At 36.1% G+C, this 72089-nt stretch overlaps 2 protein-coding genes across 10 annotated transcripts; one reads left to right on the plus strand and one right to left on the minus strand.

Moving 5' to 3' along the window:
• Nucleotides 1-24290: 24290 nt before the first annotated feature.
• LOC132630733 (uncharacterized) lies at nucleotides 24291-26870 on the minus strand. Its single transcript, XM_060346300.1, has 5 exons — nucleotides 26399-26870; nucleotides 25991-26338; nucleotides 25701-25834; nucleotides 25350-25541; nucleotides 24291-25232 (listed from the first exon to the last, which is right to left on the minus strand). The coding sequence occupies exons 1-5, from the start codon at nucleotides 26868-26870 to the stop codon at nucleotides 24291-24293; spliced, it is 2088 nt and encodes a 695-aa protein (XP_060202283.1).
• A 17638-nt stretch (nucleotides 26871-44508) lies between these two features.
• LOC132631019 (chromatin modification-related protein eaf-1-like) lies at nucleotides 44509-55760 on the plus strand. Of its 9 annotated transcripts, none has more exons than XR_009578803.1 (10): nucleotides 44562-44745; nucleotides 45445-45726; nucleotides 45815-46030; nucleotides 46118-48698; nucleotides 48798-49570; nucleotides 49736-49920; nucleotides 49997-50157; nucleotides 50225-50273; nucleotides 52679-52774; nucleotides 55464-55760. XR_009578803.1 is itself a non-coding variant. In XM_060346619.1 (7 exons), exons 2-7 carry the CDS (start codon nucleotides 45520-45522, stop codon nucleotides 50076-50078), a joined length of 4044 nt encoding a protein of 1347 aa, XP_060202602.1. In that variant the 5' UTR covers nucleotides 44509-44655; nucleotides 45445-45519; the 3' UTR covers nucleotides 50079-50421. The 9 variants fall into 9 exon arrangements, 3 of the variants coding, with proteins under 3 accessions (XP_060202602.1, XP_060202601.1, XP_060202600.1); XR_009578804.1 differs by having other exon boundaries at nucleotides 52682-52774; XR_009578800.1 differs by having other exon boundaries at nucleotides 49997-50273.
• The last annotated feature ends 16329 nt before the right edge of the window (nucleotides 55761-72089 follow it).

Here is a 72089-nt window from a genome sequence, read left to right on the forward strand (position 1 = left end):
TGATTTAGCTCCTTATAGGGAAACTCATAGATTTATGCATATTGGGTTACTACAAGTAGCATTCCAACCACTTACATTAAGAGGTTTGCCGGAAAGCTTTATAGCAGCTTTAAGAGATGGTAGAAATCGAAATTGGAAAAAATCCCTTATAGGGACAGTACAACTAGTTTGGCTTATGGCCCTGTTTATTTTAATACTTATCCTAACTTGCAGGTGTCATTGCAGGATGATAATTCTTTAGACGCTTTAATATTAAGTGTTAAATTGCATGGTTATGATTACATGCCAGGTACAAAGGTTATATCTATCTGTTATAGAATATATTTTAAACCATTATATACTATGAATCCTATGTGTAAAATCATGGATTTCAAAAATGAAACTATTTTGATAGAAACTAATTTTGGTAAATCCAAAGTTGTTACTAAAAGACCTATCAAATGGGATGAAATTGATTTGCCCAAAGAGTGGGTCATAGAAGGAGCTGCACCTCCTCAAAATAATATAAATACTGATATTTCTGAAATTGAGCAAGCCCCAGAAGGGACCATTAAATTAAGATTTTGTGAACCTCCATCTTTATTAGTTAAAGGTGAAAGTTATAGTACTAGCAGTAGATCTAGACTAACTAGATCAAATTCTTGATGTCATTTTTATATTTCGCCAATTGATTATATTGTCAAGTCCCCATCTAGAGCTTCTACTTCTCAAAATACAGAAACTAACACTAATAGAGTCAGTGGTCTTAAGATTGACCAGGATAATATTGTTACTAGTATTCCAGACATAGAATTGACTGCGTCTGATATGAAATTTAAAGTTTTTAATGGATCCAGATCAAAGAATTGATTTTAGTCGGGGATCACCCGCAAGACTGGAAATTAGCAAAGAATTTTATACACCCAAATGGGAGCCATTTCGAAAATGGTTTTTTACAAATTTTACTGATAATGAAACAACAAGTTTTCAAAATGAATTTTATAAAGATCTTTCTCAGATTAACCAAATTATATTTGTTGTCCCTTGGTTTCTACACAAATATGTTGATAATTATATTTCTGTTGTGGAGGAAATACTGCACTAACCAATTCTCCAGTAGTCAGTTCGTAATTGCGCTCCAAAACAGAAATATAATCGTCAGAAGATTATGAGGTTTGGCCAAAAAGAAAAACTTAGTCCTTGATTTATTGGACCATATGAAGTACTTGAGAGAGTTGGTCCAGTTGCATATAAACTAGCTCTTCCACCGGAGTTAGATAAGATCCACAATGTCTTCCATGTTTCTATGCTTAGAAGATATCGCTCAGATCCATCTCATGTTCTTCCTGTTGAATCCATTGAGGTCAGTCCTGACATGACATTTGAAGAGGAACCTATCAAAATCTTGGCATATGAGACAAAAGAGCTTAGAAACAAGAAAATCCTATTAGTAAAAGTTCTTTGGAGAAATCATTCTGGCAAAGAGGCTACCTGGGAGCGAGAAGAGGATATGCGAATTCAATATTCCCATTTGTTTCGAGACTAGCATAAGGTAAATTTCGGGACGAAATTTATTAAGGGGGAGAGAGTTGTAACACCCCAAAATTTGTTTTTAGCGAATACTTGAATTTTCGATTTATCATATCTTGATAGTAAGGGTATATTTTACTTCGCACTTCCTGAATGTGAACTTGACGATATTTGAAACTTGTTTGAAGTGTTATGGTGTAGTTATATAAACTACTCCTACTATGATTATCTTAGTAAATTTATTAAATGGATTAGATATTTATAAAAGTGGACAGCCCCTTTTTATTTTATTTTATTATTTTTCATCCTTATCTTACTAAGTAAGATTTATACCCTTTTGGCTCTTATCCTCTCCACCACCCCTCTAAGTTCATTTTCTCCAAGGAAACAAGACACCAAAACCTCTCTCCTCTCATAATATTCATCCTCTAAATCAATCATCAAGACTTACTTTGGTTGAGCCCCAAGCAACTCCACACGATTGAGGTAAGTTACAAACACGTTTTTGGATTGGACTACTTTTAGTGTTTACAGCATAATGCCTTGTATAAAGCTTAGTTTTAAGTGATTCAAGATGTTCTAGAAAGATATTTTATAGCCCTACAACTTTTGTTCAGGCTCCAAAACTCAGTTTTGCTTGTATGTACTCAAAAAGGGGTGATGAAGTACAACGCAGGTGTTGCCCAGATTTCTGTTTTTCAAACCCTACATGTACTGCTATTAGTATTTTGAGCATATCTTTTTGTACAAAACTTCTATAGGAGTGATTCTAATTTCTATGAAACCCCAAGACATATATCTACAACTTTCATTAAGGGCACAAAGTCTATTTTTGTCGTTTACCCCTTTGAAACTAAGCGACAGTACAAGACAGTAGTACTGTCCAGAATTCCTGTTTTGATAGTTTAGGCTAATTTTCACTGATTTCATGTTTAGTTTCGACGTGCTGAAACTATTGAACTTAATGTTGACACCCAATTTTGTCCCGCCTCTCCCCACAATATTTATTTACGCTTCTGATATTTTGGCAACTTTAAAATAATTATTTATATTTTATTATAATTATCAGCCTCTTATTGATATCGGTGTTTTTTTCGCTAGCTGTTATTATTTTTGTTACTTGCACTATTATTATTATTATTATTATTATTATTATTCTTTTGATACCAGTATTATTATAATTCGCATTTTTTATCATTTCAGCATTTGTTTACCAGTTTATGCACACGCATCGCATTTACCTTCGCGCAATCAAATAATAGCGCTTATTCACTATTGACTTTCAAATATTATTGCACGGCTATTACGACATCATTTTTATCCGAGCACCAATAGTTACATATTGTTATGCTAGGTAATATTTTAGCACACGTTAGAATGTAGTTAATTAAATTAGGTATTTTATTCAAATTTAGAAGCCAAAATAGCACAAGGAGCAAATAAATTATTAACCCAAATCCTAGCCCAATCAACATAAATATTTTCGGACCAATCAGCCCACATTTTATTCATCAGCCCACATTTTATTCATCAGCCCACATTTTAATACCCAACCCATACTCTAAATTCAGCAGCCCTTTATTTAACCCAACAAACCGGCCAACTACATCAACTGGTGACCCGACCCGACCCAATCTTCTTTTCAACCAAAAACGAACCACTAGGGTTCCATTTCCCATCCGCCGCACACACTTCTCTCTCCTCCTTCCTCCCTCCTCCTCTTTCTCTTCTCTCACTCGTCAACGACGAAAACGGTGAGTCCACAGAGTCCTTTCGGGGTCGCAGTCCATGCATGGTCAAATTCGGAAAGAGAGATTAATGTTTTGTACCCCCCCCCCCCCCCCCCCCGTCAGTTTGCCAACCATTTGAAGAAGGGAAGTTTTTGTTTTCTTCTTCTTCCTCTCTACTTTCGACCTGAAGCATCTTTGATGAGCTTTGTCTACTTGTGATTTCCAATCGGTTTTATCAGTTCCTTTTTTATTTTTGGGTACGAAATTTTAATGGGTTTTGTCCGTTTCCTTTTTTTTTTCTAATCGGGTATTTGAAATCTGAACGTTGATTTGGGAGGGGGTGGAGCGTCGTTGACCAAGAATCCCGCCCAAAAATTCAAACCTTAGAGAAAACCCTAGAAAAAGCCCCTATAAATAATCGTTTTGAGAGTGATTAAAAGAGGTTCAGCCGCACAAAATCCCCCCTAAGAAAAAAAAAAGAGTCCTTTTTAGCCTCCTTGAATCTTCTGAAATATAAGTCTTTTTGGTCACCTGGAAAATTCGGTAAAAAACTAAGTTCTCTGTTTTTAGCCGCCATAGAATTCCCTAAAATACTAGTTCTGTTAGCAGTTGCAATATTGTTCTAGTATTGAGTCGAAAATCTAAATTTCCCTTTTTTGTTGTTTGTCTCCTTTTGACTTGGATATTGATTCCAATCTATACAAACTCCGATTTGGTGGCGTTTCGAGATAGATCGAAGATTTGAGGACCCACTTCGCTGCACCCGAAGAAGGTAATTCTCTATTTTTTTAACTTTGCATTCGTTGTTGCTCTGTGTTATTTTGGTTGTCATTCTGGGATCAGAATATGTTAGTTTAGTTAAGCTAATTTCGTTTGATAGATAAGTCGGTTTGCAGGTTTTCTGTGTTGATCTGTTGTATGGTTAAGTATGTTTACATATGATAATTTGGTTTAGTTTGCTTAAGCATGTGAACAACTTTTCTTTAGTCAATTAATTTCAGTCTGATAGCTCAGTAAGTGTTTATGTATTCATTCACGATTGTTGTCTCAGTTGGCTTATGTTCAGTTTAGCTTAGCTTAGTAGCCTTACGCATATTCCTGTTTTAGTTAGCTTAGTTTCGTTTTAGTAGTTAAAATGCTTAGACATTCATGTTTAATGTGGTTTAGTTTCCAGGCTGGTAGTTAGCACAATCCGTCTATTCATGCCTTCATTCAGTTCAGATGATTTTAGTCTTATTAGCATGTTTGTCTTCATATGTAGTTCATGTGAATATACTGAATGTTCATGCCTCTGTATGACTGAAATGCACATACCTATTTTCAGTTCCCTTGTCCTTCCCTCTGAAAAAAAATGTAACTATGGTGGTTGAATATTTTGTTGGAAGTCCTAAATGAACGAAGAATTTCGTAATGGCTTGAACATGTTTTCATTTAGGAATAAGAAGTACCTTGGCCTTTTGGCAATTCGCTTACATATGTCTGAAACTGTCCATTTAGGAATATGTATTTATTTTCTTAGTTTTGCATCTGTTCATCTAATCATGTCTATTCTGCAAGTTGTGAAGTAGGTGTAGATTGGAAATAATCTTGGTCTTAATGTGTTGCTACTGTCCAGTCTCTCCAGAGGCATGTTAAGTGTTATCAATGTCACTTAGTTTAGTGTACCTGTTTTAGTTCTCCATATGTTGGGTTACCTTGTATGATTACCTCTGATTCAAAGTTAAGTCTGCATCTGTTAATGGAGTGTGTTTGGTTCGCTGATTATCTACTTGAACCATGACAAAATATCTGGGAATTCCTTCTGATCATACTCGTAACTGCTCATTGTGATTGCTTTGGTATATCTGTTTTTGGTTTGGAGTATACGAGATGCCCATGAATTTCCTTTCCTCTTTCTTTTTGCGTTTTCGAATCTGCTCATGTTGGCTTATCTCCTCATATTCCCTATCTGATTTCTGTTTATGGTATGATATACCTCGAAGTATACATAGTATATAAACCTCAGTATACACCAAGTGTATACAAAGGTCGTATATTAGTGTATACCTTTCAGGTATACCATATATACCCTGATTATTATGTGTACACTAGCCCTTGCATAAGTCCGAATTCTACCCACGTCTAAATACAATAAATGTTATACTATTTGATTCTGCCCATGTTTGAGCGTTGCCCTGTTTTTTACGTCATAAGTGTGCGGTGGCTGAAATATACACAGCGACTGATTTTTTAGTTTACATTTTATTTGTTTATATATACAACCTACTGATTTTTTTAGTTTACATTTTATTTGTTTAACCTTATTGATTATATACTAATCTTTTTCTTCATTTTTTTTTCTTTTGCATGAACCTCACATACGAGTCCAAGGGACTCGTCTCCCTCCGCATTCGGTGTTGGGCTAAAGCCCAACGAAATAATCTTCTCGAGTCATCCCTCATTCAACCCATCCGCAGCAAATAAAATTCTGGGTCGAGGCCCATATAGCAAAAACAGAACTGCAATCCATTTGAGGCAATGTTAAAAAGTTTCTGGGCCGAAGCCCAGAGGCAGAAAAGGATTGCAGCAGTGGGCCCAATCGGGCCAGATCCATTTATTTGGCATCCATTCCTTCTATTTTTTTTGTTATGTATTTGATTTCCATTATGCATGACTGACACTTTTATTTTTAGTTTAGATGATTCCTAATGAATTAGTGGGGTTAGTTTTAGTAATGGGTAGTTAATCTAAAAAAACCGCAATTAATTCCATAGATTTCATTCTTGTTTTTATGTTACGTTAAAATTATTTATAATACTTATAATATTCATCTTTCATTAGAATAATTGATTTTCAAAATAGCATATTTTGAGCTAAAGGAATCGTGCTTTATTTTACTATCTTAAAAATCTCAAAACGTCACTAGTATGTAAATATTAATCCAGGTATATTTTATAAATATTTTAGATTGATTAGATTATACATGTATTTAGCCAAATATAGTTAAATAGAGTTAATAAAAGAAAGAAAACTCATGCCCTTTTCATCATATTAAAAATAAGTCTAGGCTTTTCTACATTGCAATATTCATATTATATAATTTCTATCTAAAGTTCACGTTTACTAAATCTTCTCTTAAGAAGTTATTATTTATAGGCAAATTATTGTATTTTCTACAAGTATTATTTTAAATAGCACTATTATACTTTCATTTAAAGCATTAACAACCTTTATAAGTCTTATTTCAAAATGGCATTTAAAGTCTTCGTTTATACAAATTATTGTATTTTCTGTAACTCTTATTTTAACTAACATTATTTTCCTTTAAAAACTTTAGCAATATTTGTAAGCCATTTTTTTTTAAATTTAAACACTATATTTAGCCTTAATTAATTAATCTAAGTTTGGACGGTAACCATATTTAATGAATTCTAATGGATGCCTAACCCCTTCCCTTTAGAATAATCTAGAACCCTTACCTAGAATCACTAATTAAGTAGACCATTAACGGAGGTTTAGTTTTAACTCTGCCTTAGTTAATAAATTAGGTGTCCTAAATCACCATTAAATTAATTAGGTGGCGACTCCTTAAAATAAAACAAATAGGAATTACCAATATGTTGTACTCTACTTTAACCCGTTTAAATGGGGGTATAACAGCTTGGCGACTCCACTGGGGAGTTTAAGTTCTTAGCCGTAACAACTTAGGTTAATTAATATTTTGTTGGATGTTTTGTTTGTTTTCTTTATTTTGCCTTATATGTTTTTAAATGTTTTATTGCTTTATTCCTTATTTTCCTTTGCTATGGTAATATGTATTTGCTTTTAATTGGCATTCCGCTCATACTTCCTCCACTCCTGGAAAATTCACACAAATTCACACACTTAAAGCGATTTCGCGGTTCGCGGCCGTGCACTACTAAATTACCCCTTTAGTTGGATCGATCTTGTGGATTTAGTCGATCGGCGGTGCAGTCGACAGCCACGGACTTTCCACTCCCAAGTTGTCCACTTGGGGGAGCCTTGTGTCACGACCCGACTAGGGGGCCACGACGAGCACCCGGTGCTACCCCACCCGGGCACCCCCTTATCATGCATATCATAACATCTAGGTGAACCATAATTCATTTCATGCATTTTAAATCATTAATCAAGCTAGTCCCATTGGACGACCATCATCAATTAACATATCATGGGCATCTATGCCATGTCAAATATACAAGGCCGACGAGGCCAACAAAAGATATACAAGACATAGGCCGACATGGCCAAACATCTCTACCCACATACACATGACTACGAGCCTCTAAGAGTATGACATATCATGAGCGGGACAGAACCCCGCTATGCCCATAATTATATACACAAAAGAATGAGTACCCAAAAGATATGGCTCCGAAGGAAATGGAGCTCTCTATGAAATCTTCAAATAGGCAGCTATGGGTCAAGTCTGTCTCCCTGTGCACCTGCGGGCATGACGCAGCGTCCACAAACAAAAGGACGTCAGTACGAATAATGTACTGAGTATGTAAAGCATGATTAACATTGATATACAACATAATGAACAATATATGGAATAGCATAGGAGGGGAGACAATAATATCATCATCACCATGTCGCTTACTTACTCACATCGACATTCGTGCCGCATAATAAAACTCGTACCATACTTGTGCTCGTATTAGTATACATGTCCTTATTCGTATTCTTATACATAGTCTCATCACATTCTTTTACATAATATATACATACATAGTCATTTCGTATACATGGCATTTACATAGCGTACCCGACCTCATTGGATCAGTATTTCATATACATACTTGGCCAACCAAGGCTCAATGTTACTCATACCTGGCCCTACCAAGGCTTCAGGGTTATCCGTACCATCTGCAGATGTGTGCGCGCGTTTCGTAATCGTATACATATTCTATACATATTCATACACATATATTCTACCCGGCGTTATATGCTCGGGGTTTCATTATAGCCCTTCATAGGCACGTATGAGTATAACAGCCCGTAGGCACCTTTAGCATCATTATTATCACCATCATCATTACTATCATTATCGTTATTGTTACTTCTATATCGTAGTCTTACTCGTCACCTGAGGTGCGTAGCGCATTCGTAGTACCAATCAAGGATAGTGAGCTTATGAGCTCGGAATGTGAAACATTTGTAGTCAACATGCTCATATAGAGGGATTAGGAGTTTGGCCAAAGAACCATGCCTTATGAAAGAAGGGTTAGCCTTACATACCTCTTTGTCGAATTATTCTACACTTGCACGTACTCCTTCGATGCTCACGTTTCTACCTTCATTAAGGTCATACTATCATTAGTATCGATAACTAGTGCACGTGGCTAGAACTAGAGAAAATTGGACAGCATCTCCTTTATCTATACAACATTTTTCCATATCATAATTCAACCCCCAAACGCCAACAACACATTTATAATATCATTTCCATGGCATTTAATCATCTACATTATCCACATTCTCAATTCACTTCCATTTGTCCCTATTTATGGTCACAACACCCAACTTCGTTCATCCATATACAATGTCTATTTCATGATCTTAACGTCATTTATAACACACTCATATCACAATACAACAACAATCATGATTCAATTCAAACTATATCTCAAAAACGTCACTATTCATCATTCATACCCTAGTGGACCATGTTTTCTACAATCCATGCATTTTAATTCTCCAATACCGTAAACATCATATAAAAATCATGAATCTTACCTTAGAAGTTTTAGGGACAAGCTTTTGTTGATAATACTCCACTTTGAGTAAAATCCTAGTTTTTCTCCATTTGGGTTTCTTGACTTTAGATGATCCTTGATGGGTTTCTACCTTGGATTTACTTGTTTAATGTGGTTGATGGATTAATACCCTTGAAAACTTGTACAAAAGTTGTAGAGAGATGTTTTAGAGAGAGAGAAGAAATGTGGAAATGATTTTCATGAACTTGGTCTTTATTTATTAAATCATCACTGAACTGTCGGGTTCCATTATACGGTCCATTATACGGTCCGTATAATGGTTATACGGTCCGTATAATAGATCGTGAAATGGGTCTGCCCAGCACCCCTTCACTGTGACTACTTGACGGTCCGTTATACGGTCCGTAAAACAGTTTTACGGTCCGTATAACTGACCGTAAAACGTTACCAGTGAGCAACCTTTCACTGTGACCATTCGACGGTTCGTTATACGGTCCGTATAAATTTTATACGGTCCGTATAACTGACCGTAAAATTTCACTAGCAACCAACCTTCACTGTGATGATTTTACGGTCCACTATACGGTCCGTATAATGAGTCGTAGAACTCATCAGTCACTGAACTTAGTTTCGCCACTTCGTTTGATCTCCGATCCTCATGGAGCCTTCTTAACACTTGTTTAACACTTCAATACCAATCTAAGGGACATTATAACTCTTTCCCAAAATGCCCTTAAGTCATCATTAACCCGATACTCGTATTTCGCTTGTTCATTCACTTGCGTACCAACAGAAGATTTTTCCGAGGTGTAACACCTTGTGTCGTAGGAAGCCAACTCTTAGTCTACCTAGGGTAGAGCGAAAACCAAAACCTTGTAAGGACATGCATCATTTTAAACCTAGGAGGCTTAATACCCTTGGTGTATTGAGTTCATTAGTCAACCTTACCAAATGTCCAAATGAGTCTATGACTCTAAGTGACACTATTCACTATTTATGTGCATTATTTGAATGAGAAATGTGAGGAATATGTGGACCTAGTACTCTATATATAAATATTTTAGGAAAACTGACATGTTGTTGTAGGTTGTCGTGGAGCATCCAATTAATGCCGGAGGTTTGAAGACAACCAAAGGAAATTAGTGGAGATGAAGTATTAGAGATCTTAGATTAACTTTGAATTGTATTATTAACTGGCATGTAATAAATTTTTGTCATTCTTGTAAATTAGTTTCAGGAAGAGTTATGGAATGATACATAAAAGACATGTTTGTCCTTCAAATGTTCGTTAGGCCTACCTCTGGCATAAAGAGGTCCCTTGCATTATAGAACGCGATGTATTATGTGCAATAATGTGTTTATGTGCAATAATATGTCCTTACCGCATACTGACTCGTTTTCTTTTTCTTTTCTTATTTTTATCTTTTTTTCTTTTAAACTTATTTTCAAAACAAAATGTTGACTTGTGCTAAAGGGGAACTGGCGGAGCATCCATATTTCACACGGTCTAAAGCCAAGAAATCAGACTCTGACTCATCACTAATCACCTGGTTAACTAAAAAGACTCGTTCTAAAATGGAACAAAGTTTGATCAATGCAACCACTTCATCTGAGTCATGTCTTAGTTTACCGATCACGAGTGATCCCACATCCTCTAATGAACCAGAAACACATTTGGAGATCATTGCTCATCTGGAGCAACGAGTTGCTGAACTAAGTCGCATAGTACTTCAAAATCAATCATTTTCTCAAACTCCACCACACATGACTCCATCTCATGGGGCTCATCAGACTTTGCCTATGCCTCCTCCATTCCCAAATTTGGATGAACTTAACCAAGCAAACTATTTTACCACTTCTCATCCAGCTCATTACGAACCCCTCGCCCGCCTAGTTACTCAAAATGCTCCTCTTTTGTTTACAGCCGCTTCTTCAAAAACTCAGTACATACCGCCGGCACAAGATGTTACCAATGCGCATCAAGTTCCGCCGGTATATACTTATACCATAGCTCCACCCATGACACAAACCCAAGGACTATGTCACACAGATGTTGATCATTATGTCGAAGTCGAAAAGGAGGCAAGGTCAGTTAATGATGAAATGGTAAATAGAAAGCTCAAAAGTTTGGAAGATGCTATGAGAAGTTTGAGTGTACTCGGTAGTAACCAAAGCGTGAGATATGAAGAATTATGTGCATTTCCTGAGGTAGAATTACCACCAGGTTCCAAGATTCCAAAATTTGAGAAGTTTGATGGGTCGGGAAGCCCTTTCTTCCATTTGAAGGTCTATTGTGAAAAGTTGATTGGTGTGGGGAAGAATGAAGGGATAAGAATCAAACTATTTAATCAAAGTTTGAGTGGAAAAGCTTTGGAATGGTATTCCAAGCAAGATACAACCAAATGGCGTACTTGGGATGACTTGGCAAATGTTTTTGTGGATCATTACAAGTTTCATGTTGAGACCGCTCCTGACAGAATCTCAATTACAAAATTAAAGAAGAAGTCAACCGAATCATTCCGAGAATATGCCATACGGTGGAGGGAAGAAGCATCTAGGGTACACCCGCCCATGGAGGAAACAGAAATGGTTACTTTCTTCATTCAGGCACTAGAACCGGAGTACTATGAACGTTTGGTGACAATGGGCGGGAAAACTTTTGCAGCAGTGATCAAAGCTGGGGACATGATCGAAGATGGCATTAAGATAGGTAGAATAACAAGTCTAGCGGCATTGCAGTCTACTAGTAAGGCCATACAAACTGGTGCTCTCGCAAATGGAAAGAAAAAAAAAAAGGAAGCGGCAGCCGTAATGGCTCTGAGAAGCACCTCATACCACCATCAACAACCTTCGCGGTACCGGTCTAACGCTCCCCACTCACAATATTTCCAATATTCGTCACATCCGTACAACCAAGCTTTGTCATCTTACCAACCTCAATCACCACAAATTTCCTACCCCGTCTATAACACACAGCCAACATACCGAGCTCCACGACCACCAACATACCCAGCTCCGCCATCACAATCTCATCATCCAAAAAATGCATCCGCACCTCGCCCAAATAGACCTTTCCGCAATTTTACACCATTAGGAGAGCCATTGAGCGTTGTTTTTGAAAGACTGCAAGCTTCAGGCTTATTATATCCTGTGGAAGGTAGAATTCCCGATCCACTACCTAGAAGTTTTGATCCCACTAAAACGTGTGCATATCATTCGGGGGTAAAAGGCCATTCCACTGATCGTTGTTATGCATTGAAACACAAGGTTGAAGATCTTATTGAAGCAAAACATATCATGGTCAAACAACCGACACCAAACGTGGATAACAATCCACTCCTGACCCATGATGGGGCCTCGATAAATATGATTGGCATAGATGAAAATGATGACGATCCGGCCAAATTTATAGTGCCTGCGAATAGCGTGGAAGATCATGGTCTTATAGCCGTTGCTTCTCCAGCTATAGTGGTAAGAGGTTTTGTGCCTGTCAAGATATTAGGAGCTTCATCAACACCTGTGGAGGTAGTTCAAGCGCGAAATCAGTTGCCAGTACTCGATACCAAAGCCGTACCATGGAATTATCAACAAGTTGTGATGGAATGTCGAGGAAAGGAAACGATCACTGACAAGACTAAGACATCAGGAATGACAAGGTCCGGAAGGTGCTATACCCCAGAAGAGCTAGCTAGATTAAGGCAAACTAAAGAAAGCAATGTGCCTCCCAAAAGGTTGTGACAGAAGCCGAGGCAGAAGAATTTTTGAAAAAAATTAAGGCTAGTGAATACTCAGTTGTAGAGCAGTTGAAAAAGACCAATGCCAAGATTCCTATCCTCTCTTTGCTTTTGATTTCGGATGTACACAGAAATGCACTCTTGAGATTTTGAGTGAAGCATATGTTCCAGTCGAAACAACTAGTGAGACGTTAGCTGGAATAGTTAGGCGAGTGCTTGACAGTCATCGAATCAGCTTCGATAATGAAGAACTGCCACCAGAGGGATATAGTCACAACAAAGCACTCTATATAACTGTCAAGTGTCGTAACATGTTTGTGTATAAAGTGTTGATTGATGAGGGCTCTGGACTTAACATTTGTCCACTAACAAGTCTGAAGAAGATCGGATATAATATTAGCGAGCTCAAGACAAGTTATATGAATATTCGAGCATTTGATGGGGCTCAGAGGCGTCCTATTGGAGAAATAGAGTTAAACGTGCTGATTGGACCTGTTGAGTTCATTATGGATTTTCAAGTACTTGATATCTCCACGACATAAAACATGTTGTTAGGAAGACCGTGGATCCATAAGGCTGGAGCTGTGCCATCTACTTTGCATCAGACTGTCAAATTTGAGTGGGATCAACAATAAATATGCATACAAGGAGAATGTGACGTGTCCATCTATCGAGAGCAATCTATCCCGTTCATTGAGGCAACAGGAGGGTTTGATGGAACAACTTACCATGCTTGGGAGGTTGTGAATGTTACTAGAGTGGTTGAAGGGATTCAAACTCAAGAATAAAAAATGACATGCGCCGCAATCATGGTTGCAAAGGAAATGCTGAAAAATGGGTACCAACCTGGATTTGGGTTAGGAAAGACATTAAATGGGCGGGTTGAGCCTGTAGTCCTCCCTGCACAACAGTTTACATTTGGTTTGGGATATGAACCAGTTGAGGAAGAAGTGAAGGAAGCACGAAAGAATAAAGGAAATGAGATATTCTTGCCAAAACTCATTCCTGCCATTGATCAAAATTTCTCAAAACCTGCCATCTCCAAAACTTCAGATTTGACTGTCGAAGTTGCCTATGATGATATCGTGGAAGGGATCAAGAACTTGTTCGTGGAAGACGAAGATGATCATGCTGTGGTAATTGAAGACATTGCTGAAACACCGACCTTAGGGGCTGCCGAACCAGGACCTGAGTTGAAGAATTGGATTTGCATCTCAGCCCCGGTTCGCCGGGAGTTTCAGTAGTTTAAGTTTATATTCCTTTTGTAATAGGCCGGAGGCATAAGCTAGAACTTTTTGTTTTTTTTGTCATGTCGCCTCTATGTTTTGTTACGGCCTTTCTAAATTAGGACTTTGTCATTTGTTGTAATGAACTACGTTTGGCCTGACTTCCTTTTGGATACGTAGGCAGCCCATATCGGGTTCGGCCACTCTTTTCAAAACATTTACTGTCTTTGTTTTGTAGATTTGAACTACGTGTGGCCTGATTTCCTTTTGGATACGTAGGCAACCCACATCGGGTTCGGCCCTCCTTTTATTAAAAAAAAAACCTCAAAAGTTCTTATTTTTATTCACGAACTACATCTAGCCTGATTCCTTTGGGATACGTAGGCAACCCAAGGCGGGTTCGGCCCTTCTATTTTAAAATTTCAAAGTCTTTGGTTTGTCCAACCATTTTAGTCCCTATAAGATACATAAGGATTCTGTATAAAGTTTTGGTCTTCCCATTGTTTAAATTCATGTGTCCTAGTATCTTGAAACTGGGACAAATGTTTGAAATCGGTCAAATCGCTTCCAAAAAACTTTCATTATAACTTCTCACTTTTCAATTGTTTAGAACCAAGTGCCTCCAGGACTGGAAACTGGGGGCAATTCTTTTAGAAGTAGCACAAAAGTGGTCTTAAATGTTCAACAACTCTAAATAAAGTTCGTCCATGTCTTTCTAAAATGGATAAGTTTGAATTCGAGTCTTCATAATCATTTTATCTATTAGAGCCACTAAGTATCCCCTTTTGAAATCACCCAAATCTCATTACTCTTAATTTCAGAAGACGTTCTTTATTACTTATTACTGAAACTCCTTGGCAAAGCAAAATATCTAGTGGGGCATCAATGAATGTGGAGGCGACCGAGACAAGAATCAATTCAAGGACCAAGTTCCCCGATATGCACAAGTCAACCAATTTTTTTTTAAACTCATAATTTTCCTTTGATGAGACAGGTTTCAATTAACATGGATGTGGAGCATAATTGACTCTTCTTCAAATTTTAATTATGGACGTGAACAAAGAATTAGCTTTCTTCAAAAGGCAAATATTCTTCAATGTGGATGTAAATTTAGCTTGCGCTAAACGGTGGACGTTGTTCCAATCTTCATGAAATTTTGACCGCAATAGTGGACGTGAATTTATCTTCTCAACCAAGGGCTGTGAGTGTAATTCTTTCAAACCCAGCTACTTACATATTCTTACCACTAACAATTGTTTTAGCTCGTGGCATTTCTCGATGGATCAAGGGCACATGATCGTGGAGTTAACCTTTTTCAAAGTGGATACGGACATGGTCACCTGTTATTGGTTTAAATTCCTCAATTTTGTCATCACTTTGTACATATTTATTTATTTCAAGTCGCTAACAAGTTCTTTTTAGAATGTGGTATTTAACGATATGATAGGATCGATCATATGTCAAATCACGGGGACAATTGTAGATTTAATTTCTGTCACAACGGGACATGGATTAGGATGTGGAATTATATCTCTTCAACGAATGGTTTTGTGGATGTGGACATAAACGTGGATTGTGAGAGCGGACGTGGATTTATATTTCAATATCGTGGATTGTGTGGATGTGGATTTATTTTCTACATTGTGGATATTGTGGACGTGGTCGTAGATATATCTTTTGCATTATGAGCATTGTGGACGTGGACGTGTATTTATCTTTCTTGCATTACAAATTTTGTGAAAGTAGACGTGGATTTACATTTTCGCTCTAATGACTTCGTGGATGTGGATGTGGACGTGGATTTATATTTCTACATTATAAAGTTCGTGGAAGTGGACGTGGATTTATGTTTTGCATTGTGGATTTTGGGGCGTAGACGTGGATTTAAATTTCAGCACAGTGAATTTCGTGGACGTGGATTTATTTTTTACATTATAGATCTTGTGGATGTGGAAGTAGATTTATCTTTTTGCACTTAAAGTTTGTGGAAGTGGATGTGGATTTATATTTTTGTACCGTGGAATGTGGACGTGGACGTGGACGTGGATTTATATTTGTGCATAGTGGATTTTTGTATATGAGGACATGAATTCATTTTTCTACATCATGAGTTTTATGACGCGGGCATGGATTTCGTGGATAAGGACGTGGATTTATATTTACGTCCAGTGGATTTTGTACATAAGGGCTTGAATATGATCATAAATTAGCTCCCCTTAAAATGTGGTGTCATCACGGTTTTAGCTTTCCTCAAAAACAGACGTGGATGTGGATTTAACTTTCGTTAATGTAAATGTGGATGTCGACTTAATTTCTTCTTCAAGTGGAAGCCATAAATGCAATACGTCTCCAAAGTACGATGTGGATTCAACTTCCGAAACATGGGTTATAAGTATAAACTTCCTCAACCTTGTCTTATTTACATATATATTTCTTTACTGCTAACTATTGTTTTTAGCTTGTGGATTTTTGAAAATGGCAAGATTAAAATGGCTTTGCACATCAACTTGTGGATCATAATCTTAAGCAATGAACTGGGGTAATTGTTGAAAGTTGAGTTAAGCTCGTCAGCAAGAGTTTAAGTTTCGCAGGAGCTCTAGCGCAACGTGGAACTATTTCTTCGGCAGCGAACTGGGGCAATTTGTTTGGAAGGATAATCAGACTTCCCGACAAGGATCAAGGATCTACCTCGAACACTCGCCTCCAACCCCAAATATTCCTCTTGCATTCCAGCACATTCAATTTTCAGAATTCTTGAGTTCTATCTTAATACCAGTGTCATCATAATTTGACACTGGGAAATTTGCAAAGATTCGCACCAGTTGGGATTCGATATTCATAAGGTGTCGTAGTTATCCCAGAACTACACATGGCCTGATTCTTGTACAGCCTGAGATATGTAGGCAACTCGGAGACCGGAGTTCAGCCATAATCCTCTCAAATTTTCTTTAGTCGGGACAACATAGGCTACTGAGTCAACGTCTTTGCCCGAAAATTCTTTCATCATTACCGGGCAAAGAGGGACAAGTTGTTGACACCCAATTTTGTCCTGCCTCTCCCCAAAATATTTATTTACGCTTCTAATATTTTGGCAACTTTAAAATAATTATTTATATTTTATTATAATTATCAGCCTCTTATTAATATCGGTGTTTTTTTCGCTAGCTGTTATTATTTTTGTTACTGGCACTATTATTATTATTATTATAATTATTATTATTATTCTTTTGTTACCAGTATTATTATAATTCGCATTTTTTATCATTTCAGCATTTTGTTTACCAGTTTATGCACACGCATCGCATTTACCTTCTCGCAATCAAATAATAGCGCTTATTCACTATTGACTTTCAAATATTATTGCACGGCTATTACGACATCATTTTTATCTGAGCGCCAATAGTTACATATTGTTATGCTAGGTAATATTTTAGCACACGTTAGAATGTAGTTAATTAAATTAGGTCTTTTATTCAAATTTAGAAGCCAAAATAGCACAAGGAGCAAATAAATTATTAACCAAAATCCTAGCCCAATCAACATAAATATTTTCGGACCAATCAGCCCACATTTTATTCATCAACCCACATTTTAATACCCAACCCATACTCTAAATTCAGCAGCCCTTTATTTAACCCAACAAACCGGCCCACTACATCGACTGGTGACCCGACCCGACCCAATCTTCTTTTCAACCAAAAACGAACCACTAGGGTTCCATTTCCCATCCGCCGCACACACTTCTCTCTCCTCCTTCCTCCCTCCTCCTCTTTCTCTTCTCTCACTCGTCAATGACGAAAACGGTGAGTCCACAGAGTCCTTTCGGGGTCGCAGTCCATGCATGGTCAAATTCGGAAAGAGAGATTAATGTTTTGTACCCCCCCCCCCCCCCCCCGTCAGTTTGCCAACCATTTGAAGAAGGGAAGTTTTTGTTTTCTTCTTCTTCCTCTCTACTTTCGACCTGAAGCATCTTTGATGAGCTTTGTCTACTTGTGATTTCCAATCGGTTTTATCAGTTCCTTTTTTATTTTTGGGTACGAAATTTTAATGGGTTTTGTCCGTTTCCTTTTTTTTTTCTCATCGGGTATTTGAAATCTGAACGTTGATTTGGGAGGGGGTGGAGCGTCGTTGACCAAGAATCCCGCCCAAAACTTCAAACCTTAGAGAAAACCCTAGAAAAAGGCCCTATAAATAATCGTTTTGAGAGTGATTAAAAGAGGTTCAGCCGCACAAAATCCCCCCTAAGAAAAAAAAAAGAGTCCTTTTTAGCCTCCTTGAATCTTCTGAAATATAAGTCTTTTTGGTCACCTGGAAAATTCGGTAAAAAACTAACTTCTCTGTTTTTAGCCGCCATAGAATTCCCTAAAATACTAGTTCTGTTAGCAGTTGCAATATTGTTCTAGTATTGAGTCGAAAATCTAAATTTCCCTTTTTTGTTGTTTGTCTCCTTTTGACTTGGATATTGATTCCAATCTATACAAACTCCGATTTGGTGGCGTTTCGAGATAGATCGAAGATTCGAGGACCCACTTCGCTGCACCCGAAGAAGGTAATTCTCTATTTTTTTAACTTTGCATTCGTTGTTGCTCTGTGTTATTTTGGTTGTCATTCTGGGATCAGAATATGTTAGTTTAATTAAGCTAATTTCGTTTGATAGATAAGTCGGTTTGCAGGTTTTCTGTGTTGATCTGTTGTATGGTTAAGTATGTTTACATATGATAATTTGGTTTAGTTTGCTTAAGCATGTGAACAACTTTTCTTTAGTCAATTAATTTCAGTCTGATAGCTCAGTAAGTGTTTATGTATTCATTCACGATTGTTGTCTCAGTTGGCTTATGTTCAGTTTAGCTTAGCTTAGTAGCCTTACGCATATTCCTATTTTAGTTAGCTTAGTTTCGTTTTAGTAGTTAAAATGCTTAGACATTCATGTTTAATGTGGTTTAGTTTCCAGGCTGGTAGTTAGCAGAATCCGTCTATTCATGCCTTCATTCAGTTCAGATGATTTTAGTCTTATTAGCATGTTTGTCTTCATATGTAGTTCATGTGAATATACTGAATGTTCATGCCTCTGTATGACTGAAATGCACATACCTATTTTCAGTTCCCTTGTCCTTCCCTCTGATAAAAAATGTAACTATGGTGGTTGAATATTTTGTTGGAAGTCCTAAATGAACGAAGAATTTCGTAATGGCTTGAACATGTTTTCATTTAGGAATAAGAAGTACCTTGGCCTTTTGGCAATTCGCTTACATATGTCTGAAACTGTCCATTTAGGAATATGTATTTATTTTCTTAGTTTTGCATCTGTTCATCTAATCATGTCTATTCTGCAAGTTGTGAAGTAGGTGTAGATTGGAAATAATCTTGGTCTTAATGTGTTGCTACTGTCCAGTCTCTCCAGAGGCATGTTAAGTGTTATCAATGTCACTTAGTTTAATGTACCTGTTTTAGTTCTCCATATGTTGGGTTACCTTGTATGATTACCTCTGATTCAAAGTTAAGTCTGCATCTGTTAATGGAGTGTGTTTGGTTCGCTGATTATCTACTTGAACCATGACAAAATATCTGGGAATTCCTTCTGATCATACTCGTAACTGCTCATTGTGTTTGCTTTGGTATATCTGTTTTTGGTTTGGAGTATACGAGATGCCCATGAATTTCCTTTCCTCTTTCTTTTTGCGTTTTCGAATCTGCTCATGTTGGCTTATCTCCTCATATTCCCTATCTGATTTCTGTTTATGGTATGATATACCTCGAAGTATACATAGTATATAAACCTCAGTATACACCAAGTGTATACAAAGGTCGTATATTAGTGTATACCTTTCAGGTATACCATATATACCCTGATTATTATGTGTACACTAGCCCTTGCATAAGTCCGAATTCTACCCACGTCTAAATACAATAAATGTTATACTATTTGATTCTGCCCATGTTTGAGCGTTGCCCTGTTTTTTACGTCATAAGTGTGCGGTGGCTGAAATATACACAGCGACTGATTTTTTAGTTTACATTTTATTTGTTCATATATACAACCTACTGATTTTTTTAGTTTACATTTTATTTGTTTAACCTTATTGATTATATACTAATCTTTTTCTTCATTTTTTTTTTCTTTTGCATGAACCTCACATACGAGTCCAAGGGACTCGTCTCCCTCCGCATTCGGTGTTGGGCTAAAGCCCAACGAAATAATCTTCTCGAGTCATCCCTCATTCAACCCATCCGCAGCAAATAAAATTCTGGGTCGAGGCCCATATAGCAAAAACAGAACTGCAATCCATTTGAGGCAATGTTAAAAAGTTTCTGGGCCAAAGCCCAGAGGCAGAAAAGGATTGCAGCAGTGGGCCCAATCGGGCCAGATCCATTTATTTGGCATCCATTCCTTCTATTTTTTTTGTTATGTATTTGATTTCCATTATGCATGACTGACACTTTTATTTTTAGTTTAGATGATTCCTAATGAATTAGTGGGGTTAGTTTTAGTAATGGGTAGTTAATCTAAAAAAACCGCAATTAATTCCATAGATTTCATTCTTGTTTTTATGTTACGTTAAAATTATTTATAATACTTATAATATTCATCTTTCATTAGAATAATTGATTTTCAAAATAGCATATTTTGAGCTAAAGGAATCGTGCTTTATTTTACTATCTTAAAAATCTCAAAACGTCACTACTATGTAAATATTAATCCAGGTATATTTTATAAATATTTTAGATTGATTAGATTATACATGTATTTAGCCAAATATAGTTAAATAGAGTTAATAAAAGAAAGAAAACTCATGCCCTTTTCATCATATTAAAAATAAGTCTAGGCTTTTCTACATTGCAATATTCATATAATATAATTTCTATCTAAAGTTCACGTTTACTAAATCTTCTCTTAAGAAGTTATTATTTATAGGCAAATTATTGTATTTTCTACAAGTATTATTTTAAATAGCACTATTATACTTTCATTTAAAGCATTAACAACCTTTATAAGTCTTATTTCAAAATGGCATTTAAAGTCTTCGTTTATACAAATTATTGTATTTTCTGTAACTCTTATTTTAACTAACATTATTTTCCTTTAAAAACTTTAGCAATATTTGTAAGCCATTTTTTTTAAAATTTAAACACTATATTTAGCCTTAATTAATTAATCTAAGTTTGGACGGTAACCATATTTAATGAATTCTAATGGATGCCTAACCCCTTCCCTTTAGGATAATCTAGAACCCTTACCTAGAATCACTAATTAAGTAGACCATTAACGGAGGTTTAGTTTTAACTCTGCCTTAGTTAATAAATTAGGTGTCCTAAATCACCATTAAATTAATTAGGTGGCGACTCCTTAAAATAAAACAAATAGGAATCACCAATATGTTGTACTCTACTTTAACCCGTTTAAATGGGGGTATAACACTTAAGTAGATATTTGATTGTGTATTTACGGTATATATGCTCTTCTACAAGCTAAGAGGAATTGTTTGATGAAGCGGACTTTGGTTGGTCTATGGGGTAGATGATTTGAACTCATCGAGTTGTGGTAGAACTTGTTGTGTGGTAAAACGCCAAGGTTTGTGTATAAACTTGAACTTGGAATATCTTTATTTTCTGTAATTTTTGAAGTATCTGGATGGGTTGTTTCCTTACTCTTCATCTTATATCATTGTATGGTTATTATCTCAAATATTGCAAAATTTTCGCTAAATCGCCCACTTGTACGAATTGCTTGATCATTTTGCATTCTTGTTGGGACTTTGTCCTTCTTGTTGCAATGACTTATCATCGATATTGGCATGCCTCTTGATTCGGATCTTGCCCATCTTGACTTTGGATTTATATTTCGTTTTGATGATGGATTTTCGTCCATTTTCGAATACGAGTGGAAAGCCACTTTCAACATGGCTCTTGATTCTCTTTACTATCGGGTGATGACCCTTCTTGATTTGGGGTTTCGGTCCATCTTTATATTGATTGTGCTTGAAGTGATGGCATGACGTACATATTGGGCGAAATTGGTTATTTGACAAACTCTCTTGAATTGAAGTATAAGCTTTCTTGATACTTGAACCTTCGAATATTGATTTCGACATTTGGAAACTCTTCAAGGTTTTGATATTTGATACTTTGATATACTTGTTTACTTGATTTATTGTTATCTTATTGAGCTACCTACGACGGATAAGCGAATTGGAGAATCTAATGGCTCCAAGCCCAACGTTTATACACCACTAAGCTTTATGCTTAGCGATAGTTGTTTCTATCGTAGGAAATGTACGGGAAGAGATTTGAAGATGGCCATTTGGAGTAGACTTTTTGGGAGCCTTAGTGAAGATCACATTTGCATATGCATCTAGGTCTTGTAAAATTTTGGGGACTTGCACATGATCCATATGTAACACTTATGTATGAAATTTTGGAGGCTTGTTGGACACAAGACCAGATGCTTGTAACTTGAACTTGGTGACTTATTTTGCTATTTTAGGGTGTGCTTCCAACCCAAGTCATGCCATGTACCGGGTTTACATTTTGCCTTGTAATTATGTACAAAGGAAGATACTAGTTTCTGTGATAATCGCAAGTTTGAGTTTCGTGTATATTATGGACCCACAGTGGTGTTGATTTGAAAATATAAATTTCAAAACGAAGTTAATTAAATGTGTTGACTATTTGAGAAAGGCATTACCATTTTAAATTGATACTCTGATATTGTATTTCATCTAAGAAATTTTTTCGGAGGGTACAATGGAAAAAAAAACGTCACACTTTCAAAAGGGCGTAATCCATCTATAAATTTAGATTTCCAATGACTATCATTGCATTTGGACAGTTCCAGAACCCGGCAAAGGAATACATCCTTGTACCACCTAAATGAGGTAAGGGTTTTGCATCTTAAATTTTGAAGCATGGTCCTAATAGTTTCACTATTATCCGTCCATCTTCCTGAAAAGTGTTCTATAATATTAATAACTAATGAATAAACAGCATTTGGGACTAGAACTGATTCTTGGGAAGTTCCTTGTTCCCGTTTTACAACGTTCAAGATATTACCACGCTCTTCTTGGGTTAAATAATTATCCCACCCGCCTTTTAATTGACCAATAAAACCAGCAATAATCATATCTGCGATGTTCGCTCATTATTTTTATTGACCTTACTAATTGTACTATACATCAACATTCTATGTATGGTACAATAGATTTGTCTTTCACTATAACCATCTATGTTCCATTCATAGATTTCTTTACCGCTATAACTATTGGTAATAATATGCTCATGCTCCTCTAATAAGACATCCTGAGGAGTAGGCCTAGGATAATAGTACATCCTTTGAGTAGGTTTCACAGCATAATGTTCATCTATTTTATTAATATCTGCTGCAACCTGGGCCTTGCAATCCATATTTGGAAAATTATCATCATCCTCTGCTATTAAACGACTAATATTGAAACCTTTAAATCTTTCATCAAGCATTTGCTCTAATTCTGAAAAAGGTTTTAATTTAAAATCTTTGATTTCAGGTGGAGGTTGTATACTTGGAGTAGCAACAACTTCCTGCTTTTTCCCTTTATTAAGGGTGGAACCGTGTAATGTCTCTATTTGAGAAAATAGTTTATCAATTCTTTCATGTAGTGAAAGAATCTGTTCATCCAAGATAAAAATTTTTTTTTAATCAAAGCCACCATAAAGGTGGAGATTTATTAATAAAAAAATATGTACATATCAATCCAAAAGTGATTGATCAAATAAATAAATGAACCAAAAACAGAAATGAAAAGGAAAGGAAAAGTGGAACACGGAAATACAGACTATGAATTTGAACAGAATATTAACAGCTATTCAAAAAAGCCTTGACTTGATAACATCTATCACACCTTCAAGTCTCACAGGTGGCATGTTTCAAATCGTTTGAATCATTCTTCAGGCATCTTAAAACAGCTGTGATCTTCTGTCCAAATCATCATCTATATGGAAGCCAAAACCACTTTCAAATCTGCATCAGTGTCAGAGGAGCATACATCCTAGACTAGATATGTGTATTGTCCATACTAGTGCATACAACATTTGAATCTGCATCTGTTGCTTATCAGTCTGCTGGTCATTGAAATCTGTCAATGTTTAGCTTAATCTTTATCATGTGACCAGGTTTGTATAGTATTTGATCCATAATTATCACAACCTGCTACTTTGATCATGTATATCACAACATTTGAACTAAGGAATGAGCATGCCAAGCACACTAATACCACCCTAATACAGATGTTGCAAATACTCATAATCAGGTGAGAAACTGTGCTCAGTGATGGTATCAATCTGGTGTTTTATCTTGAATGGTTCTTATTCTCAAGTTTAGAATTCCTCTCTTCTCCAAATTCAAAATCCTCTTAGCTTGACTTGGTTATTCCTGAAATTATGAAACTGAATTGATCCTGCAAAACCAAAAACAAAGTTAGTTAAAAAAATTGCAAGCCCATTTCCTTCTCTATGTATATGCTCCACAGAAACTGTGTGATCAGTCATCATCCTCTTGATATCATCCACCAACATTGAGATACTCCAAGGAACCTTCCATTCATCATTTAGAATCATCTTCATGGTCATGGAATCTGTCTCTATAATCAATGGAAAAAGCTGTTTTACCACACAGTGCCTCAGTCCCATTCTAACAGCCTCAGCCTCAGCCTCAGCCTCAGCCACAATATTTGTTCCATCTGCCAAACTTTTTGCAGCTGCATACACCAGATCTCCCTTTTCATTTCTTATACAAAAGGCAGAAGAACTTGGACCTGGATTTCCTTTAGCAGCTCCATCTGTATTGCACTTGTAAATTCCAGGTGCAGGTCTCCTCCATTCAATAATTCTACAAATGACAGTAGGCTTATATCCTTCAAAGAATTGAACCATTTGATGCCATATAGTTGGAATGTTCATCCCAGGGAACTGAAGTTTACATAACATATGAATGTTCATATTTATGTCATACAGCACTCTATTCAGATTCATATTTCCACCATGAAGCCTATGATTTCTCCACTTCCATATTTCCCACACTATAAAAGCAGGCACTGCTTTGTATATGGTTTTCATTTTGAAATGGCATTTTGCTTCCCACCAACTTCTTATAGCCTGCTTGACCTGAACACAATTCATACTCAGTCCTGCCCCCATATTGAAGTATCTCCAGACCTTTGTAGCCAATTCCCCACATAGAAACATATGATTTATAGTCTCTATCTGAGCATTTTGACAGCAGCAACACTTTGAGACTAATGGAATACCAATACTTGCCACCACTTCATCAATTGGGACTTTAAACTTCCACAATCTCCACATGAAGAATGAAATTTTAAAAGGCACCCCTTTAATCCACATATTCTGAAATGGCACTATCACATTAGCTTTTTGTCTCAGTAATTGCCATGCACTGCTTACTGTAAACTTGCATGTGCTTGTCATCATCCACCAAGGTCTATCCCATTCATTTGATGCATACTTAATGTCAATTTCCTGTATTATATGCTGCACAATATCCTCAGGAAACAGCTGCATTAGTTTGCTGATATTCCATTTTCCATCTGTCATAAGTTCTGAAACATCTTCAACCTGCTCATTGATTTGCCAGGACTGGGGAAACACATAATTAAGAGCACCTAGTTTAGTCCAATTGTCAAACCAAATTTTTGAACTTCCAATCTTTGGCTCCCACCAGATTTCCTGTTCTATACTTTCCCTTGCCTCCAACATCATCTTCCAGACTTGTGACCCTCCCTTCCATTTAACCACCTGGGGAATTTGTTTTTTACAGTATTTATTCCACATGAAATTATCCCAAAGAGAGCTAGTGGTTCTGAACTTCCACCAGAGTTTAGCACATAGAGCTTTGGATGTGTCATAGATAGACCTGAAACCCAAACCACCTTCATGTTTGGGTATGCACATGTTTAACCAAGCTGCCCAGTGTCTGCATCTTCCATCCTCCTTATTATTCCAAAAGAACCTGGCAAAGATCCTATGTAGTTCCTTTATAACACATTTAGGAGGTCTTATAGTAGATAAAACATGAATTGGAATACTTTGAAGCACACTAGTGATCAGCACTGCTTTTCCTCCATAGGATAGTAACTTGCCCTTCCAAGTTTGTAACCTGTCTTTGATTTTCTTCAATAATTCAGTATAATCCACCTTCCTTTTTCTGGCATGAGTAATGGGAACTCCAAGATATGTAAAAGGAAAGTGTCCTCTCACAAATCCTGTTATTGTTTCTACCTGCTCACTTATCTCCTGTGATACCTTGCTGAACAAATAGAAAGAACTTTTTCTCTTGTTTATCATCTGTCCAGATACTTTCTCATATTCCTGAAGAATGTCCATGATTATGTGTAAAGATTGGCTATCAGCTGATGAGAAAATGATTGTATCATCTGCATATGCCAGATGATTCAGATCAGCACTCCACTTTGGCATCCCATATCCCACAAAACCAGACTGATCAAACAAAGAATTTAAGGCCCTTGAAAGAACTTCTACAGCAATGATAAAGAGAGCAGGAGAAAGTGGATCTCCTTGCTTGACACCCCTTGTAGAATGAAAGAAACCATGTGCCTGGCCATTTAAAAGAACTGAATACCAATTATTTACCAACAGCCTCCATATCAAATCAATGAAGAATAGAGAAAATCCCATTATTCCCTTGACTTTACAGAGATATAACCATGAGACCCTATCATATGCTTTTGCCATATCCAGCTTAATTACAACATTTGCTGGTTTTTCTCTCTTCCTTATATCAGTAATAATTTCCTGTGTCAACAACACATTCTCAATTATATTTCTGCCCTTTACAAAGCCAGACTGATTTGAAGATATCACCCTTGTAAGTATCTTATCTAGTCTGTTATGCACTACTCTGGATATGACCTTATTGATAACATTACTAAGACTTATAGGCCTCATATCAGAGAATGTGTCAACAACATTCTTCTTTGGCAGTAAAACCAGATGTGTGTGAGTTATTGATTTTGGAAGAGTTTGTCCTTAAAATAAAGCTTTAACCACACTATATACATCTGCCTTTATCACCTCCCAACACTTTTGATAAAATATACCAGAAAAACCATCAGGACCACAGGCACTATCACCATTTATTTCAAATACAGCCTTCTGTACTTCCTCCATGGTAGGTTGCTCAGCAAGTAAAATATTATCCTCCTCTCTGATTATCTCTTGAATGTTATTAAGTATTGGTGAGTCTTCACCAACCTCCTCATGAGTAAATTGCTTGTGGAAAAAATTGACAGCTTGTGCAGCAACACTATCAACATCCTCAAGCCAATTACCATCATCATCTTTTATCCTCCTGATCTGAATTCTCTTTCTTCTTCCTTTTACCAAGATATGGAAATATCTTGTATTCTTATCACCTTCAGAAAAACAATCCATCCTGGCTTTTTGCCTCCAGAATTCCTCCTCATAATGAAGATATAGTTTAAGTTTTGCCTGTGCCCTTTGCATGACCATTCTATTTTCTTCTGATGGATTTTCTTCAAACAGCTGTTCTTTAATCTTAACTATTTCCTCTCTTATAACAAGCTGTTTAAAAATGTCCCCAATCTTACTCCAAGTACTTAAGGCAGTTTTCAGTTTCTTCATCTTGAGCTTAAATGATAGAAATGCATCATCAGATAAGACTGTATCCCATTGCTGCTTAACAAAATCAAGAAAATTATCATGTTCCACCCAGAATTTGAGAAATCTGAAAGGTTTGATAAACTTTTGCACTTGATCTTCACATGATACAAGTAATGGTGCATGATCAGAACAAGTCCATGACAAATGTTCCACTTCAAATTGTCCAAACCAATTCTGAAAGATATCATTATAAAGCATCCTATCCAATCTCTTAAATATACAGTCATTAGCAGCCCTACCATTCCACCAAGTGAAAGGACTCCCTTTGAAAGGAACCTCATGTAGTTCACAAGAATTCAAACAAAAGGCAAAATCTTCATATTCTTGTGGCAAAACTGGTTGTCCTCCTATTTTTTAGTTGTTTAAGCACATTATTAAGATGCTTAACAGTTATTTGTAAAGTATCGTTTTCAAATAGTTTTGAAAATGCTGCAAAATGAAGAGTCTTATCATCTTTACTAATTTGAAACGATTGTTGTGGAGGAAATACTACACTAACCACTTCTCCAGTAGTCAGTTCGTAATTGCGCTCCAAAACAGAAATATAATTGTCAACATAGTTATGTATAAACCAAGACACAAAAAATATAATTTGGTTAATCTGAGAAAGATCTTCATAAATTTCATTTTGAAAACTTGTTGTTTCATTATCAGTAAAATTTGTAAAAAAACAAAAACCATTTTCGAAATGGCTCCCATTTGGGTGTATATAATTCTTTGCTAATTTCCAGTCTTGCGTGTGATCCCCGACTAAAATCAATTATTTGATCTGGATCCATTAAAAATCTTTAAATTCCATATCAGACGCAGTCAATTCTATGTCTGGAATACTAGTAACAATATTATCCTGGTCAATCTTAAGACCACTGACTCTATTAGCGTCAGTTTCTCTATTTTGAGAAGTGGAAGCTCTAGATGGGGACTTGACAATATAATCAATTGGCGAAATATAAGAATGACATGAAGAATTTGATCTAGTTAGTCTAGATCTACTGCTAGTACTATAACTTTCAGCTTTATCTAATAAAGATGGAGGTTCATAAAATCTTAATTTAATGGTCCAATCTGGGGCTTGCTCAATTTCAGAAATATCAGTATTTATATTGTTTTGAGGAGGTGCAGCTCCTTCTATGACCCACTCTTTGGGAAAATCAATTTCATCCCATTTGATAGGTCTTCTAGTAACAACTTTGGATTTACCAAAATTAGTTTCTATCAAAATAGTTTCATTTTTGAAATCCATGATTTTACACATAGGATTCATAGTATATAATGGTTTAAAATATATTCTATAACATATACATATAACCTCTGTACCTGGCATGTAATCATAACCATTCAATTTAACACTTAATATTAAAGCGTCTAAAGAATTATCATCCTGCAATGATACCTGCAAGTTAGGATAAGCATTAAAGTAAATAGGGCCATAAGCCAAACTAGTTTGTACTGTCCCTATAAGGGATTTTTTCCAATTTCGATTTCTACCATCTCTTAAAGCTGCTATATAGCTTTCCGGAAAACCTCTTAATGTACGTGGTTTGAATGCTACTTGTACTAACCTAATATGCATAAATCTATGAGTTTCCCTATAAGGAGCTAAATCACTTTCAGATAATAATCTAAAAGTAGCATGGTCACTATCAACTGTAATTGTTTCTTCAGTGGTTTTAACCACTTGCTTGGGACCTAATTTCTCAAAAGTACCCATCTGATATATTAATCTGGGTTGGATTTTAGGAATTGTCCATTTATTAAGAAGATCTAAATGTTGAGGCATATCGTATTCCTCTTTTTTAGTATTTTTAACCGTATTTTTTCTTCTAATGATATCCATTAGAAAAAGTGTTGAACATATATCACCTATGACTACTTCCGTACCACGGCTCTGATACCATTAACTGCAGGATCACACTTTGGGGTGCGCTACTAAGGAACTTTTATAGGTTAATAACCCTGGCCATGGGTTTGTCTAATCTCAGAACAAGTCCAAAAGCAGCCCTAAACGCCACCTCGGCTAAGCGGGCAAAACAACAGGACTACCACCTGAATTTGAACAGTCCGCCTGGGTTATTCTCTGTTTGACCTCAACACCACCCATGGTGAATCCTTGCTAATTAAAGCATTTTCACCATAATAAGTAGCAGTCTAGTGTGATATAGTTCAACACAAGATGTTTAGCCTGTCATTTAGGCTAAAGATAATTATAAGAAATTTGTTAAATAACACAAAAGAAAAGAAAAGAGAATTACCTAAGTGAGTTTTGTTGTAACCAGAGGAGAGAGAGATGTGGCAAACTTCAAAGATTTATTGGTCTGGGCTGGATCTTAGGATATGTCAATGTTGAGGCATATCATATTCCTCTTTTTTAGTATTTTTAACCGTTTTTTTTCTTCTAATGATATCCATTAGGAGATGTGTGTTGAATATATATCACCTATTAGCACCTTAGTCTATGGAATATCCATCCCAAATTTTCCACAGAATTCTCCGAATTGTTGTCTTTCATCTAGACCATGTCTCTTAATTTGCTGATTCAGCTTGATCTCATTGCATAAGGCTAAACCTTCCTGCATGCATGTTCCTATTAATTTCCCATAAGTATAATTATCATAATTGATACTAGTTTCCCCTTTCCTAAGAGTTTTTCTAACTCTTTCTGCAAAAAGGGTGGGCAATCCATCTATAAATTTAGATTTCCAATGACTATCATTGCATTCGGGCAGTTTCATAACCCAACAAAGTGATACATCCTTGTACCACCTAAATGAGGTAAGGGTCTTGCATCTTAAATTTTGAAGCATGGTCTTAATAGTTTCACTATTATCCATTCATCTTCCTGAAAAGTGTTCTATAATATTAATAACTAATGAATAAACAACATTTGGGACTAGAACTGATTCTTGGGAAGCTCCTTGTTCCCGTTTTACAGCATTCAAGATACTACCACGCTGTTCTTGAGTTTAATAATTATCCCACCGGCCTTTTAATTGACCAGTAAAACCAGCAATAATCATATCTGCGATGAAAGGATTTCCAAAATTGAGGACAAAGGAAGCATCATACAAGTTCCAATTCATCAAATCATGGAAGAAACATCTATAGAAGGAGAACTTCCAAAGTTACTCAAGGAGGAAATTTCCTCACAACTATGGAGTTTGCCACATCTCTCTCTCTCCTCTGGTTACAACAAAACTCACTTAGGTAATTCTCTTTTCTTTTCTTTTGTGTTATTTAACAAATTTCTTATAATTATCTTTAGCCTAAATGACAGGCTAAACATCTTGTGTTGAATTATATCACACTAGACTATTACTAATTATGGTGAAAATGCTTTAATTAGCAAGGATTCACCAAGGGTGGTGTTGAGGTCAGGCAGAGAATAACTCAGGCGGACTATTCAAATTCAGGCGGTGGTCCTGTTGTTTTGCCCGCTTAGCCGAGCTGGCGTTTAGGGCTGTTTTTGGACTTGTTCTGAGATTGGACAAATCCATGGCCAGGGTTATTAACCTATAAAAGTTCCTCAGTAGCGCCATCCCAAAGTGCGATCATGCAGTTAATGAAAAAGAGTGTTGAACATATATCACCTATGACTACTTTCGTACCATGGCTCTGATACCATTAGAAGAAAAAATACGATTAAAAATACTAAAAAAGAGGAATATGATATGCCTCAACATTTAGATCTTCTTAATAAATGGACAATTCCTAAAATCCAACCTAGATTAATATATCAGATAGGTACTTTTGAGAAATTAGGTCTCAAGCAAGTGGTTAAAACCACTGAAGAAACAATTACAGTTGATAGTGACCATGCTACTTTTAGATTATTATCTGAAAGTGATTTAGCTCCATATAAGGAAACTCATAGATTTATGTATATTGGGTTAGTACAAGTAGCATTCAAACCCCTTACATTAAGAGGTTTGCTGGAAAGATTTATAGCAACTTTAAGAGATGGTAGAAATCGAAATTGAAAAAAATCCCTTAAGAGACAGTACAAACCAGTTTGGCTTATGACCCGGTTTATTTTAATACTTATCCTAACTTACAGGTATCATTGCAGGATGATAATTCTTTAGACATTTTAATATTAAGTGATAAATTGCATGGTTTTGATTACATGCCAGGTACAGAGATTATATGTATCTGTTATAGTGTAGATTTTAAACCATTATATACTATGAATCCTATGTGTAAAATCATGGATTTCAAAAATGAAACTATTTTGATAGAAACTAATTTTGGTAAATCCAAAGTTGTTACTAGAAGACCTATCAAATGGGATGAAATTGATTTTCTCAAAGAGTGGGGCATAGAAGGAGCTGCACCTCCTCAAAATAATATAAATACTGATATTTCTGAAATTGAGCAAGCCCCAGATGGGACCATTAAATTAAGATTTTATGAACCTCCATCTTTATTATATAAAACTGAAAGTTATAGTACCAGCAGTAGATCTAGACTAACTAGATCAAATTCTTCATGTCATTCTTATATTTCGCCAATTGATTATATTGTCAAGTCCCCATCTAGAGCTTCTACTTATCAAAATAGAGAAACTGACACTAATAGAGTCAGTGGTCTTAAGATTGACCAGGATAATATTGTTACTAATATTCCAGACATAGAATTGACTGCGTCTGATATGGAATTTAAAGATTTTTAATGGATCCAGATCAAATAATTAATTTTAGTCGGGGAACACCCGCAAGACTGGAAATTAGCAAAGAATTTTATACACCCAAATGGGAGCCATTTCGAAAATGGTTAACTGTTAAGCATCTTAATAATGTGCTTAAACAACAAAACTATGCTAATAATTACATAACTATCTTGGGTGAACAGATTATTTCACTACATGAAAGAATTGATAAACTTTTTTCTCAAATAGAGACATTACACTGTTCCACCCTTAATAAAGAGAAAAAGCAGGAAGTTGTTGCTACTCCAAGTATATAGCCTCCACCTGAAATCAAAGATTTTAAATTAAAACCTTTTTCAGAATTAGAGCAAATGCTTGATGAAAAATTTAAAGGTTTCAATATTAGTCCTTTAATAGCAGAGGATGATGATAATTTTCCAAATATGGATTGCAAGGCCCAGGTTGTAGCAGATATTAATAAAATAGATGAACATTATGCTGTGAAACCTACTCAAAGGATGTACTATTATCCTAGGCCTACTGCTCAGGATGTCTTATTAGAGGAGCATGAGCATATTATTACCAATAGTTATAGCGGTAAAGAAATCTACGAATGAAACATAGATGGTTATAGTGAAAGACAAATCTATTATACCATACATAGAATGTTGATGTATAGTATAATTAGTAAGGTCAATAAGAATAATGAGTGAACCATCGCAGATATGATTATTGTTGGTTTTACTGGTCAATTAACAGGCTGGTGGGATAATTATTTAACCCAAGAAGAGAGTGGTAATATCTTGAACGTTGTAAAACGAGAACAAGGAACTTCCCAAGAATTAGTTCTTGTCTCAAATGCTATTTATTCATTAGTTATTAATATTATAGAACACTTTTCAGGAAGATGGATGGATAATAGTGAAACTATTAGGACCATGCTTCAAAATTTAAGATGCAAAACCCTTACCTCATTTAGGTGGTACAAGGATGTATTCCTTTGTCGGGTTATGGAACTGGCCGAATGCAATGATAGTCATTGGAAATCTAAATTTATAAATGGACTATCCACCTTTTTTGCAGAAAGAGTTAGAAAAACTCTTAGGAAAGGGGAAGCTAGTATCAATTATGATAATTATACTTATGTGAAATTAATAGGAACATGCATGCAGGAAGGTTTAGCCCTATGCAATGAGATCAAGATGAATCATCAAATTAAGAGACATCGTCTAAATGAAAAGAAAACAATTAACAGAATTCTGTGGACAATTTGGGATGGATATTCCACAAACTAAGGCACCTCATAGACGCAAGAAAAATAAGAAAAACTTCCAAGAATGGAAAGAGAAACGCTTTCAAAAGAAAGCAAAGCGGAAAAAAGAATTCAAAAAGAGAAAGGAATTTGTTAAATCCAAAAATCCAAAAGCCTGATATAAGTGTGGTAGAGTTGGTCATTTTTACAAGAATTGTAAAGTCAAGGAGAAAATTAAGAACCTTGACATTGACGATGACTTAAAAGAATCATTATACAAGATTTTATTGAATTCAGAACCAGAAAATTCAGGTTTTGAGTCAGATGAATCATGCGGCTCCTCATCAAATGAAGATATTAGAGTCCTTGATAATGACAGCTTTATTTCATCCAGTTCAGAGGATGAATGTCTTCCTTGTCAAATAGGAAATCCTGTACTTGTAAGAGTAAAAAAGATGATGAGTTTTATAATCTCATATACCAATTTCAAGATACCAATATCAATGTTTTAGACGGTGATAATCTTGTGGATTTGTTAAAAATTATTAAAGATCCAGAGCTTAGGTCCCAAATTATTGATAAGGTGAATGAATCACCCAAATAGCCAGAAATTCAAACTGGCATTCACATCCAAGAATCCCCAGGTCCATATACCATGTCAGAAGTTAAAAAACTTCTTCAACAAAGAAGAAATGTTATAACTGCTCCTGCTACAGTCCAAGATTTGGAAAGAGAAATTTCTAATTTAAGACAAGAAATTTCTAGCCTCAGACACCATAATCAAATCCTAGATGAAAGGGCCTCCAAAATTGAGGACAAAGGAAGCATCATACAAGCTCCAATTCATCAAATCATGGAAGAAGCATCTATAGAAGGAGAAACTTCCAAAGTTACTCAAGGAGGGAATTTCCTCACAACTATGGAAAAAATTACTTCCCAAAATATTTTCATAAAGGTTACTCTTTTAATTGACTACAATTTCAAAAATGAATTTACTGGTCTTGTTGATAGCATAGCTGATTTAAATTGCATTCAAGAAGGATTAATCCCTTCAAAATATTTTCATAAAACTACTCATAGTTTAAGATCTGGGAATGGGCAGAAAATGGGTATTACTTTTAAATTGCCAAAAGCCTATATTTGTCAAGACAAAGTTTGCATACCACAAAGTTTTGTCGTAGTAAGAGACATTTCAAATGAAATTATTTTGGGAACTCCATTTTTTTTAAAAATATTTCCTATAAAAAAATGGGATACTAAGGGTATTGTAGGAACCTTTGAAGGAAAAACTATTGAATTCCAGTTTATAACTTAACCATCTTTCAGAATTATAAATGAGATAAAAGATAGATTGATGAATAAACATCAACAAATTAGTTTTCTAAAACAAGAAATCTATACTCTTAATATTGAAGAAATTTTGCAAAATCCCAAATTACAGCAAAAAATAGATTTCTTAAAAAACCAATTTTCCTTACAAATTTGTAGTGACCATCCTAATGCTTTTTGGGAAAGGAAAAAACATATTGTTACTCTTCTATATGAAGAAACTTTTTCAGAGAAAAATATTCCTACTAAGGCAAGGCCATACCAAATGAATTCTGAATATTTAGAATTATGCAAAAATGAGATTTCTTCTCTTTTACAAAAAGGTCTTATACGATCTTCGAAATCTCCATGGTTATGTACAGTTTTTATGTTAATAAACATGTTGAACAGGAACGAGGAGTTCCTAGGTTAGTTATTAATAATAAACCCCTTAATAAGGTTTTGAAATGGATTCGATATCCAATCCCTAAAAAAAAGGATTTATTGGATCGACTCCATAATGCTATTATATTTTCCAAATTTGATTTAAAATCGGGATATTGGCAAATTTAAATTGCCGAAGCAGATAAATATAAAAATGCTTTTAATGTCCCTATTGCGCAATTCAAATGGAATGTCATGCCATTTGGATTAAAAAATGCCCCTTCTAATTTCAAAAAATCATAAATGATATTTTCATGCCTTATATTAATTTTATCATTGTTTATATTGATGATATTTTAGTATTTTCAAATACTCTAGAAATGCATTTTAAACATCTTGATATATTCAAGAAAATAATTATATAAAATGGATTGGTTAAATCCAAACCAAAGATGTCTCTTTTCCAAACAAAATTTAGATTTTTGGGTCATAATAATGAAAAAGGAAAAATTAATCCTATTAATAGAAGTATAGAATTTGCTTCTAAATTTCCTGATATTATTACTGATAAGACTCAACTGCAACAGTTTCTTGGAAGCTTAAATTATATTTCGCCATTTTATAAAGATTTAGCAAAAGATACATCTATTTTACATGATAGATTAAAAAAGATTCCAAAACCATAGATTTATGATCATACTCAAGCAATTCACAGGATTAAGGAAAAAGTTCATAATCTTCCTTGTCTTACTCTAGCCAACCCTACTTGGCAAATAATTATTGAAACAAGTGCTTCTGATATTGGCATTGGAGGAATATTGAAACAGTATTCCCCAGATGATAAACAAGAATATTTAGTACAATTTTATTCTGGTAAGTGGAATAATAGCCAAAAAACCTATGCTACTGTGGCTAAGGAAATCCTTGCTATAGTAAAATGTGTACTTAAATTTCAAGGAGATTTATATAATCAAAAGTTTTTAATAAAAACGGATTGCCAAGCTGCCAAATTTATGTTTAACAAAGACTGCAAGCATGATGTTTCTAAACAAATGTTTGCAAGATGACAAGCACTATTAGCTCCATTTGATTTTGAAATTCATTATAAGAAACGGACAGATAATAGTCTCCCTGATTTTCTAACAAGGAAATATTTGAGTTCATAACTCTTGTTCATTTTATTTGCAGAATGAGGCCACAATTTAGCCCCAACTCTAATAGAGGACGGGGAGGAAGAGGAACAACATCAAAAGGAACAGGTCGCGGTACTGTTCTTGCTCAAATGGGCAACCAAAGGCTAATAGCCGCCAATATTGCAGAATCTTCCAGTAATACTAAGGAAGAAATCACATACCAACAATATTTGGATTTAATAAAATCCTAAAAACAGAAGGATAATATGTCTCCATCATGCTCTAGTGCCCTTGCAGATGATGATCACGAGGGCACGGATTCATATGAACAAACTGATAGCCGAGAATTAATAATTCTCATAGAAAATGATGATCTCCAATGGAGAAATGAGCCTTGGCAAATAATGCAAAGGTATTTTGATCAACAATCATATGCTACGATTACTTATAAATATCGTATGAATTATGAGATGGTCCTTTCATCCTTAGGATCAGCAGAATTTCAGTATTTTTATCCTGCTACTAGCAAAAAAGTTTATAACTTTTCAAAAATTATTATAAAAAAGATTTTCTCTCCAAATGAATGGGGATTAAGTACTTTAAAGGAAAAAAATTATACTCATCCTGAACAAAAAGTCCTAGTTAAATTTGATTATTGGGATTATGTTGAAGCTTTTAATAAAGTCTTTTTATATGAAAATCCTAATAAGAAACATTCCTGGTTCATAAAGGTGTGGATCGCACTTTGGGATGGTGCTACTGAGAAACTTTTATAGGTTAATAACCCTGGCTATGGGTTTGTCCAATCTCATAACAAATCCAAAAACATCCCTAAACGCCATATCGGCTAAGCGGGCAAAACAACAGGACCACCGCTGAATTTGAACAGTCCGTCTGGGTTGTTTTCTTCCTGACCTCAACACCACCCTTGGTGAATCCTTGCTAATTAAAGCATTTTCACCATAATAAGTAGTAGTCTAGTGTGATATAGTTCAACACAAGATGTGTAGCCTGTCATTTAGGCTAAAGCTAATTATAAGAAATTTGTTAAATAACATAAAAGAAAAGAAAAGAGAATTACCTAAGTGAGTTTTGTCGTAACCAGAGGAGAGAGAGATGCGGCAAACTTCAAACTTTTATTTAACAGATTTTTACAAGAGAGAGAAGGCAGTGTGTGAAAGCTTGCCTTTTCTCATTTACAAGTGATCCTTTTATAATGGATCATGAAACAAAATGACAAAATTAAAAAGATAAGGGTGGACGACAAGTTTGGCCGACAAAGAAAAAGAAAAAGCTACCTTGAATAAAGTAAAAGTACAATAATTAAATAAAACAAACTACTTTGCTTTATTAAAGCTATGCTTTTATAAAAGTTGATTCTTTATGGCGGGGTCCACCTTATCACTTCATTTGTGGCGGGGTCCACCTTATCACTTTATTTTAGTCTTGTCTTTGTCCTTTGCGGTGCTGGAAGATTCTTCCTTTTGGCTGTTGAATTGTGCCAAAAATTGTGAAAAGTCCTCCGTATGATCAGGACTTTGAGATTCTCCAGCTAAAACATGGCTATCACCTGCTTCTTCATCTTCTTCCTCATTCTCTTCATTGTCGGTGGTATGACCAACCGATGCCATAGATATGTCTGGCGAAATTTGAGAAATATCAATTCCAAGATTCTTGGATAAGTCATTTTTAAATTCTTCCATATAAAGAGCTATCATTTCTTCTTGGGATATAATCCCTTTTTTCATCTGAATTTTGTGTGCAATGTGCTGAAAAGAGCTAGGAACTTCCCTTTGTCTGGAATTTATTGATTCCCGATAACTAGCAATGGTAGTTTCAATCTGGTTTATTAACTCTTGTCCTGGAATGGTTCCATCATTTGATTTTTGGATCAATTTCTTCTAGAATTTTGTATAAAAAATCCTGTGAAGACAAGGAATATTGTGCGGGGTATGACCCACTTCTACAGACCATTTCATTATCCACGGAATAGAGAATTCAATGAAGAAATACATATTAGTAATTCCTTCAAAGAAAATATTATTAGTTTCCAAATCTATGATTTTTGGAGAGACTTCAATCCATTCAGTATATAAACTTTTGAATGGTTCGGGTAAAATCTTTATGGTTGGACCATAATTAATCCACCATTGACAAAACCAATTAGGGATGGCTTGTTTATAAACATTGGCACAAACCTTTATAAACCAAGAATGCTTTTTATTAGGATTTCCATATAAAAATACTTTATTAAAAGCTTCAACATAATCCCAGTAGTTAAATTTAATTGGAACTTTTTGTTCAGGATGAGTATAATCTTTTTCCTTTAAAGTACTTAATCCCCATTCATTTGGAGAGAAAATCTTTTTTTATAATAATTTTTGAAAAGTTATAAACTTTTTTTCTAGTAGCAGGATAAAAATGTTGAAATTCTGCTGATCCTAGAGATGAAAGAACCATCTCATAATTCATACGATATTTATAAGTAATCGTAGCATATGATTGTTGATCAAAATACCTTTGCATTATTTGCCAAGGCTCATTTCTCCATTGGAGATCATCATTTTCTATGAGAATTATTAATTCTCGGCTATCAGTTTGTTCATATGAATCCGTGCCCTCGTGATCATCTTCTGCAAGGGCACTAGAGTATGATGGAGACATATTATCCTTCTGTTTTTGGGATTTTATTAAATCCAAATATTGTTGGTATGTGATTTCTTCCTTAGTATTACTGGAAGATTCTGCAATATTGGCGGCTATTAGCCTTTGGTTGTCCATTTGAGCAAGAACAGTACCGCGACCTGTTCCTTTTGATGTTGTTCCTCTTCCTCCCCGTCCTCTATTAGAGTTGGGGCTAAATTTTGGCCTCATTCTGCAAATAAAATGAACAAGAGTTATGAACTCAAATATTTCCTTGTTAGAAAATCAGGGAGACTATTATCTGTCCGTTTCTTATAATGAATTTCAAAATCAAATGGAGCTAATAGTGCTTGCCATCTTGCAAACATTTGTTTAGAAACATCATGCTTGCAGTCTTTGTTAAACGTAAATTTGGCAGCTTGGCAATCCGTTTTTATTAAAAACTTTTGATTATATAAATCTCCTTGAAATTTAAGTACACATTTTACTATAGCAAGGATTTCCTTAGCCACAGTAGCATAGGTTTTTTGGCTATTATTCCACTTACCAGAATAAAATTGTATTAAATAATCTTGTTTATCATCTGGGGAATACTGTTTCAATATTCCTCCAAAGCCAATATCAGAAGTATCTGTTTCAATAATTTTTTGGCAAGGAAGATTATGAACTTTTTCCTTAATCCGGCGCATTGCTTGAGTATGATCATCAGTCCACGGTTTTGGAATTTTTTTTAATCTATCATATAAAATAGGGCAAAATACATCAAATTACACTTAAACTATACCCAAAATGTCAAGTTCACACTCAAACTATACAGGCGGCCTATTACACACTTGAACATCTAAAAACGAATTTATTACCACCCTACTAGCTGATGTGGCACAAATTATAAAAATAATTAAAAAAGAGGCACGTTAAATTTATTTATTATTTTCTTTTTTAATTAAAAATATTTTTTAATAATCCCCACCCCAACCCTCCCTTTCTTCTTCCTTTCTTCTTCACTGCATAGCCCCACCCGCTCCCCTTCTTCTTCTTCTTCTTCTTCTTCTTCTTCTTCTTCTTCTTCTTCTTCTTCTTCTTCTTCATTTAACATGTTGCCCCCCTCCACCCTCACGCCACCCCCAGCCCCAGCCCCAAACTCCCCTTCTTCTAAATTTGACCACCACCACGTCGCCCCCTCCCCTCTCCACCTTCTTCACCATATATATCACCAACACCAGATTTCAATAGCCACCACCTCCACTGATTTCAATAGGCACCATTAAACCCACCACCACCAAAATCAAAATACCACTACCAATTCCTCTTCTTCACCGTTCACCACCAATTCCTCTTCTTCTAATAATTTGACTTTTTTCTTTCAATTGCACTTCTACTTTTAAAAGTTGTCTTTTCATTTTTGGATTCAATTGCACTTCTACTTTTGCATTATCCTTCCTATAAGATTTGTAGGACAAGAATCTTCATTGTCATCATATGGAAATAGTGTAACAAATCTTGGCCGGAAATTTTTTCCGGCAAGCTTCCATTTTTTCCGATCAATCTTCAATTTATTTTATTTTTCTCTCACTTTAACCTGTTCTTAATATTACATTGTTAAAAATTATCAATAATGATTTGTAAATTCGGTGGTGGATTTGGTTGGCGGGCTGGCGGCAATGGTGGTGGTTTAATGGCAGCAATCTTGAATTTATGGTGATTGTTTGCAATTTCTTATAGTGGCAGTAGTTGTGAAGCGATTTAATGGTTGATTTGGTTGTGGGTGGTGAAATTTGTGGTTAATTTTTTTATTTTGTGGTGGTGCGTTCGATGGTAGGTTCGACGGTGATGATGGATATGGTGGTGGTAAAATTGATTGTGGTGGTAGTGGCAGATATGGTGGTGGCAAATTTGGCAGTGGCGGATATGGTTGTGGTGAAATTGGTGGTGGGGGTGGTGGCGGATATGGTGGTTCTAGTGAAATGGGATGGGGAGATGGTTTAATGATTGAGAAGATGTAATTATGGGAGGATTTTATGGTTAATTAGAAATTAAATAGTGTAAATATAATTAATAATAGAAAATCAAATGAATAAATAAAAGGAAAATAAGATAAAATTAAAATTAAAAGATATCTAACGTGGCGTTGATGTGTCGCTGACGTGGCAGCGAGTGTATCACACCTCCCTTTATGCAACTGATTATATGTGTATTGAGGTGGTATTAAATTCACTTTTTACATGATTAAGGGTGTAATAGGTCGTCCGAATAGTTGGAGTGTGAACTAGATTTTTCAGGTATAGTTTGGGGTGGATTTGATGTAATTTGCCTATAAAATAGATGTATCTCGAGTCTTATCAGTAATAATATCTGGAAATTTAGAAGCAAATTCTATACTTCTATTAATAGGAATAATTTTTCCTTTTTCAATATTATGACCCAAAACTCTCATGTCCAAAAGATGAAAGCTGCGGAAATGAGAATGTTGCGATGGATGTGTGGGCACACCAGGCGAGATAAGATTAGAAATGAAGATATCCGGGATAAGGTTGGAGTAGCATCAGTGGAGGACAAGATGAGGGAAGCGAGGCTGAGATGGTTTGGGCATGTGAGGAGGAGATGCACAAATGCCCCAGTGCGGAGGTGTGAGAGGTTAGCTATGAATGGTTTTAGAAGAGGTAGGGGTAGGCCGAAATAGTATTAGGGAGAGGTGCTGCGATAGGACATGGCGCATGTTCAGCTTACCGAGGACATGACTTTAGATAGGAGGTTTTGGAGGACTCAAATTAGGGTAGAAGGCTAGTAGGTATTCGCTGTTTTCGATCTATAGTCTATTGTCCTTTGTTTCTTGCTACTATATGTTGTTTCTTGTACTTCGATTATCTTATTTATCTGTGGTAGCTACTGCTCCCTTTTTCAGACTGCTCTATTTTGACTTATTCACTTTCTTTAGTTTCATTTGCATTTTGCTTTGAACTGCTTGTGCTTATCTAACCTTTCTCGTTGTGTTTTCTCTTGAGCCGAGGGTCTTTCGGAAACAGCCTCCCTATCTTCCAAGATAGGGGTACGGTCTGCGTACACTTTACCCTCCCCAGATCCCACATTGTGGGATTTCACTGGGTATGTTGTTGTTGTTGTTGTTGTAATATTATGACCCAAAAATCTAACTTTGGTTTGAAAAAGAGACATCTTTGGTTTGGATATAACCAATCCATTTTGTATAATTATTTTCTTGAATAAATCAAGATGTTTAAAATGCATTTCTAGAGTATTTGAAAATACTAAAATATCATTAATAAAACAATGATAAAATTACTATAAGGCATGAAAATATCATTCATGATTTTTTGAAATTCTGAAGGGGCATTTTTAATCCAAATGGCATGACATTCCATTCGAATTGCCCAATAGGGACATTAAAAGCAGTTTTATATTTATCTTCTTCAGCAATTTGAATTTTCCAATATCTCGATTTTAAATCATGTTTGAAAAATATAATAGCATTATGGAGTCGATCCAATAAATCCTTTTTATTAGGGATTGGATATCAAATCCATTTCAAAACCTTATTAAGGGTTTATAATTAATAACCAACCTAGGAACTCCTCGTTCCTGTTCAGCATGTTTATTAACATAAAAAGCTGTACATGACCATGGAGATTTCGAAGATCGTATAAGACCTTTTTGTAAAAGAGAAGAAATCTCATTTTTGCATAATTCTAAATATTCAGAATTCATTTGGCCTGACCTTGCCTTAGTAGGAATATTTTTCTCTGAAAAAGTTTCTTCATATGGAAGAGTAACAATATGCTTTTTCCTTTCCCAAAAAGCATTAGGATGGTCACTACAAATTTGTAAGGAAAATTGGTTTTATAAGAAATTTATTTTTTGCTGTAATTTAGGATTTTGCAAAATTTCTTCAATATTAAGAGTATAGATTTCTTGTTTTAGAAAACTAATTTGTTGATGTTTATTCATCAACCTATCTTTTATTTCATTTATAATTCTGAAAAATGGTTCCGTTATAAATTGGAATTCAATAGTTTTTCCTTCAAAGGTTCCTATAATACCCTTAGTATCCCATTTTTTTTTATAGGAAATATTTTTTTTAAAAAATGGAGTTCCCAAAATAATTTCATTTGAAATGTCTTTTACTAAGACAAAACTCTGTGGTATGCAAACTTTGTCTTGACAAATATAGGCTTTTGGCAATTTAAAAGTAATACCCATTTTCTGCCCATTTCCAGATCTTAAACTATGAGTAGTTTTATGAAAATATTTTGAAGGGATTAATACTTCTTGAATACAATTTAAATTAGCTCCGCTGTCAACAAGAGCAGTAAATTCATTTTTAAAATTGTAGTCAATTAAAAGAGTAACCTTTATGAAATTTTTTTGGGAAGTAATTATTTCCATAGTTGTGAGGAAATTTCCTCCTTGAGTAACTTTGGAACTTTCTCCTTCTATAGATGCTTCTTCCATGATTTGATGAATTAGAGCTTGTATGATGCTTCCTTTGTCCTCAATTTTGGAAATCCTTTCATCTAGGATTTGATTATGGTGTCTGAGGCTAGAAATTTCTTGTCTTAGATTGGAAATTTCTCTTTCCAAATCTTGGACTGTAGCAGGACCAGTTATAACATTTCTCCTTTGTTGAAGAAGTTTTTTTAACTTCTGACATGGTATTTGGACATGTGATTCTTGTATTTGAATGCCAGTTTGAATTTCTGGCTGTTTGGTGATTCATTCACCTTATCAATAATTTGGGACCTAAGCTCTGGATCTTTAATAATTTTTAACAAATCCACAAGGTTATCTATCACTGTTTAAAACATTGATATTTGTATCTTGAAATTGAGAAATGAGATTATAAAACTCATCATCTTCTTTACCCTTACTAGTACAGGGTTGTCCTATTTGACAAGGAAGACATTCATCCTCTGAACTGGTTGAAATAAAGCTTTCATTATCAAGGACTCTAATATCTTCATTTGATGAGGAGCCGCATGATTCATCTGACTCTAAACCTGAATTTTCTGGTTCTAAATTCAATAAAATCTTGTATAATGATTCTTTTAAGTCATCGTCAATGTCAAGATTCTTAATTTTCTCCTTGACTTTACAATTCTTGTAAAAATGACCAACTCTGCCATATTTATAACAAACTTTTGAATTTTTGGATTTAACAAAATCCTTTCTCTTTTTAAAGATATTATGTGAGATACAATAACATAATATATTGTATCTCATATATTAAACTATATGTAATTCCAAATAATATATAATTAAGGTAGTAACATACATTAAGAACATTATTATAAAAAGATATTATGTGAGATACAATAACATAATATATTGTATCTCATATATTAAACTATATAATATATAATAAAAGGTAGCTAAATTCATAGTTTGGATATTCAATATATTGAAGTCACCTATTATGTCCATGTAATAACATTCACTCTCATCATTTAGATAAATCTATTATGAAAAATGTACTTTTTATATATAAATTATTATCGGTTCACGCAATGCTTACACTTTTAACACAAGGACTATAATAAAAAAAGTAATGCTAGCGGTGGTGAAAAAAATATAAAGGGTAATATTTGGAGTGAAAATATCTGCTAGGCTGGGCGTTATGATTTAGGGTTAAACCCACACGTAACGACGTCATTTGTCTGTTCACAAAGAATCGAAGTACATATTTATAATCACCGCTTCACTAGGTTGTGCCATTTGTTTACTTGATTGCTCAATCGGCCCTTGGATAAACCCTAGAATTTTCCGGCAAGGGTTTCCACATTCATTTTGCATTTTCATATTTGGTTTTTGTGTGCAATGTTTAGTGCTTATTGATCTGCCATTTCTTGTTTGGATTGAAATCCTTTGTCGAATCATGCTCCTGCTATTACAGTTTTTCTTTGAGGGAAAAAAAAAAGAATCAGTTTTTTTTAAGTTATGAAATTGATTATTAGGTTATGATAACTTCTATCTCAACTCTGCTAATCTTATTCTGCTTGAATTTACGATTCAATGTCTATTCGTTGTTAACTTTTGCATTTTTTCCCAATTCAAAACCGGTGTTGAGGCTTTTAATTTCTTATAGGGTTGGATGAACTGATTAGTTCTAAATTTTAACAAGCTCAGGGTTTACTGAATAGTTTGCATTTGCATTTCTGGATTTTCCTTCATGCGTGCTTGATTGTTGTATATGTATCCTTTCTTGTTACTGTAAATCTTAACCAAAAACCTTCATTTTATAATGATCACAATCTTGCAATACCTAGTTCAGCTTTAGATTTCTTGTTTTAAACATCATTCTCAATAAGTATTTAGCATATACAAGTGTTAGGGCATGGGAGTTGAGTGCATATGTGTCTTTTTAAGATTTGACTTTTGCGTTAATTCTATTTTGCCTTTATTACCTGAATGTGTATTTCATTCATTGTCGTGTTTCTAATTATAGTTATTTGACGAGCTTTGCAGTAGCAACTTTCTTGTACCAGAAGCATAAATGCGTTGATGTGTTGTGGGAACTGACTTTTTTACTCCTGAGTAGATATGGGTTTTGATATTGAATGCATAATTGACATCCATACCTATCCCGGAGAGTATTTCTGTCCTGTTTGTCGCACACTCGTATTCCCTAATGAAGCCGTCCAATCACAGTGCACTCATCTCTACTGCAAACCTTGTCTGGCCCATGTTGCCAATGGGAGCCGGGCCTGTCCCTATGATGGATACTTGGTGACTGAAGCGGACTCTAAAGTAATTGCACTCTGTACATTGTCTTTTAGATAATTGCTCATGCTTTTGCCTACTCTTGGTATCTTGAATTTGTTGCTTTTCCTCGCAGCCCCTTATTGAGTCAGACAAGACACTTGCTGAAAGCTTAGGCAGAGTTAAAGTGCGTTGTCTCTATCACAGAAGTGGATGCACATGGGAAGGTCCCTTGTCTGATAACACTTCCCATTGTTCTGCCTGTTCCTTTGGCAATTCCCCAGTTATATGCAATAGATGTGGAGTCCAGATTGTGCATCGACAAGTGCATGAGCATGCCTTGAGTTGTCCTGTGAGTGCTTTTCTTACATACATATGTAATCCTCATCTTCCCTTATAATGGAAATGGATGGTTTCTTAGTGTATATCTTCTATCCAGGGTGTATATCCTGCACAGCAGACAGCTAACGGTACTCAAGATAATCCTAGCTCTGGCGCAGCCACCACTGCTGGTGCTGGTGCTGAGTCGAATCAAACTACAGCTCAATCAGGAACTCCAGCATCGCAGACGCCAAACCCTCAAACCTTAACAGCTTCTGTGCCACCTGGACAAGATCCCAATCAGCAAACAAATGGCAGCTCTCAGGCCCTTGCTACAGCTTCAGCTGGTGTGCCTACTTCAGACCAGTGGTATCAGCAACAATATCAACAGTATTATCAGCAATATGCTGGATATGATCCTTATCAACAGCAAACTTATCAACAATACTATCCTTATCAGCAGCAACCCGTCCAACAATATCAGCAACCTCAGATTTACATGCAGCCACCTGCACAAACCCACACCCCGGTCCCAACACAGCCTCAACCCCAGCCCCAGTCGCAACCACTTAATCCCCAATCTCAACCTCAAATGCAAGCCCTACCTAAGGGGCAGACTCAATCACAGGTTCAAGCTCTGGCACAACAGAATCAAAACCAGGTTCAAGTCAACCCACAGCAGCAGCTCCCACCTACTATGCAACTTCATACCCAAATTCCATCACAAATATATCCAACTTCTCGTGCTCAGCCACCTAATCAACCTCCCCCATATCCGCAGCCCTATCCAATGCAGCCTCATTCACAACACCATGTGCAGGTGCCACAGTATCAGCAGCCTCCCGCCCAGGTTCATCTCCCCCCGTCTTCTCAAGGCCAACCGCATCCTCCTGTGCAACCACAACCTCATTCACTACTTCAACCGCAAATAAATGTGCAACATCTTCCACAATCTCATGGCCAATTGCGCCCTCCTCAGGCCAGCCAGCCTGCTCATGCACCGGGTCAGACCCTCCATTCAACAGCCAATACAGTTTCAGGTTTCCATTCCTATCCACAACCCCAGCCCATGCAGCAAGCGCCTGTGGGGATTAACCAGCAAACTCAAATGCGTCCACATCCTACTAGTGGGTCTATGCCTCCGGTTCAAACTCAGGGTCAGGTTACTCAACAACCTCCTTTAGTGCGCCCACCTCAGGGTCTAGTCGCCAATCAGCAACCGGGGCTTGTACCTTCTCAAGGTCAAGCTCCTGCACAGTCTCAACTTTATCCTACTGCTCAACAAGCAGGACACCCAATTCAGCAACATCCTGTTCAGCCTAATCAACAGCCAATGCCTCAACAATACAGTCAACAGCATACATTTCCTGGTCCATTTCTGAGCCAATCACACCAACAAGGTCATTTTACTCACCAGCAGCCATTGCAGTCTCAGTTCCGCCCTCAAGGTCTTCCTAATGCGGTGCCTCAAAATTTGCATGCGTATATTCAGCCACAGCAAAATGTCGCCTTACCACCTCCACCACAACCTCAACAATCTCAAACATATATAGGCAGGCCTGGGATGCAAAATCATGTCCAGGTGATTTGTCAGGCTCATGGTGGATATAATACTGCAGCCCAGGTTAGACCTATCCAGCCTGCTTTAAGCCAGCCACAAATGAATCCAAGTTATGGGAACCGCATAAGCAATGAGCATGAGTCGATTGATCAGAAGAAACGGTCATCCCTAGAAAGTAAAAGTGATGAGTTACCTGACAAAACTGCAGGAAGGCCAGAAGTGGGTGTTTCTTCCCAGGATAATGCTCAAAAGGATCTAAGTTCCCTTGCACAGAGCACCGGCAGTGATATAAATGTTCATAAGGGTGATTCAGATGAGCTTATGGACAAAAGAACTGTTAAGGAAGAGGGAAATGAGTACTCTTTGGAGCCTAAATCTGCTGCCAAATCAGCTGATGCAACAGTTAAGCCAGAGAAAGATGCCTATGATGATGCTCCGAAAGAGCTGGACCAGGCTTTGGCAAATCATGCATCTTCTGATGCCACCGATGGTTCAATGGAGAATCTGAACCCTGGAAGAAATTCACATGACGCTACCGTTGACGCAGGGGGTTTTCAGCAGTATGGCCATGAGATGCCACCACCAAAATATGGACCATCTGGTCAACAAAGGTCTGTTGGTCCTATGATGATACCACCAATGCAACCTTCAGGCCGTTCTTCTCATGCCCAAGGTCCTGGATATCCCCCCAATGCAATGATGCCTTCAGGGGATGTGCCTCAGGCTGGTCAGCCATTTAATTCTCGTGTTCATCATCCACAATTCCTGAAGCAGCCTAGTAGTGCCCCCCTTTGTGCTATCCCCGGTCCAGGGTCTACAGCACCCTTTGCTAGAGGGCATGGTCATTTTCCTCCACCAGGTGATTTCCGAGAGGGGATAACGGGAATGGGAAGAGCACCGTTAAGTGGTCCTGAAATTCATAGTGGAACACAACACTCGGTTAATCCAGCAGAAGCTGAAATGTTTCAAAACCAAAGGGTGAATCGGTTTGATGGAAATCAACCAAACCCATTCCCCCCAGGGTCCTTTGATAAGGTTCCATTTGGCCAACCTAGAGGTATGGAATCAGCTAGGGATACAAGGTTGAAGGCGCCTATGGGGGAGCATTTAAGTCCTTTACCAGTGACTCACGATCAAGGTCAGTTGGAATTTTTTATTCAATTGTTTCCTCAATAATTTATCAAGAAGAATTAATTTCCTAACTAATTTCACTAAATAATGAACTTCGTTGTTGCAGCATCACGGCTTCTTGACAAACCACCTCGCGGATTAGGATACGATTCTGGATCAAAATTTGAGGCCAGTGCTGGGGTTCCGCCTAACAGATTATTGCCTCCATATCATCCTCCTGGCTCGATGCATTTCAAGGGAAGTGGAGAAAGAGAAGCACAGCTTGGTCCGCATGACGATGATAGAAAAAGGGCAGGCTCTGGATTTGGTGCGCAACATATGGATTATTTGTCTGCGAGAAACCCTGATGGGGAGTTCTTTAACATTCCACCACGTGGATTTGCAAGTCACTCGCGTTTTGACGATATTGGTGGCAGAGAGCCCCGTCAATTTATTGAAGGGCCTGGGCCGTTCAATTTACCTTCCAATCAAGCTGGTGGTTTATTCTCTGATGGTAGGTTCCAAACTTTGCCTGGCCATCCACATGGAGGCGAGATTGATGGTCTTGGGGATTTGAGAGGTAGCGAGCATGCTACCTTTGGTCATCCTTACAAACATGTCCGGAGTGGTGATCTGTTTGGAAAAGACGTGCCAAGTCATTTGCATCATGTTGAGCCTTTGGATCCTCAGAAATTACCAAGTCATTTATGTTTTGGTGAACCTGCTGGCTTTGGTCCCTTTGCTGGCCGTCCTTATATGGGGGAGTTGTCTGGGTTTGGAGATATTCCTGGTTTTGGTGAATCAATTGGACGCAACAAACCTGGTATGCCACGGTTTGGGGAGCCTGGCTTCAGGAGCAGGTATCCTGTCCCAGGATTTCTGAATCACGGGCTTTATGCAGTAAGTCATTATGTTATGAACTGTGTAATTATCTTATTCATTTTCCTTCTTTAGTATGTTATTTCTTGGAAATTGAGCTTTATAGCATTGTTATCACGTGATGGTCATTATGTGCATGAAATTAGATATCCTTTTATTAATTTTTTGTTAATTCCAACTTCTCAGGGTGATGTGGACTCCTTTGATAGACTAAGAAAGAGAAAGCCCGTGAGCATGGGATGGTGCCGTATTTGCAAGGTTGATTGTGAAACTGTTGAGGGCCTAGATATGCATTCACAGACAAGAGAGCACCAGGATATGGCTATGGATATGGTCAGGTCTATCAAGGAGCAAAACCGAAAAAAACAGAAGTGAGCGTTCGATAGATTTTGTAACACCGACAAATTCCACAGAACAGATTGTTATTCCTTTGCTACCATTTTGTAGGACTTTTAGCGATCGTGCTTCAGTTGAAGAGAAAGGCAAGACTAGAAAGGCAGTGTTCGAGGGCCGTGGTAGAAAGACTTGAGCTGGGATGGTAAATAGGGAGTGGAAAGACGTGATTGATGGTTGTAACTAAGCCTTCAGTCAAGCGTTTGCATCGCAATGTAGGTGATTAGCTTTACCGTCTTTCTTCTTTTTCTGGGGGTTTTTATCCTAGCTTTGTCATTTCAGGTTGCTGCCCTGTTGTTGGAGATGGTTTGGATTGGAAGTTTCTGTGGCAGTTAAGTTGTTTTGCCCATGGTTTTGAAATTTTCTTTTTTCCCATATTAGGACGATTTATGTCAACTTAGTCCTAGTGGATCTGTAGCTATATTCTGCACTTTCCTTGGTTATGCAACGTAGTTTATGGAAATTTCCTGCTAATTAAACATTGTTATGCGTTAGTTTCAGTTCTTATGCAAGAGTTTCTATAAAATGTATGCTCTGGAATTACCTATCTTCTAGTGCTCGCTCAATGCTTCTGGAAAATAGCAACTAATAGTGGTGCTTCTTCGGACATGGGATAGTGCAGACCTGATCCTTAAATAATAACCATAGAAGTTAATATCAAATCATAGCTTTTTCCGTTATTCCTTTTTTTTTTTTGTTGGTCAACAGAAGAATAGTTTCCACAAAGAGTTGGTATAGAAGTTCTAGTATCCACTTCCTAACCGAAATTTTACAATCTATTTTGAAAAAAGAAAAAAAAAGGAAAGAAGGAAAAACTGTATGTGAAGATCAGTTTTAGCCCTGACAGTTCACAGTTTGCTGTTGCAGCCTCTAAAGTAAGAAGGGGCATACATTGGAATGCCCACTCTTTTTTGTTAACTGAATATCCACTTCCCTTAAGAGGGATTCTTATGGTCAGTTCTATGTTGCAGTGATACATAAAGCAGAGACGCACACACTTATCCAGAAAGAATAAAAAATGCAGAGACACACAAAGACATAGAAAATGTGATCCATGAATATACTATTCCGTTAGCAGCTGGAGATAAAAATACAACCTCCCTTTTTGACATATTGTCAATAGTTTTTAAAAAAAATGTAGAGAACTTCAATCTAGAGTCTAAATTATTGAATACTTGAATGAAACTGGTTCAAATGGAATGAAATCATATTGACGGTCCATATAGCTGAACCCAGCCGGCTTGGGATTGAGGCGTAGTAGTTGGTGAGACACTTTTCATTGCTCTGAGATGCTTTTCCAGTGCTAACATTGAAGTTCACTAAGTACTTTTTATTGTTTTTGTATGCTGTCTGTTCCATGTATACTTTTTGATTGGACGAAGAGTAGATAAGAATGACAGCTATGGGATTTGAACCTGTTACGGGTCTATGAGCTGTAGAATAATGTGCCATAGCAACCATTAGATTGGTATATCGGTACAACCGTACAAGAAGTAATGTGAAAAGTTATAATTGGTGGCTGTCTGTTAACAGACTGTCATTGGATTGCCGTTTTTCTTGATTGATGGAGGGGACCTTGTATGCAAGATCTTTATGCGGTTTCTTCCTTTTCTCTTATGTTATGTTTGTAGACTTTGAAGTTGTTCTGAATTAAATCTTTCATAGAACCATTTAGATAAAAGATTATGTTTAACTTAAAAATTAACTGCACCATCGACAGCCCTTGAGCTGGCAGGTTATTTTTTCTGTGCATATTTCAGTTTTGGGCTACGACCCAGGGGCAGTTGGGGTTCAGACTCGAGGGCAAATGTTGTACTGGATTCTCTATGTTCTTCAGGGCATTAGATAACAGGGTGCTCAAGTTGTAACGTAACTTAGAATGTTCTAATGATGATTTAATTGCCAACCAAAAAAAGACTATGAAAAGACACATTTATGCTCTAAGATTAAAATCCCCTAAGTTAGATGACATTAAAATGAGGTTTTGGTAGAAGGGAATCAGTTTTCAGTGAAGATAATTAAAGCTTGTTCTTCATAATACATCATCTTTTGAAGAATGAAATGCTTATCGCATAACATCTGAGTTGGGGTTGTGAGAAGCTTCTCTTGGCAATCGTCTTCTGCCACACAACACTGTTTTTAAAAAAATTATTTTTCTATTTTGTGTAGGGCCCTTTTTGTTGCGCATCTCTTTCAACTTCCCATCAGTTTTTTGTGTTGTGATGTCCTCTCATGCCTTTGAGGATACATCCTCGTTTTGATGATGCTTAACCCGATAATCTTGAATTTCCTGGCTTCTTCTGGCGTTCTTTTAAGCTAGTTTGCCTATTGCACAAGCTTATTCACTAACCTAGGTTGCTAATGTTTCGATCTCTCCTTTCTTAGGACTGATTAACTGACAGATGTAGTTTAGTGGTAAGGAAATAATAACCATGCCATACAATTGAGATGCTTAGTTTTGTGATGTGAACAAATATTAATAGCTATAGTATGAAATTCAGTTAGTGTGACTGTATTGGAGTCTCCCTAGTTTATAATTCCTCTTTTTGGGTCTCTCTCTTCTACAAGGTTCTCTGTTTACTTCTTTGCAAGTTAAGGCACTGCTCTGCTGTTTCATTGGTTTATTTAGTTGTTGCAAATGTACGAGATAATGTCTTATTATTTTCAAAAGCTTATCTTGCTGTCTGGGGCTACATTTTGAAGTTAATTTTCTTCTGGTTGAAATTTCTACAATAGAAGATCTTTTCGATTCGACCTGTCTTTTTCCGGCGAGGCAAAAGAGATAAAAGGCTGACTCTTCAGCAGACTGGTTTACTCGCAGTATTATGGGTGGTAAGGATATGTTTGATGTACAAAACATGTTTATTAGCATATATGGTGTTTGTGTTGGTTGATTGGTAATCTGCTAGACTATATTCTTTTCTTTAGCCTCCTTTACCGTTCTTAGACTTCTGGTTAGGGCATTGCGTTTGAAGTTGAGGAATTATATGGATGTTTTGGTTGTGCTCTACTTTTGGAGTTTAGATTTTTTGATAGTTGGGAGATTAGCTACTAAACTCGAGTGCCTTAGAGTTTTGTCTCATGCAGTACGCATGTGGGGGCTTCTATGTGGAAGCTGACATTTCACAGTATACATACTAAGAGGGTGAGAGGTTTAGAGATAAAGAGAAATGTAAAAATAAATTGAACTGTGATTCAGTGATTACCCTATTATGATTAGTGTAGATTTGTTGTTTGAGAATGTTGGTTATTGCTTAGTAATAGTGTTTAGATGCTCTTAGGAGGCTGACATAATTCCATTAGTCGTGAATTCAGTAACTGTGCCCCCTTTGGTGCAGCATTTGTCTTTACCAATAGCGATAAATGATTGTAAGAGAGTTTCTTGACTGGTTTCTAACATCTAGTATAACTCATTCTTATTGATCAACATTGTAAACATAGATTGATAGTTTAAGTAATAATCTGAAGCAACATGATTGATCTTCATGAAAACCCACTCGTGTGGCACGAGGAATTTTTGAGCTTTTGCTACGGCTAGTAGGCTGTTACTTTCTAGAGGCTGCAGGTTTGTGAGGCTTATGGTATAATGTGTTTGATTCCAACATCTATGATACTGCTAAAGTATCAAGCTTGTCAATTAGCCATTAGCTACTCTTTTCTTTAGGTTTAATTTCCACTCTGTACAGCCAATTGTTACTGCAATCTCTAGTTCTTGCCCTTGTTCATTATCGTTGTGGAACATTTTAAATGATATAATCGGCTACTTATTCTCATGCAGAAGGTTGCAACATTATAGTAGTTAAATTTTAACTTAAAAATATTTAAAGAAAAGGGAATACTAGGAACACATCTTAGGTTATGAAGGTAGGATTTAGTTGGTTCCTCCATGAAAATTTGTGGTCCAGGATAGACCTCAAAGCCGTAAAGATGCTTGTGCGATGAAATGAAGTAGACATGTACTTAGTTTGGTCTTATGGGTTTCTGTTTCACTGCAAGTATATGATTGTAGAAAATATATGAAATCCATCTTTCCTTGGTCACACGATAAATTTTACTTGGAACTGAAGAGATGCTTAAATATATGCTCCCATATTTTTTTAGGCTCCCATTTGATTATCCTTTTTTTAAAGGTAAATTGAAAATTGATCACCTGATATCAGTATCTTTTGATCATAAAAATTCAAATTCCATAGTTCGTGATATAACTGCAATAACTAATTTCCGTTGAAAATAAATTGTAAAATTCTACTGGGGGTTGCAAATATGGATTGTTCAGATTTCAGCCCATTTAAGTGCATATGTTTTTCTCTTTCAAAATCATTGGTGGGTTGTAACAGTTGAGCAAAAACGAATCAAAAGTTAACACTCATACTTCATGGAGATCGAAGGGTTAGATATTAATGGGTGGGTTACAAAAATGGGTTGATCCTTCTCATTTAGGTGCAGTAGGAAAATGGGTTGACTTAAAAAAAAGTCACCTTCGCCTTTCAATATATTTTTCATTTTTGAAATATCCTAGCTTTTGCGATGTTCTTATTGTTTGGTTAAGCTTGTTATAAAGAAATGTTCGAGAACACTATGAATGTCCTAAACGGCTCAATTTAAAAATGGGAACTATATTTGTATTAGTACTAGATGGTGGTTGACGGGCCCAATAACACTACTTACTTGTATGTGCGAAATCGTTTTTTTATACAGTTTTAAAAGTTAAGGTTGCTTATGACCGGTGTGAATGTAGTTTTAAGCTTCTTATTTCAAAAGGCCGGTGAAGCATATTGTTTAATTTGTGTGAACATATATATATATATATATATATATATATATATATATGTGCACGGGCCCAATGTTGTATTTTATGTATTTTTTTCTCAAGTTTTTCCAATAGCTGTAGAAAACAAAAATTAGCCGCTTGGATTTTTTGTTCAATAAATATTTGTAAATTCTATTCTTCAACTGGCCAACTTGTAATGCCTCTGAGTTGGTCCTTCAGTTAAATCTCGCAATCTCTTTTGTATTCCTTTCTTTGTGTTCTGAGCTCTCAGAGCAATAATCCAATTATAAAAACTGGTAATGTGTTTAAGTGTTTTTTTCTTTTTTCTAATCAGTGGGTTAAATGGACGTGCATGTTTTTTCCCCCTTATTCTTCTTTCTTGTTGCCCTGCCCCATTTTCTACAATCAGTTTTTATTCCTTACCCCAAAAGGATCAAACAAATAATTGGCTTGAAGGACAAGGAGACGATAGTGACTGGTTTAATGAATAGACAAATTAAACGTGTTGTCGTGAAGGAGAACATGTCCAAAGTAGTAAGCTCAGCAACAACAAATCAAGAACAGGAATGATCAACCAGGCAATTCATGCCTGGATTGAACCTTTGTACACAAATTTACACAGTTCAACTCAAACCTAATAGTTAACTTAAATAAAAGGGTGTTTGATCTTAAAGACACATCTTTATGAACAATTTTAAACTTTTTTCTATTTTCTTATCATTTTTTCTTTCTGTAACATTTTTTTTTCAGGTTCAATCATGGGTAAGAGACCCGGCTGCTGAAGTCATACCTTTGGCACCCAAGACATAATAGGTACACAATAGTTTTGTTTTGCTACTCTGCAGCTTCACAGGAGAGGACACAAGTTGACGTCACAGATTCTTCAGTGAAAACTGGCCAGCTACAATACACTGGAAAAGGTCAAACTATTTCAACAGGCAAAATAACTACCACTTGTATTTATAAGCTCAGGCACACATAACTACTACTTGTTTTTATAAGTACAAACACACTATTCACAGTTATTTACACAAAAAATTTGAAAGACTTTGCTGAGCCAGACGATTATTGAAAGTTCTTTCTAAGCAATGCTATTATGTAGTTAGTGGTCTAGCAAAATGCAGTTGTACATGCCGCATGATTCTTACAGAAAAATACACTCGTACATACCACACGTCTGACTGAGCTGCCCCGAACTCAAATTCCCTCGCGCACTATTGTACGAATAAAATTTTATTTGTTAGATAGTAAAGAGATTCAAAAGTATGCTTTGAGAAATACTATCTCCAATGCTTAATTTGATTTGTAACCTTCAGTGGAAAGAAGAAGAATATACAACACGATATAATAAAAATTACTGAAAATTATGGCAAGAATGGATTAGGGGGTAAGTATTGTTGTACTTGATTAAAGAGGATCACAGTTGAACAACTGGATACACAACTTTCACGTGAGATCCAGTGAAGTTTTTGAGTTTTGTCGACCTACAGGACAAGTTCAGTTTGTTGGAGTATTTTCGCAAGCATTCAGGTAAAACAAAGCACCAACAAAGAGAATGAAAAACACGAGAGCACGGAAAAGGAAAAGAGAAACCAAACATGCGTATAAACGGAACGTAACGAAAGACCATTAAACAAAACTATTGTTCAGAAAAAAACATAAAAAGGTCCACGAAGTTCAGGAAAGTATATAGCAGAGAGAAAACTATAAAAATTTTACATTTACAATGCAGAGAAGGAAGAGGGAGAAAGAGGAAGCATTGTAGCGAAAGAAGTGTGATGCAGAAATAATAGTACTCAACTGAGAGGAATCAAGTGGTGATATTTCCGATGTCAAAATGGCCCACGAAATGACCAATTTACACCTTGTTTGGATGGTTATTACCTATTGTATTGCATTGTATTGTGTTGTTAGTTTAAATACAATGTTGGTTTTAATTGTTATTTAAATTTTATTGTATTGTATCGTTAAATTCATTGTTGTGTAACGACGGAAAGTCATTTTGTGTAATGATAGATTTGGTGTGATCGCGTCGTTATCTTATTTCTTTTTCTCATTTTGTCTTACTTAATATTTAATAATCGTATTTTATTCTTTACCCTACCCTTTTGTAGTAACTCTACCCCGTACTCTACTTATTTTTGTAGTTTTATCCTTCAAATTGTTGATGTGTGACATTATATAACGACAAAAAATGATACAATATATCTAAATGTTATATTCATCAAAACAATGCAGAACGATATAATACAACAAAATACAAGATAATACGATACATTGTGAAACAATACAAAATGACCATCCAAACAGAGTGTAGCCTCCTTTATGACAGACATGCATATTGACCCGTTGATACCTTTGCTCACACCTTAGCCGGATTCAAAACCAAAAGCCATTGCGCCTTTGGTCGACTGGGAGGACTGCCTAGAAATTCTTTATTTAGAAAAAGCTGTACAATCATGAAAAGAGCGGACAATACGATTACTGAGGGTGAGCAGTCTCACATTCTCGAGGAAAAGCAGATGGTGAAAGACCTGGCAAGCACATAAGCTCGATCGGGCCTTACTCACTCAACAAGAAACTTCACTTGTCGAGGAAAGAAAATCAGAAATTTTTCGGGAGAAGGATTTGGCCCTGACTGATAAACTAACAAAAGGAAAATGAAATGCAACTCATCCGAATAAGACCAATTGGCATAGGCCATAGACAGAGAGGACGAAAGAAAGGCATATGAATTTCCCACTGAAGCTACAGGAAGGCACCAAGTGTGCTCTCCCTCTTATAAGATAGTAGAATACACACACACACACACACACACATTTGTACTTATTTACATATCGATAGAAGCTGGTGTAGATAATAAAATTCGAGTCGAAAAATAATAATCAAGACAGAAAATTATTGCAACAATTATAGTATTTGATTTCAATATAATGAGTGTTACAACCTTTATGAATCATCTGATTCTTCTTTTCAGAAATAAATTCGAGGGCTTTTGAGATTGATCCTGAATCTATGTTGGATTTGATTTTGATTTGAATTGATTCTTCACGAACACTTTGATGATCATCACGAAAACCTTGATGACCGTCACGAACAATACTTCTCCCATGAATAAGTGAATTTGACCTTGAACCCTTGGAATTTGATTTGTTTTCGTCTTGATCTTCGGGTATTTAAAACTTGCAGAGCAATGCTTATAGTTTGTAGAAAAATTTTAGCGTTTGATCCACGAGCTCCCCCTAGCATTTTATTTTAATTCTGGTTACTTTTCTGAATTATAAGACATATTGTTTGCATGCTTAAGTTTTGATGATTGACAAAATACGGGCACGTGGTAAATGAACCAGGTTCCCGGACATGTTCTATCAAAAGAAGACAGGAGAAGAAAACAGACACAGAGCAACAAATGATCAATGAAACAGGTCTGTCAATATGTTCCATCATCCGTCACAAAAGCAGTCTCAAGACAGAGTTGCAGGAATGAACGAGAAGGGGATGATGAAACAGGTTTGTGAACATGTTCCATCTCAGACAGTGCAGATATTCAGAGGCAGACAAACCAGGTGGATGAAATAGGTTCGTGAACATGTTCCAGCGCAAGTCCTACAACAACTAGGATTTGCAGTATTTTTTGGGATTAGTAAGATTTCTACACGGACAAGAAGCGGACTCAACAAGGCAAGAATCCAAATACAACCAAACCCTAACAGATCATGGGCCTACTCAAAGAGGGTTTTGTGGTTACCGAGCTGCTGTGCACTCAATGTTATAAATATCTAAGTCTTACCAAGAAGAAGGGCATACCGACAAAGAGAGATTTCATAATATTGAATGATCAAGAGATATATCAAGAATATTCAAAATCTAGGCGTGTGTCCCTAGTACGAGAAAATGATTGAAGAGACTGTAGAATAGAGTTTATATTTTCAGTTCTTGAGTCTAGAAAACTTGTATCTGGTTGGGCTATCGAGTTGTACTTTATCCACTTTATTAGAAGTAGTCAAGTTAGTACAAAATGTTGTAAATTCAACTTCAAGTTGGAGGTCAACTTGAAGGTTGCTTGCTAGTCAGAGGTTGATTTGGAAGATAGGAATTAAAAGTTAGTTTCTAGGTTACAAAGTTTGTAACTAGAATTCACAGAGGCTCACTGTTGTAGTGGAGTTTGGGGAAAATCCAACAGAGGTGTAGGTCGTGGTTTTTATCTCTCTTGTGAGCCGGGTCGTTTCCACGTAAAATCACTGTGTTCTTTACTTACCTGCTGCTTATATTCTGTAAGACGCTAGCATAGAACAGGTAAAGTAACGTGTTCCATCCTTAGGCAAAATTGGATATTTCTTAGGATAGAAAGTAGGTCGTGCAACCTATCAAGTGGTGTCAGAGCAGGTTCTCTTCGAAGAGACTAACACCTTAAGAGAAGACCATGGTGAATACTGCATCACCTACAGGACACAGTGAAGGTCAGTCAACTCATAGGCCACCATTATTCAATGGGCAGTACTACGCCTAGTGGATGGCACGAATGAAAGACCATATGCAAGTAGAAGACTATGAACTCTGGGATAGAATCACTGATGGTCCCAAATATACCACAAAGAAGGGCACTGATGGAGCTGACATAAAAAAGGAGAAGAGTGAGCATCTTGAAAGTGTTTACAAGATGCTAGAGAAAAATGCTGAGGCCAAAAACGTCTTAATTTGTAGATTAGGACCAGATGAGTACAATAGGATCTCTGGGTGTCAAACAACCAAACAAATCTGTGATGCACTGGCTAACACTCATGAGCGAACAAGTCATGTCAAGAAATTCAGAAAGGCTATGCTTGCGACTGACTTTGAAAATTTCTAGATGAATCCAGAAGAAACTGTCTCTGAGATGGTTACCAGATATACATCTCTTGTGAATGAACTAACATCACTTGGGAAAACCATTACCACAGAAGACTCTCTGGTTAAAGTCTTAAGAACATTGCCCAAGTCGTTTAAGATGAAAGTCACTGCAATAAGGGAAGCCAAAGACGTTGAACAAAATAAGAAATCTGAAAACGTATGAGATGGAAATGAAGAACTCTAAGGATGAGGAGACAATTGAGCAAGGTGTCTGGCTTTCAAATCAGCTGAAAGTGATGATTCTGAGCTAGATGAAGAGAATGTGGCTCTAATTGCAAAGAACTTTAGAAATTGCTCAGAAAGTAAGGGCAAAATGACAGAAGTAACACCTCCAGAAAGGGAAGAAGTGCCAACATACAATATGGTGGATATTACAAGTGTGACAAGGATGATCATCTAATAAAGGACTGTCCCTTGCGGGAAATAGAATGGAAAAGGGGAAAATCTAAAATGAGCAAGCAAAAAGAATAGGTTAAAGAGAAAAGAAACAAGGACACCAAAAGGGCCATGGTTGTAACATGGGCTTCAGGTGAGGACTCAGAAGATGAAGGGGAACACTATGCGTTAATGGCAATTGGAGACTCCACTTCAGACAGAGAAAAAAAGATTAAAATTAAGAAAAAAGGAAGCAAGCAAAATTGATATATGGACAGTGCATGCTCAAGACACATGACTGGAGATAAAGAAAGTTTTTGCTCACTCTTAGCACTGTAATGAAGTTTTACAGGATGCAGATGGGATTATTGCAATTCAGGAGGAACTTAATCAGTTCGAGAGAATCAAGGTGTGGCACCTTGAACCAATACCAACAATAGAACAATAATCGGCGCAAAATGGGTGTTTCATGTTACACCCCATACTTTCGGAGAAGCACTTGTTAAATTTGAACGTAAGTACGTTGAGTTAGGGTTGAGTGAAACCACTTTGGAATATAAGGAGCAAGCATTATTAAGTATGTTTAATGAGTGAAGGATGTATATAAGGTATACCAGAAGGTTTTATAAGGAAATGAATGGAAGAAATGGAGTAGTACGACTTTGGAGAAAGAATGGGTAAAGTTTCGTGTGAAAATTTTTGTCCAACTTGAGGGAAGAATATCCCTTGGCATATGAAGTGTTTTAAGGTGTTTCAAAAGCCTAAAATAAAGTTCGTCGAGTCTAGTTTCCAATGCAACAAACCTCTTGTCGATAGGTCATCGGAGTAGAGAATTATGGACGTTACAAGTTAGGCTGACAGATCAGAAACGCTGCTACAGTGATGCTACAGTACTGCTATAGTACCGACTGCTACAGTGACCCGACCCCGAATTTGACCCACTATTTAAGGATCAAATCTGATCCTAAACCTCATTTTCAGCCATGAATTCTCCCAAATCTTCTAGAAAATTCTCCCAACTTCCGTCCATTAGATTTTAACGCAAAGTAAGTGAAATCCCCGAATTTAAGTTCGGACAACACATAGCTGCGATTATAATATCGAATTGCGGCGAAACTTGGCTTGGATTCAAGGTGGTAATCAAAGATATTGCAATTCTAGCGAGTTAAAGGTATGAATCTTTCCTTATTGGTATTGATTTAAGCTTATCTATGGAGGAAAAGTTACTACATTAGCGTATAATGAATTTATGGGTCGAGAAATTGGATCAAACATCGTGTGGGGTGTTTATGGAATATGTTGGTGTTGATAATATTGTTGTTGATGTTGGTATTGTTGTTGTTGTTGTTGGTTGCTGAATTGAGATTTTGGGCTAGGCATATAAACAGAGGAGATGCTGCCGAAATTTCGGCAGATTCTAGAAAGATTTATTTGGAGGCTTAGGCTAAGTATATAACAACGGGCCTAACAATAGTATGAATGATTTTATATGTAGATTTCAAGACAGGAGGTAGGTTGGAAAGTCGAGAAGCGAGCTTCCAGGTATGTTAAGGTTCGTCCTTTTCTTTCAAAGGCATGATTCCTATGTTTCGATTCCATACATGACATCCATAATATTTTTACTCCTAGAAATGCCAGAAGTCTATAGTTTTTGAAGAATCTTACGATGACTCCAATCCTAGAGATTTTCAAGCCTAAGGTTCTAGATGATTTCATGACATGACTGAGCGTGCTATATAATATATGGCCTCAGCTTATGTCTGAGTGTGCTATATAACATATGGCCTCAGCTTATGTCTGAGGGTACTATATAACATATGGCCTCAGCTTATGTTTGAAGGTGCTATATAATATATGGCCTCACCTTATGTCTAAGCGTGCTATACAACATATGACCTCAGCTTATGTCTGAGCGTGTTATATAACATATGGCAGCGTGCTATATAACATATGGCCTCAGCTTATGTCTGAGCGTGCTATATAACATATGACCTTAGCTTATGTTATTGATCATTCAAAGAGAGACCTGATAGTGGTGATGATTATGGTAGTGATGAAGATCCTTATTATCCAAACGAACCCAGCAAATAAACGGATTTCCAAGACTCTATTCCTAGACAGTGTAGGGATATTCGAATCCTTGACCTCTTAGTCCCGAAGGGGCATCCATAAGTTGTACATTTTCATAATGATGTCTAAAGCCCGAAGGGGACATTCATAAGATTTTCTCTCTCCTATGCATTTTACATTTAAATTTGGAGTCTCGAAGGAGACTAATGAAAAGGGGAAGAAGTTCCCATTTTTTTTAAGAAAAGGGAAGAAGTTCCTGTTTTGAACTGAAAGTTGCTCCAAAGGGAGTCTTTTGATGGTTTCCAAAGATTTTCATGCATTTGCATATTTACATGCATGCAGGACATCATTTCATGGGGATGGGGAAAAGGGCTAAGGCATTATATACACAAACCACCTGATCAGCTGGTATACGATGATTATGATGCCCGAAGAGACCATTATGCTATTATGCCCGAAGGGGCTGCGAGCAGGGTGAAGGCATGCATTATATATATACTCATGCTGCATCAAAAGTTCATGTGCACATACATGTTTATCAGAATTGTTACAGGTACAGATTGAGTCTGTTACTCTTTTATCATCCGAGTCGAGATATATTATTTCAGTTCTGCCTTACATACTCGGTACATTATTCGTACTGACGTCCCTTTGCCTGGGGATACTGCGTTTCATGCCACGCAGGTGTATACAAATGAGTAGAAGACATTGGCTGTAGGATGTTCCTAGGCTATCAGTTGGATTGGTGAGCTCCATCTTAGTTTGGAGTGTTGCCGAGTCAGAGTACTTATGTTATGGTATCTCGTGTATGTTAGAGACTTTTGCAGCAGTGTCCTGTGGATAGTGAGTCGAGATGTCGACAGTTGTGTAAAGCGACCATATAGGTCGATGTGTTTTTATGCTTTGTTCTTAAATATTTTATTATGAGTAAAGGTTTTCTTCGAATTAACGATAAGAGAGAAGTCCCTGATTTGACGAAAGAGTTTTATTGAAAAGTTTGTTCTGTTTTACTTGACGGAAGCATCATTTCATAAATTAAAGGTTCACAAAAAGTTGTGACTCATGGATGCAATGGTAGTATGGCACTCAGCCGAGTAGGGTCTTGGGTGTCAGTCGCGGCCCTCCAGTTTGGTTCGTGACATTTCAAAACAAGCTGGATGAAAATGGAATAGTCACACGGAACAAGGCAAGGTTAGCGGTGCAGGGGTATAATCAAGAAGAAGGGATAGAATATGATGAAACATTTGCCTAGTGGCAAGATTAGAAGCAATAAGGCTCCTTATAGCATTTGCAGCCCACATGGATTTCACACTTTACCAAATGGATGTGAAGAGTGCCTTCTTAAATGGATACTTTAAAGAGGAAGTATATGTCAAGCAGCCTCCAGCCTTCGAAGATGCTGAACACCCTGATTATGTTTACAAGCTCGAAAAAGCGCTCTACTGACTCAAGAAAGCTCTAAGAGCTTGGTACGAAAGGCTATTATGATTTCTCCTAGCACATGGCCACACTAGAGGAAAAGTAGACAACACACTCTTCTTAAAGGTCAAAGGAAAGGACCTGCTAGTTATGTAAGTTTATGTGGATGATATTATCTTTGGAGCTACAAATGAGTCAATGACCAAATAATTTGCCGAATTAATGGGGAGTGTGTTTGAGATGAGTATGATGGGAGAACTGAACTTCTTTTTAAGACTACAAATCAAGAAAACAGCAACGGGCAACATGATCCATCAACAGAAGTACGTTAAGGAACTGATCAAACGGTTCAAAATGGAAGATACAAAGGCAAGTGACACTCTTATTGCAATATCCACAAAGCTCACCTTGGATGAATCTGGTCCACCAGTTAAGCAGAAACTATACAGAGGTATGATTGACTCCCTTTTGTATCTCACTGCTAGTTGATCTGATATTGTATTCAGTGTGGGATTATGTGCAAGATTTCAAGCTAATCCTAAAAAGTCTCATCTAAAATCCATGAAAAAAATCTTGAGATACTTGAAAGGAACAAGTGAGTTGGGGCTATGGTATCCTAGAGTTAGCAACTTTGATCTAGTTGGATATGCTGATGCTGACTACGCAGGGTATTTGGTAGATAGGAAGAGCACTACAGGTATGACACATTTTCTTGGATCATGTTTGGTCTACTGGGCGAAAAAGAAATAAAATTCCGTGGCACTATCTACCACTGAGGCAGAATACGTGGTTGCTGCATCATGTTGTGCTCAACTGCTATGGATTAACCAACAACTAAAAGATTTTGGCATGGAAATTGATTGTGTTCCTATATTCTGTGACAATACTAGTGCTATCAACATTGCAAAAAATCCCGTTCAGCATAAGAGAACCAAAGACATTGACATAAGACACAATTTTTTGCGTGACAATGTTGAGAAGAGTCTTATTTCAATCTGATTCTGTGCCACTGAAAAACAAATTGCAGACATTTTCACAAAAGCCTTAGGAAAAGAACATTATGAGCGAAGAGGTTGGAATTGGGGATGATTAATATTGCTTTGGTACCCTTCAATGATTGGTTAGAATATTTGCTTCAAATTCATGAGCTTAAAATTGAATAATATTCTACTCAATCTTGTACATTAGTTGTATGTCCTGTGCTATGATAAGGTCATGATCTCATAAAGTCTAAAGAATGATTCCGCCACAACAACCAAGAATTAGCAAATGCATCAGATTCTACATTGGTACTTCAGGTATGTATTCAGTCCTTGATTATTATTAGTATAGTCAGGCTATAAAACTTGTTGTTCAACCTGTTCCAACCTTCATCGTATGAGCCAAATATTGAGCACTGGTGGTCACAACAAGTAGAAAAGGGATGTACACACACTAGTCAATATTGAAAAACTCCTCTTCATTAAATAGCTCTGTCTTGGATACCTACCACCATAAAATCCGTTTCTTCCCAACAAGTTGTAGTTATTCAATAATTTAGGGCAAGAACAACTTCTCTTTCACAAAATCCTACTCAAAATGTCAGATTCATTTTCCTTCCCTGATAATCCTTTCTCATCAATGTGGGATCGTGAGTCAAACGCTAGGCTGCTTATTTCAGTGATCCACAACTCGCCCTTCCTACCAATACTAATTTATACTTCAAGGAGTGAAGGTTCCACAGACACGACCCCTACCCCAATTGTCAAACTTGGAGATCCTCCGGAAGGCTCAGAGTCATTTTTTGTGCCACTGCAAAAGAAAAAGGAGGAATCTACTATCCAAGGGGAAACATTGGAGGAAGCCAAGGATAAAGAGAACAGGGAAGACATGAATAAGAAATTAATTGAAGCAGAACCATCAGCTACAAATTGCACCTAATAATTTGGAGAAAAAGGTGCGGGTGGATTCAGACAACTGAAGAAGGGTGCGTATGAAACTGCCCAGATGACCGAAATATGCTAAATCTAAGTCCTTTTTGAGTTGCAACCCCCATACTCCAGTAAAATATACCTTATCCTCTATCTATGTCCTACCTATCATGTCTAACTGGCATGTACTATCTTCTGTGATCGATGATTGAATATGTATTTCAGGGTACTAATAAAATTGCTTGTTTTTTTCAATCTGTGGATTATGTGTGATATAATTCCTTTAACTAGATATAGTATTGAGAGAAGTGATCCTATCTTGCGTATATGTGATAGCCCTAGTGGCCATGAGTTTAATATTGTTATATTCAATTGGTGCTTAATTGATTTGACGCAACTTTTTAATGATGCCAAAAGGGGGAAGATGTATCCTATGCATGCTTATGACCCTGCTATGCTAACCTGGTTCAATCTTAGTGTTCAGAATATTCAAACAGGTTAGACAATGGTCTGAAGAACATGAAGTTTGTCATCATCAAAAAGGGGGAATTTGTTAGCATGCTTAAGTTTTGATGATTGACAAAATACGCACACGTGGTAAATGAACCAGGTTCCCAGACATGTTCTATCAAAAGAAGACAAGAGAAGAAAACAGACACAGAGCAACAAATGATCAATGAAACAAGTTTGTCAACATGTTCCATCATCCATCATCCATCATCCATCACAAAAGCAGGCTCAAGACAAAGTTGCAGGAATGAACGAGAAGGGGATGATGAAATAGGTTTGTGAACGTGTTCCATCTCAGATAGTGCAGAGATTCAGAGGGAGACGAACCAGGTGGAATAAACTGGTTCATGAACATGTTCCAGCGCAAGTCCTACAACAACTAGGATTTGTAGATTTATAGTAAAGCCTTAGTGGTCAAGTATGCAGATTTCCTTGCAATATTTGTTGGTATTATTAAGACTTTTACATGGACAAGAAGCGGACTCAACAAGGCAAGAATCCAAGTACAACACAAACCCTAACATCCCATGGGCCTAGTCGAAAGGTTTTGTGTTTGCCGACCTGCTGCATACTCAATGTTAAAAATATCCAAGTCTTACCAAGAAGAAGGTTTGCACACCCATAATGAGAGGTTTCAGAATATTGAACGATCAAGAGATATATCAAGAATATTCAGAATCTAGGCGTGTGTCCGTAGTACGAGAAGACGATTGAAGAAGCTGTAGAATAGAGTTTATATTTGCAGTTCTTGAGTCTAGAAAACTTGTATTAGGTTGGGCTATCGAGTTGTACTTTATTCGCTTTATTAGAAGCAATCAAGTTAGTACAAAAATGTTGTAAATTCAACTTCAATTTGGAGGTCAACTTGAAGGTTGCTTGCTAGTCGGAGGTTTGTTGACACCTAATTTTCACCTCATAAAACGCGTATTCTAATTTTAAAATTTTCCGAGTCCAAGACGGAGTAAGGATGCCCTTAAAAAAAATTAAAAATTTAAAAATCCTGAGAAAATTGCAAAAGTTGATGTATAATTATTGTTGCATAAAAATTAACGATTACAAGAAATTACGAGTTATTTACTTTCACAAACAAGATTTGAAAAGAAGATACATATCCCGCTCTATCTAACTCGGGAAAATATTTAATTAAAATGATGTATGAATTACGGCTCATTTTTGACCGCATTATTCACATTTTTAAATAATACTCGGAAGTATATCAATATTGGACTCGTTTTGAAGATCGTGTTTTAAAACAACGTATTATGATTTTTATTTCGTTGAAATATTATTTTACAAGGGGCGTATTAGACTAATTAACCTAAAACTATATAAAAACTATGCTACATTTTTATAAAAAATAAGGAAGAGATTTTATCCATCTGTACCTTTGTTGGTACTATTTGGATAAGGTCTTTTTGGGGGGAAATGTATGGCCAAGTGGCCTATTATTGTCCATAGAATTCTAAATGCTTAGTTGGATGATTTTTGAAAATTTGAATAAGGATTTTAGGGGGGAAAGCTATGGCCACAAGGCCTATTTTTGTCCATAGAATTCTAAATTGGCTTGCGTACAAATAGAAGGGATGGACATTAAAAATGAAGGAGGTCACGTTTTTTTTGGAGAGAGACAAAAGGGAGAAATTTTATCTTTCTATTTTGGGGGATGGGGACCATACAATAGAAAACAAAAAAGTATCCATCATCAACTTTCTAAAAATGGTAACGGATGAGAAAAAAAAGGGGGACCCATAGCAATAAAAAAAACATATCACCACCTTCTTTCACTCCATTTTTTACCTTCACCATTTTCACAACCTAAAAACCCATTATTGAAACCACACACAAGAGAGGAAAAAAGAAAACAAAGAAAGGGTGTTTGAAAATTAGCAAAAAAAAAAAAAAGAGGCTAAGGTTTGATTTATATGTTCAAAAACTTAGTAGCCTATACACACTATTACTAAAAATACACAAAATATAAATACAATAGATATATATATATATACATAGAAGACTACGGCTATCATCCAAAATTTTTAAAAAGACAAAAGGGTTTTCAAAGATTTGTAAAGTGTTGGTGCTTGAATTTGATGGACTCAATCCCTCCTTTTGATCTTTAGGTTGCCCCATCAAAAGGTAACGTCTTATTCCATCCTTTATTTTATTTTTAGTTATGATTATATGTTATTTATGATGCTTGTGTAGTTGAAAAGGATTATGTGTTAGCCTAACTTTATTTACATGATTAAGTGAGTATCCTATGGATTTATTACTATTTGAAAAATGAAAATAAATTAGAAGTTTGATTTAGACAATGTTAAGTGATTTTAGGTTAGTTAAATTGATAAAAAATAAAAAAAGAGTAGTTTAAGTTAGAATTTTGACATTGTGTTGGTAGGTTTAGTATGATTTATTCTATATTGTTAGCTTTTGATATATAAAAAAAGAAGAAGAGAATTTTACGTTGCAATTCATTTTATAAAAGTTATTTGTATTAATATTAGAACTTTTTAAATATTTCAAAAATAACATATTATATTACAGATTTAGCCAATAATTAAACATGAGTAATGTCCCAATTGAAGGGATGAATTTTACTTTCTTTCTCCCACTAAATTAGGGATTGAATGCTAGAAGTTCTTTTTTCCTCTTTTCTCTCTTCCCAAACTAAATTCGGATTAAATGCTAGAATAGTATTTTCTCTCTCTCTTCCCTATTTTCCACAAATGATAATACCACTAAATTAGGGGTTGGATGATAAAACATCATAAAAAGAATGTTTTTATTTTATTTTGATGGTATAAGTACGATATAAGTAAGATCTTTAAGAATATGCATGATTATGCTTAATTAATACACAAAATTATTCACAAATTTTATGGTATATTCCTGGTATGTTTATGATATTAAACATTTATACCAGAAAATATGTCATAATTATGAAAAGCTTAAAAAAAATTATATGCTCATATATAATATATTTGTGACATATTCACCACTTAAAATTTAATTACAACAATATATACTTGGGATATAAAAAACATGTCATATATTTTTTAGATATATATATAAATACACAGTTACTAATTTAACATACATCTAATATATTTTTTTTATATTTTTAAAAAGATGCGTACATTCTTTTTCTAACATAGATCGTTTGAATACTTGTGTGTGTGTATATATATAGGAAGTTTTTTTGATGAACTATATAATGAAGTTATCCTCTCTGCATTTGTCTTTTTGCTTATTTATAGGGATTCTTAATTGGTGTCCTTATTAAATGGAATGTAATAAGTTGTTTTAATTATAGAATAAATCCTTAAATTTGTTAAGTTACTTTAATTCTGCCAAGACACGAGTTACGTTTTTTTTTTTGGGGGGGTCAGATATTATTTGGCTAAAAATGATATGTTTAATTTTGTGCTAAAATTATGTAATGTCAAATTTAACATTTTCTAGTTATGAAACTTACTCAATTTTTTTTTTAGTTCTTGTGAGTTTGTTACTAATTCATAGCAACTATTGAGCCTTTTGCATAAATTGTCCTTTTATTTATAAGTATGATAATAATGGACTGGGCTTAAAAGCATTGTAATTCATTTTGGCATTGTAAATTAGATAATTGTCCTCGGCCTATTACTAATGTTTTGTATACCTATCTTTTGTGACCTCCCAAATTTGTTGGTGGGTCTTTCGAGGCCCACTAACATTTCTAGATCGAGTCAACCCCTATTGTTATACCCCGTATTTTTGCACGTCGGATTATTCGTAAGCTAATCGACGTAAGTTTAAGGACGGGATTATTTTTGGATATGAAATAAGAACTTTTAATTCTCAATTTTAATTAGTACACAAATTGCTTATAAATTTTATTTAGTGTAGAAATATTATTGGAGATTACGGACTAATTAATTATGATTAGATTATTAAGTAGGGATTAGTGATTAATTAAGATTAATTAAGTTAATTATATCTTGTGGCCCCACCCGTTTTTAAATTAAAAAAAAAAGTGATGACTCATTGGTGGGACACATGTCAAGGTAAGTGGACACATGTCCTATGGCTAGGAAGCATATATGAATTCACAAATTGTGAATCATGCCTAAGCCGTGCACTTTATTTTGTGCACAATTCAATTGAAAATAAAAATAAAAGAGAGAGCATAGCCATGGCAGCTGCTCACGGCTAGCCATGGTAAGAAAAAAAAATCTGTTTTTGTTTGCTTTGATTTAATTCCAAGGTGATTTACAAGTCCAAGGAGGTGATAGCAACATTAGTATTGAATTGAGGAAAAATAAATAGCGAAATTGGAGCAAATAAGCATAGAATTTCCTCCGATTAAATTAAGGTAAGATTTTCTCATTTTATGGTATAATTGTATTGATGATGTTGAAATGGAAAGATTAAAATTAGATTCGATGAAATTGGAAGTAAGAAATTGCATGAATCCGTTGATATTAGGAGTTGTGGTTGTTATATGGAATTGTTGAGTTGAGAGGATTAAAAGTATGGTTCATGTTCGTATGTTGTTGTTCGTGTTGTCGTTGATGTGGATTCTAAATTTGGAAGAAAGGAGTGTATAACGTAGCGTATACAAAACGTATGTTGGTTTGTTTAGTGTATAATCTTAAATGTTAATGATTTGGATTAGAAAGGGATTAAGAAAGGTTGTTGAGTTGTTTATGGGTTGGATTGTAAGGATTCTATATGAATATTGCTATTGCTGTCATCGTTGGTATTGCTGTGATAACAGGAGGTTAATTGGAAGTTCGGGTTAGGCAAGTTATATAGGGGAAATACTGTCCGATTTCCATTAAGTTCTTAACTAATAAAAATCCTAATCAAGAAAGTATGAATTGAAGAATGGTTCCTATAGGTAATTGGTTGCAGATTGATAAGCTAGAAAGTATAGTTTACTAACGATAGCGTTACTTTCATATTAAATAGGCTAAAGGGGCGACGAAGCGAACGTGATTACGATTAACCTTCAACAGGTATGTAAAGTTAACCCTTCTTTCTTTTTGGCATGATCTTTATGAAACGAACAGACGATGTGTATATGATTCCAAAGAAGTTCCTATTCTTAGAGCCACTAGGATGACTAATGTTCTTGATTTCCAAAAGCTATTTCATTATGTCTTGATACGTGTATATGATTCCAGAAGTTCTATTTGGATATAATCCATAGTGATATTCGAAAGGTACTTGATATGACTATTGTCTTGATTTTCAAATGATAGTTCGTTTTGATTATTCTATTGAGTCTCAAATATGATTTAATTTTCATATGGTTGCTCACTACTCTACTCGTGCATGCCTCAACATATCTTTCACTGAGTCCCGGGCCAGGATACGTTTTCGTGCACAGTTTCACTGCATTGTTCACCGAGTCCCTCACTAGAGGGCCGGGTACGGTATATATATATATGATGGCGTTATGATGTGATAGTGTTATGATGTGATGGTGTTATGATGTGTTTATGACGCCAAGGATGGTATGTAGCGACCTTATTCACCGAGTCCCATAATGGGCCGGGTATGATATATGATATTGACATGCATGATTTATTTTTCAAAAGGCAAGTGTTTTGGTATTCTGGATGTTATACTTGTTTCCTGTACTCCCTATTTCAGTATGATTCTCTTTACTGTATTTCATGCTTTATATACTCAGTACATATTCCGTACTGACCCCCTTTCTTCGGGGGGGGGGGGGGCTGCGTTTCATGCCAGCAGGTACAGATAGTCGGTTTGGTGACCCTTCAGCATAGGACTTCTACTCAGCTGTCTTGGAAAGCTCCGTTGTTCTGGAGCCTAGACTTTTGGTACAGATCTAATGATGTATACGTATATGTTTATCCAGGTGTACGGCGGGGCCCTGTCCCGTCATATTTCGCTATCGATACTCTTAGAGGTCTGTAGACATATGTGTGGGTTGTGTATAAGTTCTGTTCAGCTGTGTCTATACGATGTGCTATGATATGACGTTCGTCTGTAGTGGCAGCCTTGTCGGCTTGCTTATGATATTGATATGTAGTGGCAGCCTTGTCGGCTTGCGTATCATCTTATGATTTGATTAGTTGTGACTCCTCAGGAGACAGTTTATCTGGATATATATATACGTGACGACGTTATGAACCTTGGAGTTTTTTTGCAAGTTTCCATATTGTTCTTAGATTCAGTTTGACTATATTCAAAAGGT

The sequence above is a fragment of the Lycium barbarum genome, chromosome 3 (genome assembly GCF_019175385.1).
Source record: "Lycium barbarum isolate Lr01 chromosome 3, ASM1917538v2, whole genome shotgun sequence".
Lineage (NCBI taxonomy): Eukaryota > Viridiplantae > Streptophyta > Magnoliopsida > Solanales > Solanaceae > Lycium > Lycium barbarum.

What these genes read in the sequence shown, in the direction of transcription:
- LOC132630733 (XM_060346300.1), bottom strand. Translation starts at nt 26,870, where the DNA reads ATGAGGCCTATAAGTCTTAGTAATGTTATCAATAAGGTCATATCCAGA. An exon ending in GATCACTAGTGTGCTTCAAA is followed by an intron (nt 25,835 to 25,990) that starts GTATTCCAATTC and finishes CCAAACATGAAG; the next exon opens with GTGGTTTGGGTTTCAGGTCT. An exon ending in CAAGCACATGCAAGTTTACA is followed by an intron (nt 25,233 to 25,349) that starts GTAAGCAGTGCA and finishes AGATTGTGGAAG; the next exon opens with TTTAAAGTCCCAATTGATGA.
- LOC132631019 (XM_060346619.1), top strand. Translation starts at nt 45,520, where the DNA reads ATGGGTTTTGATATTGAATGCATAATTGACATCCATACCTATCCCGGA. An exon ending in AGCATGCCTTGAGTTGTCCT is followed by an intron (nt 46,031 to 46,117) that starts GTGAGTGCTTTT and finishes TCTTCTATCCAG; the next exon opens with GGTGTATATCCTGCACAGCA. An exon ending in TGAATCACGGGCTTTATGCA is followed by an intron (nt 49,571 to 49,735) that starts GTAAGTCATTAT and finishes CCAACTTCTCAG; the next exon opens with GGTGATGTGGACTCCTTTGA.